This window comes from Rhododendron vialii, chromosome 13a (genome assembly GCF_030253575.1).
Source record: "Rhododendron vialii isolate Sample 1 chromosome 13a, ASM3025357v1".
NCBI classification, from domain to species: domain Eukaryota; kingdom Viridiplantae; phylum Streptophyta; class Magnoliopsida; order Ericales; family Ericaceae; genus Rhododendron; species Rhododendron vialii.
In genome coordinates, this window is record NC_080569.1 from 16,136,426 (window position 1) to 16,205,946 (window position 69,521).

At 36.5% G+C, this 69,521-nt stretch overlaps 4 protein-coding genes and 1 long non-coding RNA gene across 10 annotated transcripts in view; 3 read left to right on the forward strand and 2 right to left on the reverse strand.

Annotated features, from left to right (window-relative positions):
• The first annotated feature begins 14,358 nt into the window (after positions 1 to 14,358).
• On the forward strand, positions 14,359 to 19,836 carry LOC131313005 (UDP-arabinose 4-epimerase 1-like). Of its 4 annotated transcripts, XM_058341047.1 has the most exons (12): positions 14,403 to 14,533; positions 14,742 to 14,790; positions 15,802 to 15,880; positions 16,301 to 16,425; positions 16,937 to 17,050; positions 17,135 to 17,242; positions 17,352 to 17,443; positions 17,927 to 18,068; positions 18,179 to 18,273; positions 18,559 to 18,688; positions 18,983 to 19,127; positions 19,357 to 19,836. In XM_058341047.1, exons 3-12 carry the CDS (start codon positions 15,844 to 15,846, stop codon positions 19,581 to 19,583), a joined length of 1,215 nt encoding a protein of 404 aa, XP_058197030.1. In that variant the 5' UTR covers positions 14,403 to 14,533; positions 14,742 to 14,790; positions 15,802 to 15,843; the 3' UTR covers positions 19,584 to 19,836. The 4 variants fall into 4 exon arrangements, with proteins under 4 accessions (XP_058197032.1, XP_058197030.1, XP_058197031.1 ...); XM_058341049.1 differs by lacking the exon at positions 14,742 to 14,790 and having other exon boundaries at positions 14,359 to 14,533; positions 19,357 to 19,829; XM_058341048.1 differs by having other exon boundaries at positions 14,492 to 14,790; positions 19,357 to 19,829.
• Positions 19,837 to 24,284: 4,448 nt separating this feature from the next.
• LOC131313006 (uncharacterized) lies at positions 24,285 to 31,864 on the forward strand. Of its 2 annotated transcripts, XR_009196043.1 has the most exons (3): positions 24,285 to 29,183; positions 29,651 to 30,865; positions 31,431 to 31,864. It is a non-coding gene; the product is annotated as an uncharacterized LOC131313006 (long non-coding RNA). The 2 variants fall into 2 exon arrangements; XR_009196042.1 differs by having other exon boundaries at positions 24,285 to 30,865.
• Positions 31,865 to 34,754: 2,890 nt separating this feature from the next.
• On the reverse strand, positions 34,755 to 37,618 carry LOC131313007 (beta-amyrin 28-monooxygenase-like). The gene is made up of 3 exons (XM_058341052.1): positions 36,455 to 37,618; positions 35,386 to 35,573; positions 34,755 to 35,241 (listed from the first exon to the last, which is right to left on the reverse strand). The coding sequence occupies exons 1-3, from the start codon at positions 37,395 to 37,397 to the stop codon at positions 34,945 to 34,947; spliced, it is 1,428 nt and encodes a 475-aa protein (XP_058197035.1). The 5' UTR covers positions 37,398 to 37,618; the 3' UTR covers positions 34,755 to 34,944.
• A 9,943-nt stretch (positions 37,619 to 47,561) lies between these two features.
• On the reverse strand, positions 47,562 to 50,328 carry LOC131313008 (beta-amyrin 28-monooxygenase-like). Its single transcript, XM_058341053.1, has 3 exons — positions 49,231 to 50,328; positions 48,287 to 48,474; positions 47,562 to 48,132 (listed from the first exon to the last, which is right to left on the reverse strand). The coding sequence occupies exons 1-3, from the start codon at positions 50,171 to 50,173 to the stop codon at positions 47,833 to 47,835; spliced, it is 1,431 nt and encodes a 476-aa protein (XP_058197036.1). The 5' UTR covers positions 50,174 to 50,328; the 3' UTR covers positions 47,562 to 47,832.
• Positions 50,329 to 68,277: 17,949 nt separating this feature from the next.
• The window catches only part of LOC131313009 (subtilisin-like protease SBT2.2), a 12,155-nt gene continuing 10,911 nt past the window's right edge, over positions 68,278 to 69,521 (forward strand). For both annotated transcript variants that reach the window (XR_009196044.1, XM_058341054.1), the window contains exon 1: positions 68,278 to 69,069. Coding sequence is in view for 1 of the 2 variants with exons in the window: in XM_058341054.1 (XP_058197037.1) it covers positions 68,849 to 69,069 (221 nt within the window). In the remaining variant the exon portion in view is untranslated. The remainder of the gene's footprint in view (positions 69,070 to 69,521) is intronic.

A 69,521-nucleotide genomic window follows, 5' to 3' on the forward strand; every position in this document is an offset into this window, starting at 1 on the left:
TGAACTTCACATCTTTCTAATCCAGTACATTCATCATTATATAAACACATACACACGTACACTCTCTCCCTCAACCATATTGTCAAAACAATATTTTAACAAATAATTTTTTTTTAAAAAAGCTATTTTTTACACAGAAAAAAGTTTTCCAAAAAAAATATTTTTTTTCGAAAACTGTTTTCTTTTTTTTGAAAAAATTAATTTGTATTTCTAATAAAAAAATTTATTGAAAATTTCTAAAATCAACCTAATGAATTGACAATAGTGAGTGTGTGAATGTGTATTAAAGAGTATAAAACGTACACAAAAATATGTATTTTTCTCGTTTTCTAGTGTGTTTATCGTTAGCCCAGTGGGCTGACAATAGCAAGACCGATTTTTATTGGGTTGAAAACTATTAAAATAAAAGTTTTCTATAAACATAGTTTTGGGTTTTTTGTAGTTTGAAAAAATGACGTGACAAATTTTGATTATATCATTGTGAACCTCTACATTGCTAACCTATCAACCTCTTAAATGGATAATCAAAAGGTGATGTGATAACTTTTGATTATCCAATTTTGATTAATCCATTGTGGATGCTCTAATAAGGATAGAAGATCAAATGGCAAGTAGGAGAACAACTAATTAGTATAGTATATAAGTATATCCGTACAATGGAAAGTCGTATTGCTTCGTTCTCCAAGATAATGTGGAATAATACCCCAAGCGTAGAGCTTAACACGTCGGTTGAAGCATAATAAACCGGAAATCCGGGATCGTACCCAAAGGAATAATTATATGGCTTGGTCGGATTTGTAGATGCAAGTAAGGGCTTTCGGCTTTTAGACAGCCAACTTTGTTTTACTTTAAACGGTGGAAATAAAAGGCTAAATTAAAAATGAATTAACTAGAGAAAAGATAGGCTAGGTCTAGGAATTATTAACACCCAAGACTCAAGCTAAATCACACTCTTCACCCAATTTCACAATTTAAGATACTTGATTATAGTTCTCAAATCGGAAGATAAAATGATTTGAGAACCAAGCTAGCTCTAGAATTCATTTGGCAAATACTTCGAGCGACAGAGCTCTAAGCATCATGTGTGGTGGGTAGGCGATGCTCCCACCTACACATGATCAAAGAGGTTAACACCTCGGTAATTTGTCAAACAAACCCGAACCCCACATCAATTTTCAAATCAAAGTTTAAAGCTTTATTGGGTGCAAAATGCAATTTTCGCCCGAGCCATGAGGTGCTAATCACCCCATGACCTAACCTTGGAAAACTACTCACCCATATCTAGAGAGATAAGAGCAAACAAAAATCTACTTAACATAATTGAAAAGCAACATTAGAAGAAAATTAGAGATTATGATAAATCGGGAGTAAAGAAACAACTTTAATTAAGGCAACAATATCAAAAGCTAACAACTAAAGGCAGAAATTACAGTATTTAAAACTGAAAATGAAGAACACTCAAGAACAATTTGAATTGCAAAGAAACCTAATCTAGATCTAGAAAATGTACTACTTGAATCTATCTACTTCTTTACAAAATGATGTCATAAGGTTTTATACTCCGAAGGTCCGCGCCTGGAATATACCGCGAGATGCTCTAAAGATTCGCCCCTAAGTCCCTCGGCATCGATGGCAACGGCCTTAGTATGCTCTGCTATGGACTTCGGCATCGATATAACACAACACATCCCATCGATGCCGAGATGGTTAAGGGACTGGACCACTAAGGGGCTTGGCATCGATGTAACACCATACATCCCATCGATGCCGAGATGGTTATCTTCAGCGTTATGGCCTTCCTTGCCTGATTGATCTTGCCTTGGCGACTCTGCTCTGCCTTAGCCTTGCAATGGACGTCGGGTCGCTTTTGCCTTGGCTGGATAACTTCTGCCTTGGCTCTGCAATGGACGTCGGGTCGTTTTTGCCTTGGCTGGATAACTTCTGCCTTGGCTCTGCCTGAGCAATTCTGCTTCTGCCTGAGCAATTCTACTTCTGCTCGAGCAATTCTACTTCTGCTCGGGCAATCGGGTTTCTTTCAGGCCATGACATGCCCTAAGCCTCGAAAACTCCCTTGTTTGGTGATTCACCTACAAAACAGAACTAGAACACTCTACAAGCAAACAACGTTAACAATAACTAATTAGTACTTAAATTAAATTAAAACTAAACACTAGCGCACCCTACATTACATTCTCGGGTGCTTATCACACCCCCCAACTTAAGGTTTGCTAGTCCCTAGCGAACGAAATGCAGAAAATTAGAAAATTGGAAACTATGCAATCCTTCCGAATCCACAACTTAGAACATGCTCAACATTATCGACTAGCAAGAGTTCAACAATCCAGCTTTTTATTTCATTTCTACAACTCACATTTTCAGCATTCAATTAAACAGGCTAAGTATCAAGCAAGTTGAAGAGCAAGCTAAAAAAGTTTGTGTCCTCGAACAATGGGAGGATACGGGACACAAAACTTGTGAATTTAAACTAAACCATATCCACCGAACAAGTGCTTGACAAACAGGCAACAGTGAACAAGAAATACCATGCCTTTAACAACGAAGCACTTTATTCAACAGAATTAACAACTAACAGATGAAAGTTGGACAACGAAAGGAAAGCATGCCTTTAACTAGTTATGCAACTATCAGACAATCAATCAAAATGGAATCCATGCGCGCATAGGATCAACTAAGGTCTTTTTAAGCTTGTAATGACCTTGGTTACAAACGGAAGGGACTACAAAAATAGTGTAGTGGCCATATGCTAGCATGGTTCATCTATCCTTGGCCACTACCGACCCTAAACTACCCAAGACATGACCACACGCCGGCCAAACACCAAACAAATTTATGAAGAAAAAATAAAGAAAACTACTATGAGAAAAGACCTACTAGAACTACTACCACCGACTCCAATACACCTAGTCACCATCCTCATCCGGCTTTTCATGATATTAAGCCTCGAGCTCCCCCTTTCCATCAAACTCTTTCTCATCCAGAATGAATGCTTAGCCCATAAGTCAAACCAAATCTCTTATCAAAGTATTCAACCCTCTTTCGAATTCACTTTTGCTATTTCATAACATTTCTTTGATTTCCTTTCTTTGAGGAATAGGGTCTTTGGGGTGAGATTTGTAGAAAGAGAGATATTGGAGCCAATTTTGGGGCTTTTTGGAGAGGGAGATGAAAATTTGGGGCTTCTGCTTTTGTAGTGAGAGAGGAAAGATAGGGAATCATGTATCAATTCTTTGCCTTTTTGCATTTCAATCACTTTTATCACATTCACACCACCCCCAAATCTCCTTGAATCATTGAAAACCATTTTCACACAACCCTTCAAACATCCAGCTGCCTAGGTTAAAACAAAGAACGGGAAAGAGGACTAGGATGCAAAATAGGACTAGGTAACACATATGTGGTATGATCATGCAAAGAATGCCTTGTATCCTTTCCTAAGTGCGCATTGGATTCCAAAATGATTGAAAATCGACATTCAAACACAATTAGAGATGGACATGCGATTATTCACCTACACTACAAGTACGTTTATTGAAAGATAGGGATATGGGCCAAAACTTGCTCAAAAACTGAACTTAACACCTAAACCATTCAATTTTCAACTAAGCATGCAAATTGAGAAGCACAAAATTTCTTAGAATTGCTAAAAACTTTTGCCAACTAACAATTATTGAGCATGCAACAAGTCATGAAAAAGAACAAAAAACTGTGACAAAAGGAAGAATTGCAAGTAAAAAGCTTTTATTAATTTTTTGTAAATTTCATTTTCTCATTTTTTTGGTTTTTCAATTTTCAAATTTTCGCAAAATGAAACAAATAGCATAAACAACATGAAACAAATAGCATAAACAAATAGCACATAAGCTAACCCCTCCCCCCAACTTAAAGCGATGCTATGCCCTCATAGCATTAGGAACAAGAGCGAAGAGAGGAAGAGTGCGCGAATGTACCGTCCAAGGGGAATGTCAACCCCTAAATACCTCGACCAAGTTGGAGGATATTATGTCAATGTTTTGCTCCAGCCAGATTAGATGCTTCCAGGGTTTACTCCTTCGGTTCTACCAACTCGGAACCACAGCTAGTCACACAGGGCCATATCCAAAGCTTTATCGGACTAACAACCGCGGCGCTTAGCCGCACCCATGCTTAGGGCTCCTGAACGCCTCACTCACCCCGGCTTTAGACCCAATCCACCAAGGCTGGTGTGGTAGCAAATAAACCCTGCAGAAGACTTAAGAGAATGACTTTTCACAAAACAAATGACATTAGAACCACCGGCCCATGTTATCCGGCTTCAAACCAAACAAAAACTAAAAGACAGAACATAAAAACAATGCAAAGAACAAATGAAAATAAGCAAAACAGAATGAGATGCACCACCCGATCATCACGCGATCACACGAGTCATACTTTTCTTCCCATTCCTTACCGGTGGGGTAAGAAATGGGTGGCTATACTAGACTGTTGAGAAAGAAACAGAAAAGAGAGAAAGAAAAAGAGTGTTCAGCCACACGAGAACTACGAACATTTAGCATGCCATTAATAACTATTAGTCATTACTATGTTCCTCTCCTTTTACATTTTTTCCCCTTTTTTGGGAAATTTATTTATACAAATCTAATGAAGATTAATTATGTTGCAACCAGACATCACCACTTATCGCAATGAGAGTCCTCCTCTTTAAAGGACCATTTGCTTTAATATATAATACCATGCATGTGGGATCTGAATTAAAATAGCATTCCGTTAAATTTAAATTTTAGAATTGATCAAATGACGACGAAGGAATCTTTGGCTATTATACGAGATATAAAAAAATGAAGTCCCAACCAAGTTCACGTCACGTTATTTGTATTAGTTGATCGGACTATCCCCTCCCCCCCTCTCTCTCTCAAAACTCTAACCACCACAAATATTGTCACGCCTTTGATTTTTAACATTAATATAAATGATTTTCATCATAAAATTCTCTCAATAATCCGTACGATACACCAAAAGAGTTTAACATTTCCATTTTCTTAATTGTACCTCCACGTCCAATAGTCTCCAAAAGATTACATCATTGGCTCAATGGCCCAAATTAATATAAGTACTGAGTATCAAAAGAGAGTTATGAGTTAAGAATTTACTATATTCCAAAGTCAAAAGAATTGTAAATGAAGTTATAAAAACACGGGAAAGTCTGCAATACACATCTCTTAAAAATGTGTACCATATACATCTATTGTATGGTTCATTCATAACATTTTAGTGTATTTCGTAATTTTTGTTCTAGAACTCATAACTTTTCAACAATATGATTCGTAGCATTTTCATTATGATTCATATTATTTTGGTGCATTCGTAACTTTTATACTAAAATCGTAACTTTTTAGCAATACCATTCGAAACATTTTCTCTATAAATCATAACATTTTGTGGGTGCATATGATGCACACTCAAATAAGGGGTGTGTATTGTAGTATTTTCCTAACAAACACATCTTTCAAAAGAGATTTACAAAGATAACTAGGTAACTCCTCCAATTAGCTTTCAAAAGTATTTCTGTTCACATCCAAGCATTCCAAGCATGAAAGCTATTATCCTGGTTTCGCACCTGAAAATGATGAAGGGTTGAGCTACACTAGCCTAGTAGAAAATTCTACACTAACGTTATATGCTCATGAGATAACTGGATGAACAAACGACAGAGATATAACAGTCAAGATATGTGAGGCAATCGTAACCAAATGAATTCCAAACCCGAAATCTTTCATTTCAATCGTACTCTCGCTTTAGTAATCTTTTAATCAACATAGCATCGCAATTCTCTTGTCGTTCTGTGTCTTGAGCAAAAAACTCATGCCGGGCCAATTAAGGAATCCTGATATCCCTTGCCAGACACCTCTCCCATTGCTAGGTTCTGAATATATCACGAGCATTTGCTCTTACCGGGCCAATTAAGAGATCCCGATACCCCTGCCAGTACCCATCCTTCAATGGATCCTGAGTGTTCTCATTTTGTTTACGTGTTGAGTGTCCCGATAAATTCCATTTCAAGATTCGATGAAGTCACATAAGTCCAATAAGCGAGATACTACGAGTAAAGCATGCAAAATTATCCTTAAACTTGTAAATATGCATAAAATTAATAACTCAATAAGGTGATTAGAATGACTTAGGAAAGACTAGGCACTGGGACTAATGTCCTACCGGTAGGTGATAGGGACCTACCAGTACAAACTGGAAACAGAAGGGACAACGTTTTGGTTCACTAGAATCCTACCAGTAGGGGACAATTGGTACTGGTAGGAATATGGAAAATTTCAGCGATCCTACCGATAGGGATCAAGTCCTACCAATACAAAATGAAACCGACAGGGCACAAGTTTGCATGAGAAAATTTTCAAACGACCTACTGGTAGGTGATAAGGTCCTATCAGTAGGAAACTGGGTTTTTCAGACGATTTTTCACAGCTTGAAAGATTTTGATCCAAACCCAACAATAACCAATACAAGCTCAAACAAGACATAGAAACACTCAAATAACATATAAAAAGTGGTAGAATTTCCTACATCTGAGTCGAAGAACGGTTTTCAAGCGAGAGATCGAGCTCTAGCCTCCAAAATTAAAACTGAGCAAAATACACTCCGCCGAACTCATTATAAATCTAACGAGGTATGAACCACAATAAGCGTGTAGACGATGGATTGTAGGTTGATTAGTGTGGGTTTTGAGTGGTTGGGTGGAATTTTGAGAGAGAGAGAGAGAGAGAGTGAGAGAGGCGTGAGAGATAGAGAGAGGGGGTTTTGGTGAAAATCTCTCACACTGTCCCTTATATACATACACCTATACACATTACATTAACACCCATATTTTCTAAATCCTTGCACATTAACCCTAAAATGTATTTTCCACGTTATACCATCATTTATCCTTCATAAAACATTAAAATTATATAAAAGAAATTTATGGGTCTGTACAAATATCATTCTTCTCTCCTCCCCTTTACCCAGAGCGTTTCACGCCTTTTACGTACGGCGGTGGGAGGGGAATGCCATACTTCTTTGACGTTTTATTTTTCTTTCGTCTCTGCAGATCAACGACTTGTCGGGAACTGTGAGAGTTTTGTTTCGTCTTTGGACGAATATTTTGTCTACAGATCGGATTCTTTTGGCGACAATATTTTTTTCACAATGATATCCGTGCCAACAGTGCTCTTACATACCCTACAGGATATTTTTGGCAGGACAACTTGTAGTTGATTATCAGATTTGTAATTTTTTGAAGTTCATTGGTGTGTTCATACTTTGGTTTGTTCATGCTTAATTGGTTGGAGTCCATCGATTTGATTGTTTGGTTATTGTTGTCTTTTATCTTTGGTGAGCACTTGATTTCTTTTGAGACTGCTGATTTTAGGTATGAATATACAACATATTGTGAGTGGCGATGTTTACATCAGATTCAACATATGGATCAGGATGAAAGACATCGACTGCCTTGTATTTTTTATTGTTTTGCGATAGTTATATGATTAGTTTGATTTTGTCCAAAATATTTGTAATGAACTCCGTTATATAAGTGTCTTTGGGTTATTATTAATATAATCTTTCCCATTTTGTAAAAAAAAAAAAGAAACAAAAACCAAGATCACGTTAGATACGTGTTGCGTTCTTTTAAACTTATCTTAAAATAAGTTGGTTTGTCATTCTTTGAATTTTTTTCGCATATGTTGGTTTTGCACCAAATTTTTGTGGATTATTGATTCGTCTAGACAAGAGAATTCGAAAAAGTAAATTTTTTTTTTTACTTTTACCCAAGTAGTTTGAAAAATAACCACTTTTTTAGTAGAAAAATTAAAATAAGTTGACTTATTTTGAGAAATAAGTGGTTATTTTTCAAAATATTTGGTAAAAGTAAATTATTATTTTTTACTTTTTTGATTCCTCTCGTTGAGACGAATCAATAATCCACAAAAATTTAACACAAAACTAACAAATGCGAAAAAAATTCAAATAATGACAAATCAACTTATTTTAGAATTCTTTTATGGGGTACGTTGTGTCATTTTCTGGTTCCTCTAATCAAATGGTGCATTCAGTTGATCATCAAATAAAAAGTAGTTAGAATTGAATATCTACATATCAATTGTTTCTTCAACTTAAATTTTAAGTAAGTAGTCATAAATAACTACGTACATCTTAATTCACTAATCAACCAGATGACCCATCATATGCCTTCCGAATTTAGGACCCCTTTGATTATTTTTCTTTCGGAGATGGTTTGTCTACCGTTGGGTTTGGGCTGCACCCTGTGTAGTCCAGGCAACTTCAACCTCATTTTGCGGTCATTTAGATGAAAGAAGTCTTGCGGATCAAAAAAAAAAAAAATGAAAGAAGTCTTTAATATTAAAAAAAATATAGGTGTTCTAAAACTAATAAGAAAATTACCAAAAAATATATGTTTTTTATAGGTTAATCATCCATGCAATAACAAAAAAGCCATTAAAATTGGTGGGAGATGGCAAAACAGTTTTTGGGGGAGGTTAGGGTCGGGTTGGCCCATGCCACCGGCCTCTCTTAAAGGCTCCGCCCTTGGTAGAAGTTTCGGTAATTTCTGATATTAACCTCAATTAAATGAAATCTTGTCATACAATTTTTTTTGAGAAAGGTGTATTATTGAAATGGGTTTAGTCTTCTTTTTTGTTTTTGGAAAGAAAAACGTAAAACCCATCGCGAAGCAATTGTTCAATTTATACTGTCCAATCACAACTTAATTATTTGCAGGAATTTCATAAATGTCATGTCGATCACCTAAGATTTTGAAGTGTCCCACCAAATAGGGGAAACTATAGATTTGGACAAAATCTTATGGAAAACATACTCATCCTCGATATGATGAGATTTGAACCATTGGAAGGCTGAATAGACTGCATCCGAGTCGTGCAGCATGCCAACCTCCAATCCCTCGACATGAATAAGCTTTACAGTATTCATAGTTTTGCAAAAATTATGCTTTAAGGAAGGAAAATTTTTGGTGATATAAACATTTATTACTTTACAATAAAGACTAGTAATTGGAGTCTCCTCATTTATTATTTGTTGCCATTACAAGTGAAGACAACGCTTCATTAAATTTTTGACCATGTTTTTCAATTTAATTCATCTAAAAACGTATTTAATTTGAAACATTCAAGTACTTTTCACATATTTTGACACTCCTTTTGCATATGTTGCCATATATTTTGGAATCTTAACTACGCCTATGGGGCTAGCTAGTAAAAGAAAAAAAAACTACAAAAAAAAAAAAGGTTTCCCCTCTTGTCTGGGTCCCATACATTTTCTTAAAAAATTAGAAAACATAAAAAATAACTTTACAATAAATTTTTTTAAAAGGATTACAAAATATAAAACATGTTTTTACTGTCTCACATTTAACTGATTTACTTAAATCTTGGTACTAAAAATTTGACCTAAACAATTTTTATAATTCTACTAAAGTAGTGGAGATCTCATAATGTTTTTAGTTTTATGTCACATTTATATCGTTAATTGCGGCAAAGTCACCACTTTAGAGATATAAAATTGATTTTTTTCCAAGACCATTCTTTTTATTCATGTTTTAGTTAAATCGAGTTTATAACAAGAATTAGAAAAAGATTTATAATTACAATGCAAGGGAAAAAAAAATACAAGAGTAGAAATAATTATTACATCAATGTTCAGTATGTATGTGTATTCCCACTGTCGTTTTCATCTACAACTTCATTTCCACTAAAATACAACTATATCATCTAAAACTTATACTACTTTAGCGGAAATAACTTGACTAATAAATACTACAAGAACTAGTACATAACTTTTAGTTTAACGGAAATGCCCCCTTAAATTGTTTTAAACAACGAACATACGTATGGCGCCGGTGGAGCGTACAGTGGACAATGTGAGTATTCCAGTAGTGTTAACTTTTGGAAGAATTTACTTTGATATTGTTAAAAAAGAAAATTAGAGGGTTGGAACCCACCGCCTGTGATGACCATTTCTCTCATAGCATCTCCAATGCACCCTCTATTAATTTCTCCATTTAAGAGGACCATTTTTGGAGGAAATATAATTCCAACTCATCCTCCATTTGAGAGGATCAAGTTTGGTACTCCAAATTTGGAGGATGGAGAAGAAATTGAGGATCTCCTCCATTTTACTATTCACCCTCCCCAAATCTCATTTTTTTCATCAAATTAGTGTTGATACGTTTATTTATTTTATAAAATTGTTATCAATCAAAGATATTTACATTAATATCTTCAAAATAAGACCAATATTGAGTAGGTTTTTCAAAAAATTAGAAAAATGAGAGTTTGAATTTTGGACGGAAAGTGTTAAGATTTGGAGTGAGTTTTTAAAGAAATAGAGGTCGAAGTAGAGAATTGGGTTGTAGCTAGTTAAATTTCTTCCAAAATTACTTTTGTAATAAAATACATTATTTTTGACACTCTCAAATGGAGAAATGAAAGGCAAAAATAAAGTATTGGATTAGAGATGCTATGAGGCCACTTATCATTAGGCCTTGCCCTAAAGTTGGACGTGTGTCGGAAACTGCTTTTATCTGATATATATATATATATATATATATACCAATTCTTTTGCATGGTACTACGATTTTGTTATCTGACATAAGGAGGAGGAGCTCTCTTGATATTGAACTTCTTTGAGAAGATGATGTTATAATTGTTCTCCGATCCAATCAGCCCTCCAAAACTGTTAGCTAGACCATGTTTGATAAGTGAGTTAGGAGTTAGGATAGAATATATTGTTAGTTTTGGTGTTCTTCTAAACTCTTTGTTTGATTGCACAATAGGGGTTGGGATTAGGAATACCATGGTATTACCAATCCTTCCAATTCATGGAATTATCAATACCACCTCCCACTAGGTATTAATAATCCTATCCCAAGCTCTGTGATGCAAAAGACGTCCTTGCCCATGATATTTTCTGCTAATAACAGTAGTACCCTTATTAGTACTTACCCACCTGTACGCCAAAAATCCTAGGTTTTGCTTCTTTTCTTTTCTGCCTTCATATGAGCACCATTCTTGCTTTACATACATGTTAGGGAAAGTTGGGAAGGTGGTGGAAGCTTATGAGTTTGTCAGAAAGTTTAGGCTCACTGCACATGTTCACCGCACGCGTGTGGAGTCACTCTGGATTCCACAAAAATACAAAAAAATACCTATAAATTTTAATTTCTTATGGGGTTTTATAAAAAAATCAACTCCAACGGATATCGTTAAGTATTTTTTCTGAATTCGTAGAGTGAAATTGCTAAATTGCTCAATTTCGTCCCTACGAATCCAAAAAAAATATTTGCCGATATTCATTGGAGCTGATTTTTTATAGAGCTCCATAAAAAATTATTTTAAAATTTGTGGATATTTTTTTGTATTTTTGTAAAACCTAGAGTGAACCCCACACATGTACAATAGACTTAGTGCGGTGACCATAGCACTTACCAACTTCAGAAGTTTAGGATTCATTCTCGTGGCTCGCAGAAATCATTGAGAACTTGAATAATTAAGAAAAATACATATGCAGATACCGAGGGTGAAATACATACACAGAGACTAAGTTACGAGGTGGCATCGGCAAAATACACAAGAATTTGGTTTTTCACCCATGGGTATTACAGAGTATTGAAAAATGCAATTTGTTATACTATCCCTTGATATTCCAATCACATAATTTAATCTTTATACAATCAAACACCCACTTGAAATTACACTTGGGATTATCATTCATATCTCCTTACCGATCTCACCTCCTTACTCGTTCTATCTAATCCAACACATTTATCAAACATGACGTTAGGCTTCTTATAATAGTAATCCCATAAGTAACGAACGGCTAGAACCGTTTGAAAAATCTGCGGACCGCATTTCATAGGGACCGACTGGTTCTAAAATTCCAGGGAAAACTAAAGTTAGTGGGCCTGGCGGCGCTAAGTGCACGACTTGACTCTTCCGTAAGAGGTTTGTACCCTTTACTATAAAGATAAAAGACTTCTCAAAAGAAAATTAGTGCTATTGATACCGATGGATACCATATCGAAAATGGATCGACGGTCACTCCGAGCCAACTCCCGTCACTGAATGACCGAATATACATATATACAAGAAAAAATAGTGTGTTTGGATTGAGCACCTACACACATCGAATGTCATTGATTCTCACGTATGTCCCATCGTTTTTTTTTTTTTATAGAATTTTTAGACTGCTCAGATCGGCCATCCAATCGACAGAGTTGGCCTGGAGCGGCCGTCGGTCTATTTTGGGTATAGTACCCGTCGGTACCAATAGCTTTATTGAAAGAAAATGAATGGATGATCTTGCATACCGTCACGTGGTATTATAACATCTTTATTCATTACACATTTTTTACAACCAAGTATTAAAGGCCACAAAGAATGTGTGATAGATAGAAAATTTATTCTGCGGTCTCGAGACACCATCACGTAGTGCTCTAACACACTTTACTTCCTATAATTTATGTGAGGCAAGGACTAAATGAATGACATCACATGATTTTTTTATTAGAAAAAAATGTTATGATATTACGTGACTGTGTCCTAAGATCATTGAATAATTACGGTGATAATGGATAAGGACGTTGAACTCCACTGGCCGTCCCCAAAACAATTACTACTAGTAAATAAGTACTCATTCTCCGGATGGGACTTTATCTGGGGAATATTCTTCTTTCAGAGGCTTGTACATGTTTTCTTCGTTTTTCCTTTTGAACCTCTTTCAAAACTCGCTGAATTGAATTATTTCAATTTTCAAGTTTAAGAAATTTAAGTTATTTTTCTTGTAACATCAATAATTATTAAACGAATTATTAATATATATTACTATGGCATCACAATTAAATTGCAGTTCAATTCTGATTCCTTCATATTTTTGGCTTTCAAAATATTGGGATGAAGTCCACATACTTTGTGTTGGCCCCACATAAATATGTGGAGCAAAAGTACACGATGTGACGGTGACGGAGTGACATTGAATAATCTGTGGGCATTTTGGGATCAATTTAAATTTGTAAAAAGGGTGTAAACGAAAATATGGGTTTGAAAAGAATAGGAGTAACTCTTTCTTTTAGGCCTTGTTTTGCTAAGGTTTTTATTTTCAAATACTTATTTTACGTTTTATAAGATATGTTATTCTCTCACAATACATTACATTTAATTCAAAAAATAAGTAGGAGTACTTATTTTTATTTTAGTTAATGAAACACACCCTTAATACAAAGGAAAATACTAGTAGGAGAAAAAAAGTGGACGAATATTTAATCAAGGCCATGTTTCCAGTAACAATTTTCGGTAACAACTTATGACATTTTACCAAGTTGTTCACACTAATCAGCAAATTATTGGTTGGTTAATAAAAACAACTTGACATTTGACAATAACTTATTGATTAGTGGAAATAACTTGACATTTTTCAACAATTTTTCACTCACATACCCATCTATAACTTATTGGTTAGTAGAAATAATTTGACATTTTCTAATAACTTATTAGTTAGTGAAAATAATCAATTATTTTTCAACAACAATCTCGTTAACTAAACACCCCTAAGAGCAAGTTTATCAGTCGGTAGCTATACTACCTCGGAACAGTTCACAATTCTATTTTACCTATCAACTTTTTTTTTCACAACTACACCAATACTATTTATTTTACCTAACACCAATTAAAATATATATATTTTCCCCTCCTTTCACCGAAACCCAAATTGCAAATTGGGAGAGAGAGAGAGAGAGAGAGAGAGAGAGAGAAAGGGGAGGAAAAAGAATAGAAAATTGGAAAGTTGATGAACAGTGCCACGGTAAAGGTACCGACGAACTGTTCATGAATGTTTTTTAGCTCCCCTCTTAGAGAATCTGGTGCAGCTCCCTTTTAGACTTTTTCCTAGTCAAAGTAGCTAATTTTGCATTTTGCCTGTGCTGGTGTTGATGCTCTAAGGGTACATTTTCACTTTTCCTAGGAACCTATTTTCACATAACATTTCTGACAACTAAACAGAACCTGAAATAGTTTTCAATTTTCAGTTTTATTAAATAAAGTTTCAAAACACCTTCTCAAAAACTAAGTATTTATTTTACATTTTCAAATTCAAAAATAATACAAATAAAAAATTATTTAATTATTTTTTTGCATCGTATAAAAGATCTCGATAACAAAATTCACATTATATATTTTTAGATTTCAGTAATTCTATTATTTTTGAGCTTAAAATTACATTTTTAAAAAATAATAATTTATTTCACATTATGGAATGGGACAGTGTTTTGAATTTGTGCACCGCTCGGCCCGCTCCCACAACTTCCCCGTCTCTCGCGATACCAACGTGGGTGCCCCATAGAAATCTCCGCTACATACTAAAATCCCTCTCCCTCTCCCTCTTCCTCTCTCACACACATAGAGTTCAAACGTACCCACAAGACCAGGTGGCCTCTGGTTCGATGCCATTTTCCTCCCGCGTACGCGCTCTCTCTCTCTCTCTCTCATCTTTCTCTATCTTACGTTTCGAAATCTTTGTGGGTTGTACTCATCTTTTCTTCCCTTTTGATAAATCAAGTGTTGAAGTCACCTTTGTTTGTTTATATTCAATCCATGAGTTGGGGTTTTCATTGGTTTATTATACGGATCTTGTGATCGTTGACGTATAGACATATGGCAACTTTGCAGACATGTCAAGTTTCGATACTTAATTATGCGCGCCCTTTATTACAACTGGGTATTGACTTTCTCTCTCTCTCTCTCTCTCTCTCTCTCTCGGCTTGTTTTTTGGAGTATATATCTCAGGATTCAAATGCTAATTGTTTCACGTACCAATTTGCAATACTAATCCCCTGAGAATGCTTGTTCGTTATTTTTCTCCTCTTCTTTTCTGGTAAGCCTTTCTCTGTGATTTTACCCAAAACAAACAGAACGGGTTGTTTTCAAAATTATAAATTGTACCTTCTTTTCAAGTTCTTGATTTCTATTTGAATATTTGAATTTCGTGGACAGCTTTTGGTGGGCCTTGTACTAGATCTTGAAATCTTTTTTATTTTTTATTTCTTGGCGCTGTTGATTTTTTTTTTTTTTTTTTTTGGGGGGGGGGGGGGGGGGGGGGGGGGGGGTTTAGCGGGAATTTCCCAATAGATGGTTGAATTGGATTATCTCGTCTTAACGGTGAATTAAAATTACTGGTTATGCTTCAAAGGTTGAGCCTTTTCGAATAAAAATTCACTTACATATAAACTTATGATATGCTTGTATTTTCCTCTTCTTCTTTTTTATGGGTTCTTGAAATTTTAACTTATCAACCCCATCTGATGTATAAACATCTCAGTTTTTTTTTGTTTAATTTTTTTTTTTTTTGATCAGAGTTTTTTGTTTAATTGAGATGCTTCTTTTTGAATCTTGAATTTGAATTGGGTGATGATCACTTCAGTTGGTTGGTCGTTGGGAAAACATTTTTTCCTTGTTTGGCCTTTTTACACCTCTCTTTTCCTTTGTTGTCCTGTTTCAGTTTTTTGTATCAACAATTTTATCTCTTTTCCTTTGCTGTCCTGTTTTTGTTTTTGTTTTTATATCAACAATTTTACCTCTTTTCTTGATACCGGATTATGTTGTGGATTACTCCATCTCGTTGTGTTCATTAACCAGTTGTATGTTGTAATTGTTGAAGCTTATGCTAATTGCTTGTGAGGATTGCGTCATGTACGATCATTGAGTCTAAGGCCTGAAATTTGATCTGCAGTTTATTTAGTTATCGGCACTGAAGACTAAAGGAATTTTCCAAATGCAAAATATTAGCCGGACAAGAAGATCTATGGGGGGTATGGTTTCCATTTAATTATTTTGCTAACTTATATTTCAGTGTTTCTCTATTATGATTACTCCTTATCTTTTCTAGTTTGAAATAATGAAGTTTCAAATCATCAAGTTGGGTTTGAAGCCCTCTCCCCTTCTCTTTCTTTCATATCTTTTCATTTTCGCTTTTGAATTTCGATCATCGCAAATTCTCAGTTTGTAGCTTCAGAGTGAGTGGTGGATTATGTACTTCTGTGTTTTATATATGTTCGTTCTGCTGACACAAAATTATCATAGCGTGTTCATGTAAAGTGCAGAGGTATAAAATTTCAATGATGTTTTTGTCAACAATGGCGTTAGCTTTAGCTAACTATATGCATAATACCTGTAAAATGTAAGTACTTATCATGGGACTGAAGTCTTATTTGACCTTTCAATACATGTAGGTATGGACTACGTGGATCCGAAGAAGAAGAGCAATTTTGTGGGGAAAATTGTTTTGGCTGCAGCCCTTACTGCATTATGTATTCTCATGCTCAAGCAATCCTCAACTTTTGGCAGCCCAAGCCCTGTAATTACTTGAGCCCTTTGATATTGCAAAAATGGTTCATTAATGTAAATAGTTCTACATCACTTTATAGGACCTGATATTCATTATCCAGCGAAAATTTGTAAATAGGGCATACTTTTATAAATAGTGCATGGGTTGGCTCCTTGGATTGCTCTTTCCTTGGTGCAATTCTGTTGACATGTAGTTTCCAGCACCTTATTATGAGAAAGAAAATTAAAGCTAATATGATTGCTTCGGAGTCAGGTATTTCTGGCATGTTATACTGAACTCTTAAATTGTTTGGTCTTTTTTCTCTATATAGTGGCTTGGTTTTCCACATATTCTCCCTTTCTATGCAACGGTGTAGAAAAAAGAGAAGTTTCATTTTGGAAAACAACTGGTTGGTGTTAGAGTGGCTATTGCAAGTTATAACGCTCCAGATTCAGTTTTTTCTTCATGATCCTAGCTCTCAAATGACCTTGATATAGTCCATTGTTATGATTTCTTTTTCTAATTTGTTTCCTCCCCCCAGTTCTCCCAACGTGATACAGGAGTTACTCATGTCTTAGTAACAGGAGGGGCTGGATATATTGGTTCACATGCTGCATTACGTCTTTTAAAGGATTCACACCGTGTAACTATAGTGGTATTTCTCTTTGACAACTTGTTGAGGTATCTTTGGCTTATTGATTTAATTCACCATTGAGTTAGAAGGGGTTCTCTATTACAGGACAACCTCTCTCGGGGAAACATAGGCGCTGTCAGGGTATTAGAAACACTATTTCCTCAACCTGGGAGGCTTCAATTTATTTATGCTGACTTGGGTGATGCTAAAGCTGTATCCTATGCATTTGTTACTCCTATGTCGAATCTCTTTTCCTATTTATTTCTTTGTAGATTGTTGAATATGCAATTATCATCTTGACATTCTTAACTACAAGTTTTAGGTAAATAAAATATTCTCAGAAAATGCATTTGATGCTGTCATTCATTTTGCTGCCGTTGCATATGTTGGAGAAAGCACCCTTGATCCTCTGAAGTAAGCGTCGTATATCTTCATTCAATGATACATATACCTATTGATATATGTATTTATATTTGAATTTTCATTTGTATTTTGCATATATCCATGTTCAGTAAAGAGGCCTTAAACTCGAGTTCCCCTGATAGGCTAAACCAACTTCTTGCTTTTTTTAGCTCCATTGGTTTTTATGTTTGTACACCTGGATTCATCTGAAAGTGTAAGCTAAGTTAGTAGTCATTAATGGGTTTCTAGTTGCGGTAGACTGGGTACAAACCTAACCTTGTCGATGGCTCAAAAGCATTTTAGTTTCATGAAGCTTTTCTCTCTCTGTTCATAAACCATAGACTGGAATGTTTTATCTTCCAGTCACAATTATGTGGTTTAACAGCTAGCAGAAGTACATGTTTGTTGTGCAGCTTGTTTAGATGAAATCATATGGAGCTGGGAAATTGCTATCTTCTAGATCTTATCTTAGCTGATGTTAGTTGCATGATACAGGTATTATCATAACATTACATCAAATACCTTGGTAGTATTGGAGGCAATGGCCGCACACGGGGTACAGACATTGATATATTCTAGTACATGTGCAACTTATGGCGAGCCTGAAAAGATGCCAATTACAGAAGAAACTCCACAGGTGATCTCTTTTTATTTGCTTGTGGAAACGGGAATATGATGCCATAGATTTGGGTTAATGAATTTGGCGAATGCAGTGCAAATAACTCATCATGTGTTGCCTAAATGCAGCTCCCCATTAATCCATACGGAAAAGCCAAGAAGATGTCAGAAGATATTATTCTTGATTTCCATAAGAATTCAGATATGGCTGTCATGATCTTAAGGTACATTGTGTCATACACCACCTTTTTTTTCACATTAAAGTGAATTCTGAAATGGGAAGGATGTGTATTTATAAGGTATCGATACCTTAAAGATTTGCTATTCATCGTGCAACCCCCAAGTGTTTTGTTGCAGTATTAACCATTTTGGATTTGCAAGTACATGTAGTCTGAACGATTCTTGCTATGAAACGAAAGGACTTGGACTCGTTTCTCTTTATGAGTTTGGAAGTGTAATCAGTGAACAAAATTGCTGAAGACTCATTCCCCTTCTATGAATATCTTCAGATACTTCAATGTGATTGGTTCTGATCCAGAGGGCAGATTAGGAGAAGCTCCCAGACCAGAATTGCGTGAACACGGGCGGATTTCAGGTGCCTGTTTCGATGCAGCTCGGGGGATTACTCCTGGGCTTAAGGTATGTAACTAATATGCACGAGTTTTTGGACCAGATTATTTTCTGAAAATAGAACCCATTGTTCAGTATGCAAAGAACTAGCTTTCCTCGGAGGAAATCCCATCCTTTTCATGCATGGACGATAGAGTCTCTTGTGTTTTGTGTTTGCAATAATGTGTGGAATCTCTAAACTCCTTAAATCTGATACTTTTTGGGGGGTTTGCTTTTGCAGGTTCCCGTTTTGTGTTTGCGATAATGTGTGGAATGCTCTAAACTCCTTAAATCTGATACTTTTTGGGGGGTTTGCTTTTGCAGGTTAGGGGAACCGATTACAAAACTGCAGATGGGACTTGCATAAGGGACTACATTGATGTTACTGATCTGGTCGATGCTCATGTGAGAGCGCTTGAGAAGGCAAAGCCTGGGAAAGTTGGAATTTACAACGTTGGAACAGGAAAAGGTAATTTGTCCCGTCTTCACAACGGTGCACTCTGTTTGGTTACAATTTTGGAATTAGTTTAACAAGAAACATGTTTCAAAAACTGTTTTTGGAAACAAAAGTAGAGGTCGTTTAAGTTTTTGCGAAAGTGAGTTTTTGGAAATGAACCTAGCATTTCCAAATTAGTTTAGTTTTTCTATATGAACCATTTCCTCATTTCTCATTCTTGCTTTTGGGTCTCTGTTATCAGGTAGATCTGTCAATGAGTTTGTAGAGGCGTGTAAGAAGGCAACCGGAGTCAACATCAAGGTTGACTTCCTCCCCCGCCGGCCCGGTGACTATGCCGAAGTGTTCAGTGACCCCACAAAGATCAGGGATGAGCTCAACTGGACTGCACGATACACCAATCTGCAAGAGAGTTTGGAGATCGCGTGGCGTTGGCAGAAGTCCCATCGTGATGGATATGGATCCCCTTAATACATTTTGCAGTGGAAACTAACTCAAAATGCAGAAGAGAACGGGTTTAATCCCAAAAGCTCTCTTACTCTGTCAGATTAAGGTTAATGGTTTGGTATAATTATTTTTCGTTTCTATGCGTGGGGTGTTCTAGGAAGCAACCCCTTCGTTACATGTAATTTTTCACAGTTCAAAGATCGATAAACAATAATACAAATGGTGAGGTATAGCTTTTTTACAGTTAAAAAAAAAGGTATAGCTTTTTTACTCTCTCTCTCTCTCTCTCTCTCTCTCTCTCACACACACACACACACACACAAATTATGTAGATTATCATGATAGGGGTTATTTGTTCAAGGGCTTGAGGAAGCAGCCCATTCATCTCACGTAGGAGTTTTTAGCGCAGTGATGAAATAGTAATATCAGTACGAAATACATTCTTTACTGCTGTAATATATCGACTTTCAGTGAATTGTTCCTTACTCAAAAGAGACTAGTTCATGACGCCTGGATACAAAAAGCAATAAGGAAGATTTCAGGGGAGTTATGGACACGAGAATGGGTAACATTTTCTAGTGAACAATCAACACACTGATATTTATCTCAAAAAAAACAACTCTCCAAAAACAAGACCCCATGTAATTACGTAACCCAATTATGGAACCCCGTGAAGCCATTCAATTTGCGAAATGGCTCGAGTCAGTTCACTAGGTTAAGAGTTCAACAATGAACCATCCACCTCCCCAAACTTAAAAATGTGGTGTTCTTACGTGAGCAATGACAATAATATTCCAATGTGTCCAATAGTATACAATATGCATCAAACGAATGAGTCTGTTGAAGTCCTATGGAGGATTCGTAGCCAAGTTCAAGTACGAGGATTCTAGACGAAGTCGACAACTGGATTCAAGTCCTACGGTGGCCTTCCAAAGGCATGTTAAACTCTTGAGGATACAAAGCGCGCGCAATCATTCAAGTACAGATTGTGGTGATCAAGGAATCGATGACGACGTTAGGCCTAGTTTGTCATTATAAGCCAAATGGCTTATTTTTTATCCTTATTTAAATTTTTTTCATATTTGTTAGTTTTTTGTCGATTTTTTGAGGATTTTTGCTTCGTTATGACGAGAGTAATTTAAAAAGTAAAAAATTATAATTGAAATCCATTTTTTTTTGAATAAAGAAGAAAAAATTGGCTTATTTTCGTCTTTATTAAAAAAAATTGGATTTGAATCGTAATTTTTTACCTTTTAGATTCCTCTCGTCATGACGAAGTAATAATCTTCAAAAAGTCGACGTAGAATTAACAAATGCAAAAAAAAAAAAAAAAATTTGAATAAAGAAAAAAAAAAAAACAAGCCATTTGGCTTATTATAATGCCAAACTAGGCCAAAGTCTTAGATTAGTAGAGTGAGGATTCATGTTGTGGTTAGTAAGCTTTTTTATAACTATACTTTGATTGTAGTGTTTGATTCCTTCCGTTGCATACCCATTTAGGGATATATTTTCAAGTAAGTCCATGTGCCGGATCTCATGCTTCCCTTATTACACAGAGATCACAACTAGCTCACAATGAATTCCGGAACTAACTAGTTACCCATTGTGGATTTAGTCTTCAAGCTATTTGGAATTGGTGCTTTGGCAGTGGGGAATTGTGATAATAGCAAATCAGTGCATATGGACTTCACTCCGTAATTCTCTCTGTCCCTCTTTAAACGGAAGCAAATGCGAACTGTACATAAAATTTGTTTAAGTTTTTTCGTAACTTTAGCCTTCAAAGATCAATCCTTTAATGAGTAACAATGTGTACTAGCGGAGTCAAAAATGAAAAGATATTAATAGAAAACTATTAGATGAACGAAAATCAAGTAGGCTCGCTCTTTGCCTACGCAAGATCAAAGAGGTTCACATTGCCAAGTTTTGATAGACAAACACAAACTATCTTGGTTTTCCAACTAAACATGGAGATTTATTGAGAGAAAAACATGATCAATCCAAGCCATGGAGTGTTAATCACCCCATGACCAAGCCTAATTAACTACTCACTCATGCTAAAAATTGAATCAACAAGACTAAGTATGCAATACATACTCTACTAATGGAATTTAAAATAAAGTAGAGATTTATATAGATCAAGAGTGCAGTTACAACTTTAACGAAGACGAAAACAACAAACTAAGATTAACTAAGATAGAAAATGCAGGATTAAGCTAAGAAAATGAAGAACAAAGCAAGAGTAAGGAACAAGCAAAGTAAATCCTATCCTAGATCTAAAAAAGGTACTCCTTGATATTTGTGACATAATAGGGTATTTATACAAGCCCACACTCGTCCACAAAATATCTCAAAAACGCCCAAAAAATTCACTGCGAAGGCCCTCAGTATCGATACAAGATACAAGAAACTTTTGTATCAATACCGAACAGCTTTGAACAGAATCCATTGTGCCGCCGTAGCAACTCGGTATCGATACAATAGTTTCTTGTATCGATACCCAATGTATATTAGCCTACTGGATTCTGCTTGCAAACAGGTATCAATACCGCCTTCGTTAATTCTGGCTCTTCAGCTTCTGGCCTCCGGCTTGGCTTTCAATGGTCTTGGCCACCCGACGGGTCTTTGACTCTTCGTTCTCGAGCCCCGATGGCTCCATTCTTGGTCATCTTGAGGCTTGGATGCCTCTGGCTCCAAGCTTTAAAATCCTTCTTTATTTAGCGATTTTTCCTACAAAATGAAATAAACTACCCTATGCGAAACATCAAAGAAAACACTAATTTTGCTAAGCATAAAGCGATAATACTAAGGACTTAAGCACCAAGAATATGTATTATTAGGTGCCTATCAAATACCATGGCCTTCCCCTCCCGCCGCCGCACACGGATATGGAACCCACGGAGGGGAGGGGAAGGGAAAAGAGGAGTTGTGGTGGGTAGGGTTGAGAGAGAGAGGGGGGGTTTATGCAAAGTTCTTTTGGCAATAGATTGATTGTTATGTGCTAGGGTATTCTCAGCTCTTGGATTTTTATATTTTTTTTCCATTCGATAGAACATGTTATTTACATCATGTATGTATGAATTACAAAGTAGAAATTCGAGACTCTATATCTCAATTATAAACGTCAATAAGATAACCAAACTAAAAAACTCAACAAATACAGCAGTTTAAAAAGAAAATCAATATAAGAAACAAGCCTATCATAGAGGAAAAACAAATAAGAGAAAGGAAACTGGAGGTGATTTTCACTCTCCCTTTTTGATATACACACTTCCTTTTTTTATTTTTTAGGGTTAAAAGTGAATGTATTTTTTTGCTATTAGACATAAAAATGAAGATGGATATGAAAAAGGAGAGGGTGGAAATCATTTTCCAAAGAAAAAATCCTTCCAAGGGAACAAAGAAAACATCCACACGCAGATGGAAGAATTTGAATTTCTAATTAAACTCCCAGTGAGCTCCAAAAGTGATGACCAACTACGGTCCCCAATTGGTTTAAGCTCTTGGATCAATTCATAAATGTGTTGTCACTATGGTTAAAAGATAACAAGATATGGAGAGCCAAAAGGGTAAACCAAATATCGAGTATTGTCCATTTCGTGGTAAGGATCAACTCCATCCAACCACGTACATTGAAATCAATGGCCATTTGCATTTTTAGGCCACAACACATGCCTTCCCCATTATAACTGCTCTTTTAAACGCTTCTTACCAGGCTACTTCAGGATTAACAAAAACTTGGCTACTTCTAAATACAATGTTCAATTTCTCCATGTTTATCCCCAAATATAAGTAATTAACATAAAATTAAGAATTTGATTAGTTTGGCTTAAAAAGTTGTTTGGATTATTTTTTTGCCTTTAATAAAAAAAATTGCACATGCTAGTTTTGCGTCAATTTTTTTGTGAATTATTGCTTCGAATCGATGATAGAAATAAAAAAAGAGTAAAACATTATGATCCAAACTTAAAATCTTGTATTATTTGTCTTTGTTGAGCTGTTCACAAAATTTTGAGTTTGGATCATAATTTTTTACTTTTTTGATTTCTCTCATCGGGAGGAACCAATAATCCCCAAAAATTTAACACAAAATTAGCAAATGCAATTTTTTTTAAGACAAAAAAAAAAAAGCCAATTCGTTTTGAGATTGCTCAATTTCTTGTTTTGGCTTATGAATTAAGACGGATTATTTTTCTCCTCATTCAATTCTTTTCACATTTGTTAATTTTGCATAAATTTTCGTGGATTGTTTGTTCGTCTCAACAAGAGGAATCTAAGAAGTTCAAAATTATGGACCGAATTAAATTTTTTGAATAAAGAAAAAAATAATTCATAAAGTCTGTATATTTCAGATTATTTTTGTCTGGTTTGAATTTATTTTATTTAGTGAACTTTTGATCAAAATATTTAACTTTTTAGATTCCAATCGTCCCGACGAACCATGCTTAAAATATTAACAAATGCAAAATAAATATAAATAAATAATAATAATAATAATTTAAAGAGGAAAATTGATTTTCGTGCTCCGCTTTTGTACACGCTGTCGGCGTACAAAAGGGCGACTCGTACAAAAGTGGAGCACCAAAATCAACATCTTTGTCGTTGATTTTGTTTTTACATACATACATACTATATTGTTTTCTTTCAGTTTGAAGGGTTAAAGAGTAGTTAACGGCCGTTGATTTGTGGATGGAGTTTATCCTCACCACAAAAATGGACAAAACTGGATGTTTGGACACTGGATGGGAGCCCGAGCCTATGAGAAGGATCTGGACTGGAGAGAGCATCCTGATCCGAAACTAGTAGTAGTAGTAGTAGTATTAGTAGGCGGCAGCAGCTCCTCGCAACAAGAAAAACGATTCCTTCATTCTTCTTCTACTCTATCTTCCTTCCTTCCTTTCCTCTCAGTTGCCGATTCTTCTTCTAGGTCAGGCTCAAACTCGATACTCTTTCTTTATAAGTACTAGTATTACTAGTCTAGTAATCTGCCAGTTATGGATGTATCATCAGTATCCTCTTACTATTATCGCTCATCCCCTTTTCTTCGCCTTTCTGATGTAATGATTCCTAACACAATGCTTCCTTTATTACTTTCCAAACCTAATAAATCTCTTACCCATGTCGAGAGATTTATTACTACTTTCTTCTCCTAATCCAAGTATTTCCTCATCGTTACAGAGTTCACAAAATGTACCTAGTTTAAGTTGTGATAGCAGCAGCATTAGTACCAACGATGTGCTTTCTTTCACAAATGATGATACAATCAATTCTTGTGGGTTATCCGACCAATTTCGTGTTCTATGTAAGTCCTCTGAGATGCCGAATGCAGTCTTGAAACTTCTGAGTGACTATGGTTTTTCACAAACCCAAGTCGAAACCATAGTTTCCAATTACCCCAGAATTCTCTTCTGCAAAGTTGAGAAAACCCTCAAGCCCAAGATTGATCTCCTTCGTTCGGTTGGCTTATCTGAAACTGAATTCCTTGGTGTGGTCACCACCTGCCCTCTGTTATTTTCACGAAGCTTAAAGAATCACCTTGTCCCAATAGTTGAGTTTCTTGTAACTTCGTTTGGTTCTCAAGATGATGCAGTTTTTGTAATTAAAAAGTACCCATTTATTCTGTTCAACACCTCAAAAAATGTGGTGCCTAATCTGTCAACATTGCGAAATCTTGGCATCCCCCAATCCCAGATTTCAAATATGATGGCTAATATAATAGGTGGCTTTGTAATAGCATGCACAAAACCATGCAGGTTTAGCAAGGTTGTGTCCACTGCAATGGAAATGGGTTTCAAGCCCTTTGTCAACGGCATTTAAAAATGCTGTCAGTGCAATGTTATTCTGCTCTCGATTGACTTGGGAGGAGAAACTTGCGTTTTACAGAACCTTGGGGTTTTCCAATGAGGAGACCCTTAATATCTTCATGTTCAACCCCTCTTTGATATCCCGGTCAGAGGAGGTGATAAGAGGCACGATGGAGTTCTACGTCAATAAGTTTCATTGGAGCCCATCACAGTTGTCAAGGAGGGCTGCAGTATTTAGTTATAATTTGGAGAAGAGGATCATCCCAAGGTGTTCAGTTGTGCAAGTTTTGTTGTCAAGAAACAAGATTCATGAAAATGTGAAGTTGTTAACAGTTTTGAACTGTGGAGAGAACGAATTCTTGCGGAGGTATGTGATTAAGTACGAGGATGAGACTCCTGAAGTGTTGGACGCGTACCAAGGTAAGATGAAAATCTGCTGAATGTGACTTATATTGGGAGGAACTGAGCAGGCTACCGTTTAAAATTATACTGTAGCTCAGAACGTAAGGGGAGCAGTTGAGCTCTATGTAAAGGAAGTTTCATTGGTGCCAATTGGAGTAGTCAAAAGAGGAGCTTTGGGACAACGGGTTTGGCTTTGCAAGTTTTACAGTGCAGAAACCGGATTTAAGATTCTGACTGTAACCTCAATTGCGAAGACCGGATAGAGCAATTCCTTGGTGAGGTACATGAATAAGTACGCGCGCAGGTTAGTTTCCTGAAGTGTTAAAATGGTTACCAAGGTAAGACGAAATCTGATGAATGCAACTTTGATTCTAAGAAAATGAGGACTGCTTTTATCTTCGCTTTCTGCCTTACGCTTTGTGGTTACCATTTTCATCTATGCATATTCTTTTATGAGTATAGTGTACTAGCTTTGGTGCCTCAGATTGAGACACTAAAACATTTCTGTCAATTAGTACGTATCTATTTATATGTGCTTTTGGTGTGAAGTTATTCACGGGAAGAGCTAGCCAGGTATAACATATGGGATTACTGGTTTATGTGAAAAGCAAAATGATTACCCTCGTTGCGTCGCAATGGTGATCTCGTTTTTTAGTATGAATTTTTTCCTTAGCTGGCTTCTACTCGATATGAGATGTTGTTCAACTAATTAGTGTGCCAAATTGCCAATAGATATTTTCCGCTAAATAATTGACGAGAGAATGTGGTCTTAACATATACTTGCTTTGTTACAGTCATTTTCCTACTTCATAAAAAAAGTTGAAGCACTGAAAAAATCAATCAAGGAAATCATTTCTGTATTTTACAAAGGTGCACAAAATGTGGTATAAAACACATGTTCCAATCTCTAAAACAGTGGACAATTTCGTTTCTTCAGGAAACTTATTACATAAGCTGCTGCATAGCACCTATATGCTATTTCTTTGGTTTGTTTGGACTTCCAAAACATTGAAGATTCATGAATCCCCCCATTCTTATAAGATAACTGCTTCATGGCATAGGCAATATTGAGGTTGGGATGAAAGTGTAAGAATATAGTCGTATATAAGAAGCGTATCTATGTTTCTTTCTGATATGGGATTAATTTATCCTCCCATCTTTTTCCCTCTGGTCAATTGAACAGATATGCAACATTACCACAACCTGTTTTTTTTTTTCAAAATGGTAATGGTATGACGCTTACTGGTGGTTTGATGGATCCTTTTCTGCACTATTGGTTCAGTGGTATATGGTATGATGCTTACTGATGATTTGATAGATCCCTTTCTGCACTACTGGTTTAGTGTTATAATTTGGTGTGTTAACCTCGAGGTTGTAGATTTGAATCTGAGTGCATCTTCATTGCGCACATATTGCCTAGTGTTAGATTTTAATAAATTCTAGCTTGGCAAGTACCCCATTGACGAGTACTAATGTCGGAGGAAACTCTAACACCAACAGATGCTGATAGCCCCGAGCCTTAACCTCAACCAAAGTCATGCAATAAGTAATATCGTATCAACCTTCTCAATCTCCGACCTCGGACCAATTTTCTTTCAGTAACTTTTGCATTAACTAGCCAAGTGCTTTCACCCCACCGAAAAATATAGTGGTTAAGGCTCTCTTTCTAAGCAATGCCCTCTTGAGATTGAAAGAAATGCCAATGCGAAAATATTTGATAAAATAGAGCAAGTTGCTCGTCAACGGAAGTACCCTGTGTTAGAGCTTACCTCTTTAATGATTGCTGGCCCATATGGTATGGAAGCAAGAAATGATTTTAGATCTGTTCGGAGGAGTATTGAATGGTCAGAGGAGTATTCCTGAGAGTCTATCTGAGGAATGGTCATCACTCTACTCGTGTGTGTTTTTAAGAGCAAGAGAGAGAAACCACTTACGTCTGGTTTTCCATAGCCTCAAAGGAAAACTAGTGGTGATATTCATATAACTCTTGGATCCAACAAGCTTATACTCTAATGGATCCAACTATGTCATTTATATTTTTGTGATTTCCGCTTGAAGCTTGATTTGTGAAAAACATGATAGTTCTAGATATTGGATTAAAAGCGTGTTTCAATATGTAACTCCATTAAGAAAATACTTATAGCATGTAACCTTGTCTATGTCCACTCCTCCAACCCTTTCAAGTAGAATGAAAATTCAGCACAGATATTTATAAAATTTATAGGTGGACATCGTAATTCACAGAATGTTTGCAGTATCGCTGGAACAACAAACTGAAAGACTTTGCATTCTCCATATAATATGCAAATTTTTCCACGGCAAAGTGGAAAGGTAACCAGACCATCATGATACCTTTGATCATAACTGAACCGGATGTCCTAAAAATAGTCTCCACATGCCTTCTATTTCTCAAACGAAGCTTGAAGAATCACCTTGTTCAATCAATTGATTTTCTTACAACTTTATTGGGTGAGAAACAGAATGTAGCCAATGCAATCCAACAATTCTATGTATAGAATCTCAAAAAATCTGGCACTTAATCTGTCAACATTAACGAACTTTGGCATTCGAAAAATGATGTCTTGATTGATGAGCAGGAAGTGAGTCAGGAACCTTGTCTTCATTCTTTGATAGTAGTTCAGAATTGCAGGAAGGACTGTCAATTCCTTAATGCTTATGTACGTTTTTCTTTTCATTGTGTTGTATGAATCTTTTTTCCTTCTCTTTTTCTTGCACCATGATCCATATATTTTAAGAAACAATGCAAAGCATTTTTTCATGTCTTTAGATCCACCTTGATCTAGTCTCTATAAAACTAGAATCTTATGTACATACTACATAAGCTGCTTTTTTGAGACACCATTTTTCGAAATACAGTATTGTTGTTCGATAATCGATCTCCTTTACAAGATGCTTGTTTTGATGAACTGTGATTATGATACACAGGAAGTAAAAATTCAGTGAATGGTTGGTAATTTTAGTGATTGCATGGGATACCTTTTTTACGAAATTCGCTTATATTGCAAGATCAATCCACTTTAACGATTGTTGCTAGATGAGGTGTGATTCCCATAGCAAATAGAATGCGCAAGTCAGATGGTATTGTTGTTAAAAGAGTGTGGACACAATGACTAAATGGGGCCAAGGATGCAATTACAAAGATGTAAATTGCGTAATATTTGGTTGATCCTCTGATGTTTGGAGACTCTTGATTGTATTTTCACATGGAGCAGCAGCTGCTGTGTTTGGTTTCCTTGTGAGTATGGTATCTTTGGGTTGGATAATTTTGAAGACGGGGGTTCTTCATGTCCCATCTAGGTGCAATGCTATAATTTGATCAAAATCACCTTGTTGGAGTCATTGGACAGGAAAATACTTTCAAACTTTGTTTTGTGAACTCGAGTACAAGTGTTGAGTGCAAGTATGCGCCTCAGTGTCAGTTTCATTTGGTTCTAATTTCAAGTGTTGCATTCATGTCTCTATGCTTACTGTTGGAAAAAGGAAAGAAAAGGGAGAAGATAGGGGGTAGAAAATCGAACTAAACGGGTGTGAAATTTATGACCTCCTACTCGGGGAAAAACACGTCTAAAACTAAATACTCAGACTTAGAAGTGTCTGTTTGTTGAAATATGAAAGTAACTCAAGCTAAATGCTATTTATTTGGCCTTGCCATCCCCAAAACATTCAAAACAAATTTAACATTTCTCTAGCACATGCTAACATTGGTGAGTCCACCTGAGAAGATGAAGGAAATGTTCATAGCCACTCTAGTCAGCATAGCTTCCACCTCTAGTTGGTTTTTACCCCTTTTCTTCTGCAGCAAATGAAAGGAAGATCTTTTTTTTATCAATTTTATTTGTTTTTTTTTTTTTTTGGATGCCTACCAAGGTGAAATTTGACGAATACAACTTGGATTCTGAGGAAATGAAGAGGCAATCGGCTTGTCGAACTTTTATCCAACTTGCAGGTCACTTTTGGTTATCTGACGTTCTCACCTTTGTATAGCTTATTGAGTGTTCAATGCTAGCTTAGTTAGAGCAATTCGAGCTATTGAAATGTTTCCCAACCCATCTTTGCGTGTACATTGCATTGGGCATTTTATAATTTGACTATGTTTCTCTTATTTGTGCTTCAAGTTGATGGGTGCATGTTGCTTATGAATCGAAATAGGTGTGGTAACTTCTTCCATTGTATATGTTTTGGAGCTTACCAAACGCTGGGGTAAACATGAAATCCGCATGGGAATGAAAATTGTATACATGTTTGATGGAGGGACCATAGAGTTGTACAAAATGCTGCTCATCCAACCTAAAGAGGACACCTTTCTCATTCTTTTTTTTGATAACTAGGTATCCGTGCCAGTTGCGCGCACCCCGAGTAATCCTAGGCCCTGAAGTTGATGACTGGGCAAACCCTCTAGTGGCCCCCAAAGGGGCTCATAACACCTAGGAGGTTTCGAACTTGAGATCTTATTAGGGAGCAAACCTCTAAAGAGACACCTTGTATATGAGATTATAGGAGTTTGTAAGGACATGAAAGTTCCTCAAATTCCAAGCACAATTAAGAGAGCTGAAGCCATATTTTGACGAAAGATCTGCTGTAGCATGGCCTTGGCAGCTATGTAAACAAAAGAAAACTGGGGACTGGGGAAAGAGTAACTCAAAGTTTGGAACCAGTTTCTAATGTTATGTTAAGTTGCAGAAATTTTGAATGATATGAAGGTTTCTATTCTGGAACTGACATGAAATTGTGGGTTAATATATGTTGTCTTACATTACTGGTTTTTTCATCCATTTACTTCTTTGAGCTGCCGGGTCCGTAAAGCGGTAAAAGGGCGGTATCGCTAATGATGCTGTGAATGCTTCTATTTGGGACTGACTTGTAGTGCGATCTAAACTTGCTGTGATCTATTTAGAACTGACTTGCATTTTGATCTAACTTGGAGAAATATAGCCAGCAATTATGAGTGAATGTGATTTGTGATAGACAAGCTACTTCGCAAGAAGGATGATGAAGGCAAGTTGACGCAGCAAGCTGGAGCTATGAAAGGCTCTCCGCCAATCCTTATTGATTGATTCAGGCTCTCATCTTCCTTTCTTTCTGGTAAGGTTAAATATCCTTTCTTAGTTTCCTGCCGTTTCACTCTAGATAAACGTTGCTTTGTTGATCATCTGTATGAAAGTTCCCTGTGGTGTAAGTCCCCTAATATGGGAAAAAAAAAGTTACTACTACAACCATTTGTCTTCCTCTTTTTGAGCATTTGGGCGTGTTTCTTTTAATCGATATCCAAGTTTCCTCTTTTTGAGCATTTAGGCATGTTTCTTTTAATCCATATCCAAGTTCCTAAAAGAACCTCCTTTGAAATCATACACAAGTTAAAAGTTTGTTCCAAGAACCGCGTGTTGATTCTTGTAAGAATTGTTGGGAGCACCGAGCACCATGAATCTCAAATTGCCGTTGTTAAGCGCATACCACGTCTCAAATGCTTTTCTTTTCTTTTCGTTTCATGAATCGTATCAACTAGCTAGCCTCTTTGAAGAAAGTTCCTTTTTTTTTGCAAATTTTCACGTCTTTACGTTCATTCCCGATCTAGTGTCTTTTATAAAACACAAGCTTATATGATATATGTAGAAGTTGCTTCATGCAAACACTAATTATCACTTTTCAGATATGAATGAAACCCCTTGAAAAATAAGAAAGGAGGCATAATCAGAAGGCTGTGGGGGCATTGGCTGGATTAGGGGACAAATATCGGGCATCTTATAGTGTTGGTGATTGAATGGGAGACTCTAAATGCGACATACATTTTATATTGGTAGATGAATCCCCGCATAACGGTATTCGGATGATATGTGATTGAAAGAAATGAACTAGAGATTGTATTATTTTTCATATTGAGCAACTATGTTTGAATTCCTTCTTGTGTGTGAATCTTAATTGGTACAGACTGATGTGTGTTGCTCACCAGATACTGTGCTATTTTGGCTTGAGTGGATTCTAATGGGTCTCGGATGGGCATTTTGTTGTCTTCCTCCTTACTCCTTTTAGTCTTTGTATTTCTCAAAGATTAATAAAAATATTTTTGCTGTTCAAAAAAAAAAAGAAGGGCTTTGCAGTTTTCCGTTGCGTGAATTTTGTTCATTATAATTCCTATAATACCTTTTTTTTTCGAAACTCAGTTGTTTGCTTACTCGGCAGAAAAAGATGTAAAGATCCCCCTTTGTTAATGAATTTGTATTTTGTCCGTTAACAGCTGGTGTAACGCCATCTCTATACTTTTCGATGTAAGCTTTTTTTGAATGATATTCAAGAAAAGGATAGTTGAGAAAAATTCATAGAATTAGAGGAACTCATCTTCTTGGACGAAATGATCAAGGAATATTTGGAGAGTGTAAAAACTATTACAATACGTTACTTGTGATTTTTTAATGTGGTTTTATGCTTTGAGTATATTGACTTGTTAAAGTCAAATTGGTTGGCTTGTTGTGCTTGAAGAATTCCGCTTTGATCTCTGGAAGAATTTATTGTCACCAATTAGACTTGGTATTTGTGGACGACTGACTACTTTGGTTGGTGGGGTGGGGTGGGGTGGGTTGGCCACCACATTAGACTTCTACTTCGCCTAACTACCGACCTGAGTACTAGACCTCAGCAATTGACCAGATTTGATTTGAATCTCATCCGAAAAAACCGAATCCGATAATCAAAATACGAATCCAATTAAATTCAATAACAATCCGATCTGAATTGTATTTTAAAAACTCTATTCCTCTCATCCATAAGACAAAAAACCCAACACATTTTCACTTCTATGTAATGAAGAACTCACCACCGCAACACTAAGGTCTCTCTCTCTCTCATCCCACTTCTCCATCTCCACATGTCTATAAAAACCAAATCACTCTTCCAAACCCTAACCCTATAAAGCACAGTTTTTTTTTTTTTTTTTTCGCGGTAAAGCATACAGTGGTTTTTTTCATCCCTTGATTTTCATTGTGAATTGTTGATTGGCTAATGAAACCCCCATCACACAAATTCCTTTTCCTATAACCGCTTGACTGCTCTTTGTACTTGAACTATGCCCCAGACGACGGTCACTTCCCCACGAAAGAAAATTGTCTGCTTCTTTTACTTTTCTCTCTTCATTTCCATGTTCTTGTGAAAATACTCTTCAGAATTGGAGTAATGGGAAAAGAACAGTTATTTTTTTCAATTTTCACATTTGTCTTTGTGTATAGTTGATTAATGATGCAGTCTAGAGCCAGCCCACACCCCCGCCCCTCCTCCCTTACCATTTAAAATAAAAATAAAAATTACTCCTTATTGTATTTTCCCCATTTTTCTATAATTCTGGAAGTGCAAAAAAAAAAAAAAAAATCGGATCGGATTTGGATTTTTGGGTTGGATATCCGATTTTACGGATTCGGATTATCACTATCGAATTTGCGAAGTTCATATTCGGATTGGATTCTAATATTATCGGATTCATCCATTGACAGGCCTAGGTTCTTCTAAAATTAAAGCCTCTTTTGTCTAATGTCTCCCGTACTTACCCAAGCCATTTATCCATCTATCTATCTAACAATATCATATGCAAATGTGTTGAACCCCAAAAGCCACCAAACCCATAATCCTTAGAGAGAGAGAGTGTGCGTGTGGGTGGGTGGGGGGTGGGGGTTACGTTGGAGAGGGTGGGAAGTGGGAGGGGCTATCCCCTGTACCAAATTGGTGTTCCAACTTTATGTACCATGCTTCTAATTCCTTCAAGTGTGTTGCTAATGTCAAAACTGTTTTTGTTTGTGTCAAAACTCTAATATTGTGCTTATTCAATATACAGGAACGATAAAAAAACACAATCATGATTTTTTTTGGTCCCATACATTGAACGGGATACAATGCTTGTACCTCGTAGTCGTAGTCCATTGTGGAGACGTATCTCTGTCAAGAAAACGTGTTATGACCATGTGGGAAATACATACTATTCTACTGGAGTATATCTTTAGGCCAACTTTGAGGAACTGATAGAAAAAAGCTAGCTTTCACATTGACCCAACATATGTAAACGGGAAATGCTCAATAAGGAAAGGTGGGCCATGATCCAGGCCATGAATTAGAAAGGACATTTCCAACCACGCTGAAGTCATTTACGAATTAAGAGAGAGAGAGAGAGAGAGTGTGGTGTAGCCAAAGAAAATAAAGCATTACTGGGTAGTGGGTACTATAAAAACAAAACAAAAATTCCGGTGACAGCCAGCCTCTGACAAAGTACATGACAATATATACAACTTGATGGTTGTTGGCAATGTGATAGCGATTTGCCTGTTAATTGTTACATCAAGATAAACGAAGGAGGGTCTCCAAGTTTAAGAGTACTATTTTATTCACTCATCTAATTAATGTAGATGAATATTACTCACTATCTATATTGGGTGAAAATTATTCACTTTTTGTAAAGTTTATGCCAGATTTTTACTTTGAAGATTTGAAATATTCATTTTGTGATGCTTATTTTTTAACAATTCAAAAAAGTCCATTCTCATTTTGATAAATTTTTTACCGAATAACACGATCTTGCAACAAAACATTAGAAAGTGTGTCTAATTGAGATATATTTTTGCAGAAACTATTGAAAAGTTCAAACTTTAAAAAATGGCTTTGAATATTGGGGTAGAACTAGTTATTGACTAATTTTAGTTATTAAAGAAAGTAACTTTTGATGTGCATGTTTAGTTGGCCCAACTGTATAAAAAGCAATTATTATGTGATTCCAGTGAAGCTAAAATCATCAATTCTAAAATAAATAAAAAAACCAAAATTAAAAATGAACTCAAATTGGTGGAGGCCCGTGGGCCATGAGTAGCTCCGCCACAAGGGAGAGAGTGCGCGCTAAAGTAGCTTTGTCGTTTCCTGTAAGGAATGGTTTCATCATATTTATATAATAGTACTACAGTATGACTTATTACCACACAAAATCATACAAGTCTCAGTTACATTTTCACAAAAGATCGATTTCTTTATGGAAAACATTGCTGTCACATGGTACCTTTTAATAAGGATTTTAAAAATAAAAATAACATGGGAGTACCTTTTAATACATGCTATGAAGATTTTAAGTTTGATCTGCACATCAAACAAGTTCAAATGGCAACAAACTTAAAAAAAAAAAAAACTGATATAATGACCTAGCATCGAGTTAGGCGGATTGGGAGGCCTTTTTCCGGTGTTGGCATCATATCACCCATAACCTTCTCATCAGGAAACAGAATCTCCCACTTATACCTCTTCACCACATTGTGGATGAAAGTCAATACTGCTAATCGCGCATACTCTTTTCCGGGGCACAATCTAGGCCCACCACCGAACGGTACATATGTGTATGGAGGCGGTGCTTCTCCTTCTTCGTACCTTGAGGGGTTGAATTTTTCCGGATCCTTAAAGTACATGGGGTTCTTGTTTGTTGTGCTAACAGTCCAATATACCTGCAATTTTAATTTGTTACACAAGTTTGAGTCTGTCACAACTTCTCACTTAAATTAAATTGAATTAAATTAATCGCTTAGTTGGACTGGAGTGGAATGGAGTAGTAATACTAGTATTTTTACTTATATTAATAATTAGCGTACCTTCCATCCCTTTGGGATTGTGTAACCAGCATAGGTGAAGTCACACAGGGCCTCCCTGAAAGTTCCTTGAAGAGGAGGAACGAGTCTCATTACTTCGCACATCACATTCCATGAGTACTTCATTCTCGACAAATCTTCCCAATCTAACATTTCCCCTGCCTTTTTGCCCTTCGAGATTTCCAATTGCTCTGTATATATATACATTTAAAATGAGAGAAAAGTTTTATTATTGCCAAAACACCCACCCACCCACGTCAACACACATAGGGTAACAAATACTCTGCTAGGTTGATTTTATTTAACTTTAAAAAAGAAATATCCTAAACTCCCCCCTCCATATTTCCAACTCATCTACGTACTTAATTGTAGCTTAATTACTTCACGTATATACTATCCGACAAAATCATATTTTAGAAGTTCCTTTTCTTAATGTCAGTCCTCATTCTATTTAGAATGTCTAACAATACTTATCCACTACGAAGACTCAATAAAAAATAAAAATAAATGAATTGAAATCATTTCCATTTGGCCCTTCTTCTATTGCGTTAACGCATTATATAGCTTCAATGAGTAACCAATGGAGGAAAAATTCAAACTCAATTGTTCTGTAGAAAATGGTATGGTCCAAATTTTCTCCAATTAACTGTTTCGAACAATCCAACAATCTACTTGCGATGCAAAGACTCTGACATGTCGCTATTCTTTTGGGAACAAGACAACAATCTACCTGTGATGCAAAGACTCTGAAATGTCACACTTGTAAGACAGTTCCAGTAACTAGACGCGAAGATGTATTCATTTCCTTATGAAAAGGAATAATATATCACCATAAAAAGTTCAATTTCTCAAAAGGCCAAAGAATGGGAGGGAGTATTTGGCTTACTTTGACCGAGTCACGTAATGAAATTAGAAGCAATTAATTATAAATAGAGCTAGTAAAACATCCTGTCTGGTTAATTTGAAGTACGACTGATATGCATGTGAAATTACACAGAAACAAACGGGACCACTTGAGAGAGAAAAACAATAAAGGGGCTGGGCCGGGCCGGGCCGGGCCGGGACATGTTACCTGATAGTACTCTGTTGTAGACATCTGGATTTTCACCCACATACTTCATGAAAAAAGTTATGGTGGTAGAAACTGTACTATACCCAGCTACTATCAAACCCATCATTTTATCAGCAATCTCTGCCTCTGGCATGAAATTCCCATTTGGATCTGCGGCCACAATCATATGCGACAATATGTCCTGCATCGGTGCCCCACTCGCCATCGCAGCTTTCTTCTCCTTAATCACATTCACTAGCTCCTTCCGGATGGCAGCCGCAGCCTTGTTTGCCCGATAAAAGATCGTTCCGGGGACGTTCAAAATAATCGAGTGCATCCCCAGAGTGATATCGTCGAAGTGGCCAACAAGCCTCGCGATACGCTCTGGATTGTCGATGCCCAAAAAGAAGCGACACGCAAGCGTCAAGGTCACCGTCTTTGAGAGAGGAAAGACTTTCACTTCACTTAATCCTTCCCAATGAATATCCAATTGCTGTTGTGTAATGGAGTCCATTTTGGCCAAGTACCTCATTAGGGCCTCCGGTTTGAAAAAACCGGGGGTTCTAATTGATTTCACCTCATCCCCTGGTGAGGCTTGGACCGGTGGAGCAGGTGCGTTAGTTTTGTACGATCGGAAAAGCTTTTGCATCGGATGTGGACGGAAGACGGTGAAGAGCTTTTGCTCGTTGGAGAAGAGAAACTTGTTCCCGTTAGGGCCGCATATCACCGCGGTTTTCTCTCCAAGAATATTTGTCTTGAAGATGTCATGTGAGTACTTTTTCATCCTATCACCCACGAAATTTTCCGGCTTGCCAAACAAGAACTCCATGGTTTCGCCCATGACTGGCCACCCAAAGCTGCCCGGTGGCAGCTTGACATCGGAATGAGACCGGCGTCGGAAGGCGAAGACGGTGATAACAAGAGAGAGAAAAACTAGAACTACAGAGAGAGATAAGGCCTCCATGAGTGGTCGATGTTGTTTCGGTGGCTGTTGAATGAAGTAGTAAACAAGTGGAGTAGTTTGGTTTGGTTGGTTCGGGAAGCTTGGAGTGTATGTAGTTTATATAGATAGATAGGTAGATAAGTATATAGAGATATACTGTAGACAAAAGACTTACTGTATTATTGTCAGTTCACTACTCACTATAGGCCGTCAATATTGAACGGAATACTTTGATTTTGGGGAAAGAGCTAACATATGGGAAATTTTTAATTTGTTGTGTATGTGGCCCTTTGACGTTAATTAACTTAAATTGACTCCTTCAATCATGACCAAAACCATTCATGGTCAAATTTGGCTCTCACATGAACTAGTCCGGAAATAGCCGGCCCCTACTACTATTTTACATAGGAAGTTCATTTTTGACTCTTTCTTATGATTTTGGTAAAATTGGAAATTAGGTAGGTGTCTCCACTGGAATCGGACTTTTGATAAAACAATGTGCACCTTTGTGGCGGACGGTGATACCCACTAAATTCCATTGAGCATTGAGATACTTTTACCCGGCCACTAAGGCCCGTTCTCTTGAATTTAACTTAAATTTGAGAGTTTTGTTCTTATTTGATTTTTTTTTCATTTATTAGTTTTGCGCCAAACTTTTGTGGGGTATTGATTTTTCTCCACAAGAGGAGTCGGAAAAGTAGAATTTTTTTACTTTTACCTATGTATTTTAAGAAATAACAACTTTTTAGCAAGAAATTGACATTTTTTTTTGCTAGAAAGTGGTTATTTGTCAAAATACTTTGGTAAAAAGGTAAAAAAAAAAAAAAAAAAGTTCAAGGATCGGGTCTATTACTACTATTGTTTGCTACTGCTACGGAGTACTTACAGAATGCTTTTGGGATGTTGAGTTTTAGCTTATGGCTTTCAAAAACATCCTAAGCTACAAAAATTCGTGAAAGTGGAGATTGAGAGCGCGAGCACAGAGCAAATATTGAAAATAGAAGTGAAGGGTTCTTCTGAAGGATTATGTGGCTAAGGCCCTGTTCCAGAAACCTTCTTAAAAAATAAGTACTTATTTTGAAACTTCTCAAAGAAAATAAGAAGGGTCATTCCATAAAACCCAAATAAAAAATTTATTTCACATTTTCAAACTCAAAAATAATGTAAATGAAAAAAAAATTCCATTTTTTTGCACCGTATTACAGATCTCAATGAGATCTATCAAATAAGATCTATATTGATAAGAAAATTATTTGCATAAGCACATGATTTTTGAGCATGAAATTATCTTCTTAAAAAATAAGGAGATGTGCTATGAGTAATGGGCGCCGAGGACGAAAATCGTACCGACGGCCGGGCCATCTCCGGCCACCGGACGGCCGATCCGAGCCGTCCAAAAATTCTAAAAAAACAAACTGAGGGGGCTGACGCAAGAATTAATGGCATTCGAGATGTGTAGAGTGCTTGATTCGAGCACCCTTTTTTCGTGTGAAATCATATACACGAAAAAGAGGTGCTCGGATCAAGCATCCTACACACCTCGGATGCCGTTGATTCCCGCGCTTGCCCCCTCTGTTTTTTTTTATTATAATTTTTGGACGGCTCAGATCGGCCGTCCGGTGGCCGGAGACGGCCCGGCGCGGCCGTTGGTACGATTTTCCTCCCCGGCGCCCATTGGTACCTATAAAAATTCTGAAAAAATAAGTACCTTCTTCTTATTTTTATGGAACAAGCCTTATTATTGAACAAAAAAATAAGTTTTTATTCACGTTCTGGAACGGGCCCTAAGTCAGTTTTAAATCAATTGTTTTCTAGGCAAAGCTGAGATGACTTAAACAATGTTTTTTTTTTTTTTGCCACAATGATAACAGTTGTTATTCATACGTCAAGAACGATACATCAAACGGGAGATCTGTCCCTAGAAAGGGGACCAAGTAACCACAATGGTGGGGATTCAGTCCAAAGACTATACCCCGAACCACTCAAACTCTTACTTGCCAACACATGAGCAACAAAATTACCAATACTACGAACAAAAGAAAAGCCACAGCACTGGAAATTTTTGCTTAAAGCTTGAATATCATGAATGACCACTTCCACCTCTTGATTGGTTGCAACCTGGCCATTGAGCATCTTCACCAGCAATTGAGCATCACTTTCCACAAAAATAGACCCCAAACCAAGTTGGAAGCCAAGATGAACACCTTGTTGAATTGCTAGAGCTTCAACAACTGATGAACTTGCACACCTCTGTGAAAAACCCATAGAAGCAGCAACAAAAAGACCTCTAGAATCTCTAACCATAATACCATAGCCTCATTTTCCCATGTCTTTCTTCCATGAACCGTCCACGTTGATTTAAAGATCCCATCTGGAGGCCTAATCCACGAATTTGCAGTGCCCTCCCCGGATGAAACAATATTCAGAGGGTTCAAAGAGTTTACAGACAGAAACTCTTGCAAATATTTCATTGCCCACTTGCACACCACCCCAGGAAGAGCTAGCTCATGGTCAAACAGAGCCCCATTTCGACACTTCCAGATATACCACATAAGGACCACAACAACCGACAGACGCCATTCCTTATTGCTTTGATCCTGCCACCACAGTTCCATAGAACCCCAAAAAGAAGAAAAAGAAGAAACTTGTACTGCCCCCATACTTACTAGCAAAGGCGACAAACGCCACGCTTGAACAGCTAAAGGGCAATTACAAAGTACATAGACAACAGATTCTTGGTTAGAACCACAAACCGGACAGCTAGGATCGTCGATAACTCTCCTACGCTACAGAGCTTTCCTAGTTGGGAGAATTTCATGACAACATCTCCACAAAAAATGTTTAATTTTATTGGGGATATTGAGCCCCCAAATAAATTTCCAAAGCGGCCCATTCCAAGCCATCAAAACGGTCGTCCTCTCCATTTCCCATAGACCTTTGATTCTTCAATTCTAGAGCTGACAAATTGCCAGAGCTGACATTATAAGTACCCACATGTGACTGATGCCAAACCAACTTATCAACCCTGTTCGTCCACGATAAAGGAATGCTTAGAATGCACCGTGCATGATCCGAAACGAAAAGCCAAAAAATAATATCTTCCTTCCATGAAGCCGAGGAAGGATTAATAAGTTGGTTAACTAGCACAAATCCCCCATCGTCCATCAGCCTTTGCGGATGGGGGGATGGAAAGCCCCATCCATTGGCACCCAAGGATCCATATCAATGCACACTTGCTCGCTATTCCCAATTGACCACTGAACTCCAGTGGCTAAAACCTTCTTGCTTTCCCAAATGCTTTGCCAAACCCATGACGGATTAGAACCCAACTCAGCTTCCATAAACAAACTATCCTTAAAATATCTGCTTTTAAGAACCCGGGCCAATAAGCATTCTGGAGACATCATAATCCTCCATCCTTACTTTGCTAAGAGAGCCAAATTATAAGATGTAAGATCTTGGAACCCCAGTCCTCCCTTGAATTTAGGATTGCATAGTCGACTCCATTTCATCCAGTGAATTTTTCGTTCATCACATTTTTGGCCCCACCAAAATCTAGCCATAGCCGCTTCGATTTGGTGACACAACCCTTCTGGTAACTTAAAACAGGACATAGCATATACCGGAAGGGCCAAAGCTACAGATTTAAGCAGCACCTCTTTCCTAGCCTGGTTGAGAATTTTCTCTTTCCACCCGGCTAATTTCTGAAGAACCATGTCCTTAATATAACTGAACAGGGCTGTTTTAGACTTTCCCACTTCTGCCGGCAACCCTAAATATTTTTCCAAATCTGAGCGAACTGGAATAAACACCAACGCATTCAATTTCTGCTTCAAGCCCACCCCAGAGTGAAAGCAAACTTCACCCATCTAAAAGTACTCTACATTTTTTCCAAGTTGACCCTTAATTCTTCAATCGAGTTACCGTCCAAATTTGAATATCATGATGACGATGCTGCAGCATCTGGATATACTAATATTTTTTTTGGTAATTCATTCAAATATAATATTGGTCCCTATTATGCTGAAAAGTTTATATCTCATCTTTTTATCTATTGTTTTGTCCAAGACAGTTTTAATATACCACAAAAAAAATAGAACATTCATCCGCATACATTGATTCCAGAGTATTTTACTTCATTTTTTGATAATTCTGGTGCTTAGATCAGCTTACACGCACCTCATTTATTTCTATTGCAAAAGAATGATGCTTGCGTAGATTTTCTTAACTCTCGTTGCTAAAGAATACTATTTGATAAGGTTCTATCGTTTACTCAGCCAAAGAATGAGAAGTACTTGAATTATAGACAAAAATTCTATATATGCCGCTGCCTAAGAAATACCAAAAAGTGTATTAAATGTGTGAACCATACACAATTTTTATCAATTACAGGGAGGGTAATGTTCACCCTCTTTAAAGGATGGTGAACAAAATTATTCTCGATATTTCCTCAAATAAGTGACGTGCTAGTTTCCATTCAGACACGATGAAAATTAACAGACAGTAACTTAATTATGTGGTACCATTTGGGTCTCTATCAGAGTATCAGTCACATATGAAACCATGCCTCTCTTGTCAGCAATTGCATGCTTGTCATATTTCTATCTTTGAAATTGTTTTTGTGAACTCATAACCTTAGAATTGACATTAGTGAAGTCGCTGTTGGAGTTTAGTGTGCGTTGATCTGGCCTTTTTCTTTTTCTTTTTTTGTTCTTAACAAATTAATTTCAACACAATAAACAGTTCTGACCTTTGAAACAGATCCTAAAAATAGACATCACCAGATCGTCATTGACGGGTATTAATTACCAAACAATGAAGCTCAAGACATCACCAGATCGTCATTGACGGGTACTAATTTTTTGAGGCCGTTTATATATTAAAAAATATGGTTAAAAAATTAAGTGGTCCAATTTTTAATCTGTTTGAACGGGTGTGAAGATCGTACTATTATGATCATATTATTCTAAAGAGACATAATCAAATTTTGTCTCTAAAGCTCTCATAATCACGTTTCTGCTCCATAAGATTACAAATTGGTGGTTGAAATTTTTTATTTAATCAAAACGGCAGCGTTTGCAGAGTTTTGCAGAGTGTGGGTAGGGGCTCCTGTGCTCCTCGGGCAGCAGAGCCCCTGGGTCCGTATTTCAGCTACCAGGAGTAAAGACTCGGCTCCCTCTTTGTCGGAGCAGTGACTCATAAAAGCTGCGAGCTGCAGTCTGCCATAATGACGGCGTTTTGGGGTAAAACGGGGTAATGCACGTGAATGCCTCCCTCTGACCTCTCTTCCTGTCTTCATTTGCTCTCATTTAAATAATATGATTAAATTTAGCTGTTCTAATTTTCAATCTGTTTGAACTACTGCAAAGATCTTATTTTTTTAATTCTATTATTCTAAAGGATCATAATTAAATTTTGTCTCTATAGCTCTAATAATCAAGTTTCTGCTTTATAGAGTACCAAATAAAGAACAGATACTTAATTATGAGAGTCACAGAGACAAAATTTAATTATGATAATTTAAAATAATATGATGAGAAAAATAAGATCTTCGCATCGATTTAAACGGATTAAAAATTGGAGCAGTTAATTTTTTTAGACCTTTTATATATTAAAGAATATGATTGAAAAAATAAGTGCTCTAATTTTTAATCCGTTTGAATCGATGTGAAGATTTGAATTTTCTGATCATTTTATCCTAAAGGCACTGCTCCAATTTTTAATCCGTTTGAACCGGTGTGAAGATCTGATTTTTCTGATCATTTTATCCCAAAGACTCATAATTAATATTTGTCTACAGGCTCTCATAATCAACTTTCTGTTCAACAAGGTCCCAAATAAAGAGCAGATACTTAATTATGAGAGTCATAAAGATAAATTTTAATTATGAACCTTTAGAATAATATGATAAAAAAATAAAATTTTCATAGAAGTTCGAACGGATTTAAAATCAAAGCACTTAATTTTTTTAACCTTATTATTTAAATGAGAGCAAATGAAGACAAAGAGAGGTCAGAGGGAGGCATTCACGTGCATTACCCCGTTTTACCCCAAAACGCCGTCGTTATGGCGGGCTGCAGTTTGCAGCGTTTTTGAGTCACTGCAGGGACTCCGGTCCCTCTTCTGTTGTAGCAATGTTGGTCAGATATGAGAGAGTGTGATGAGGTGAGAGACCTCACTTGTAAAGCTTTTATCTGAAGAGTTTTTTTTTTTTTTTTTATCCCTTAAATTATATACTTTTTTTTGTTTTTATTTTTAGTCTCTCAACTATCAATCTGACGATTTCATCCCCTCAACTATCAATCTGTTTCTGTTTACCTACTTAGTCAATAGATAACAAAAATTAGGAGTTTGGACGAAAAATGTCATGTAAGGCCCTCTTTGGAACCCTATGGAGCAAATACTTGATTATAAGAGTCCTGAAATAAAAATTAATAATGACCCTTTTGAATAATATGATCAGAAAAATTAGATCTTCGCATCGGTTCAAACAAATTGAGACCTTATGTGGCATTCTATAGAGGTTAACATATACATACTTTTTTAAAAAGATTGAGCTCCTTATATAAAATTAGACTGTTTATATATTAAAAATATGGTTAAAAAATTAAGCACTCCAATTTTCAATCTGTGTTGAATCGGTGCAAAGATCTTATTTTTTTGATCATTTTATCCTAAAAGATCATATTTAATTTTAGTCTCTAGAGCTATCATAATTAAGTATCTGCTCTACAGGGTCCGAAATAAAAAGCAGATATTTAATTATGAGAGCCCTATCTATAAAAATTTATTATGACCCTTAGAATAATATGATTAGAAAAAAGATTTTCAAACCGATTCAAACGGATTGAAAATTGGAGCATTTAATTTTTTCGAAAAGGTTTACATATTAAGAAACATTGTTAAAAAATTAAGTGCTCCAATTTTCAATACGTTTGAATCGGTGCAAAGATCTTACTTTTTTTATCATTTTATCTTAAAGCGTCATAATTAATTTTGGTCTCTAGCTAGGACTATCATAATTAAGTATCTCCTCTACAGAGTTCCAAACAAGACCTTACATGACATTTTCCGTCCACATTTCTAATTTTCGTTATCTATTGAACTAAGTAGGTAACGGTATGATAGTTGAGGGTATGAAAAAGTGCATAGTTTAGGGGATAAAAAGAAAAGAAAAACTCTTATCCGTGAATGTACCGATTTTAGGAAACCACGTATATGCTTTGTGTATAAGTGTTTGGTGTGTGTGTTTGTTGGTTTTGATCCCGTGGGGCACAACACAACAAATCCACATTTATATTCTCCTCCCATTGCACTTGGGGCGAATCTCCCCCACGTTGCATTGGTAAATCCTAAAACATTGATAAATCTTGATCATTTTGAATTTGAAAATCAATTAGCCATAACTCTATAGATGGGGCAGATTTTGTAGACTTTTTAGTGCATTTCTTTTATCTTGGAAAGGCTAACTAACTACATGCATTTCTAACTACTATAGTAAGATGTCCTAACCAATCTAGACCATTTATTCAGGGCTAAATGATTTCGTACTGTTAGATTTATTTCTCCTTATTATATAGATGTTTAAAATTTTGCAAATTGTTTTATGCTTCTTTTCCTTTCCCACCCCTATTTCCCCTCAAACCCTAGCAAATCTTAAGGGGAGCGAGGAATACAAATCAAATCGGCTTCAGCTCTTGAGACTCGTTCCCATGATCTGGCTGTACTATAAAAGTTCTATATGTACCATATCCTGGTTCACTTATCAGACCCTAAGATGGTTTTTTTTTTTTCAATATTCTATATATCAGTAGGGAGTTAGCGGGCTGGAGAATTAGTAAATTAGTCTACAAAAAGTTTAGAAGCTGTCTATAGCCCTGAACCCCAAACACCTCTAACGAGACTCAAACCTTAGTTTATCTTGTCGGAGGACCATGAGATAACCGTTGGGCTACGATCCCTTTGTAACCCTAAGATATTCTTTTTATGCTCATAAAAATATATTTGAACAATGAAACTAACAAATTGGCAAATGTTTAATTTCTGGAGAATATCGGTATCTGGATGCATCTGGTTTCTTTTTTGTTTGATTAGCTTATAGAATTATAAACAAGCTTCAAAAAAAATTCATCTACTTTGCAAAACCCATTAACTTGACTAATATTCCTTCGAATTCTGGTCTACCATAGAAATTCTCATCATATCATTCTGTAGAACAGCTTATCTTCAAAAAAAAATTAAAAAATTAAAAAATCCTCTCCAACCTATTCATCAGTTTAACGTTAGCAAAAAAATATGAGAAACTCCTCTAGGACAATTGTAAAATTTACTTCATCCATTTTCAAAACATTGTCCACTACGCAATATGAGAACTTTAAAAAAAAAAAAAAATAGTAGACTTTTTTGTTGACAAATTTATAGGAGTATATTTTTTTGACAAATACATTTTTAAGTTCTCATTTCGCGTGGTAGATAATTTTTTTTTTATTTCGAATAGAGATTTTTTTTTTGTACTACACTATTTATGCTAATATATGAGATTTTGTACATATATTGTTGGCTAATAAATCAGCCAGTAATATTTGAATATCCTGCTACACTATTTTGTACACTATTTTCTCGTTTACACTATTTTTGGCAAACGAGCCGAGTTTTAGAGTGTTCGAGCTCGGCTCGCCAGAAATTTAGTTGGCTCTAGCTCGGCTCGAGCTCGTGAAGAGCTGCAGGACTTGAGCTCGAGCTCGGCTCGCTCGGCTCGTTTATGAAACAAATATATATATATATATATATATATATATATATATATATATATATATATATATATATTACTTACAAAGCTCGAGCTTGAGCTCGGCTCGCTCGGCTCGTTTATGATTACTTACAGAGCTCGAGCTCGGCTCGTTTATGAAAATATATATATATATATATATATATATATATATATATATATGTAATATATAGTTGGGCTCGCGAGCCAATTCGAGCCGAGTTTCGACTAGCTCGAGCTCGGCTCGTTTCATAAACGAGCCGAACATTTTAGCTCGAGCTCGTTCATTTGTGTCTTGAACCGAGCCGAATCGAGCCGTTATCGAGCCGAGCTTCGAGCCGCTCGTGAGCGGCTCGGATCGTTTGCAGCCCTAGTACTGGCAGAGGGCCTCGCTTTAACTTCCATAGGAAAAAACCAGAGAACTTCCATCTAGCCCTTTTACCTTAGCCCTAACCAACGAAAGGTAGGTGTCAGGGGCGGGTACATATCACATATACGGGGGCAATCTGCCTAGCTAGCTACCATGCCCCAAGTGGGCTCATCTTGAAAAGGGGAGAATGCAGTTTGATCATCGTCATCCCTGTTTCCTTTTGGCCTAACTTTTTCTGTGTTTTTTGGCATCGTCTTTTTAATTGTTTTTTCTTAATTTTTAGTATTAGATTTGAGTATATGTCACACCGTTTGTCTCAAAAAAATCTATAAGCATAGATCAAATTTGAAAATGTTTCATATAAGATGACACGTTAAAGACAAAAAATACTCAGAAGGGTCATTATAAGTGATTTTTTTTTCTTCGAATTTTGGCTATATTTTTTCTCATCTAGTGTTTACGACCACAAAATATATATATATATATATATATATATATATATATTGAACTAGTCACAAACCTAGTAGTCCAACAACATAGAAAATTAGAAAATAATAGTATAGACATGGTAAAACTTTATGTGGAAATCCATGTATTCTCTAAAACATTGCACAATTCTAAATACAAGGACATTCTCTATTTTTTATTCACCTTCGTAGAGTTCACCTATATATGTATATATCTATAGGTAATCGTAATTAATCTCGTAACTTACAAAAATGTTTAAACATAATGACAGGTATAAATCACTTTTATTTTTATAACGGCCAATATTAAGTAGTATACACTATTTTGTAACGGTAAAGTAATGATAGGTCAATAATACGTACAACAGTAAGTGTTTTATTTTATTATTATTGGAATGTTCCAACAAATTAAAAGAAGCGAGAGGAAAGGAATGATCATTATCAATCTAATTTGTATTTCTCGATGACACAAACTTAAAGATAAAAGATACGACTCTAAAAAGGTGAAGGTATAGGGAGAAAAAAAAAATAGAGATGTACGTACGTCTACAACCCGGCCATATGAAAAAAGAACCCATGCATATGAAAGATACTCATATAATTTTATTTGATCATCTGGTACAATTTTTACAAGAAGATCGAGACATATGTCTGTCTGCGTAACTAATGGAAACAAAATACTACTACTGTAAATGATTCCGGACCACCAAGCCGGCCAGATTTTGCCATGTCGTCGTCTACGTCAAAACTCTCTCTTCTTTAATATCGATCGAATAATTCTATAACCCATCAACAGTACTACTATTATTATTGTGTTTATAATATCCCGTGGATGGTAATTAATTAAGAAACTTAACAACGAGTCAGACGAATTGGGAGGCCTTTTTCTGGTGTTGGCATCATATCACCCATGACCTTCTCATCAGGAAACAGAAGTTCCCACTTATACCTCTTCACCACATTGTGGATGAAAGTTAGTACTGCTAATCGTGCATACTCTTTCCCCGGGCACAACCTAGGCCCACCACCAAATGGTACGTATGTGTACGGAGGAGGCGGTGCTTCTCCGTCTTCGTACCTTGAAGGGTTGAATTTTTCTGGGTCCTTAAAGTACATGGGGTTCTTGTTTGTCGAGCTAACAGTCCAGTAAACCTGCGATTTTGGTATTTTTGTTACAAAATTAGAGTCAGTCACAACACAATAATATATAATTAAGATAAGATAAAAACCAACTTACACAAAAGGGATGATTCAATCGCTTAATTAGTTTGTTTTAAAATAGGATAGGATAGGAGTATTTACACACCTTCCATCCCTTAGGAATTGTGTAACCAGCAAAGGTAAAATCACATAGGGCCTCTCTGAAAGTTCCTTGAAGGGGAGGAACAAGTCTCATCACTTCGCACATCACATTCCATGAGTACTTCATTTTCGACAAGTCTTCCCAGTCTAACAATTCTCCTGCCTTTTTGCCCTTTGAGATCTCCAATTGCTCTGTAGTTTCAAATAAAAACTCCATTAGCACTCAGGCACCGTTTGGTTCCTTAACAAAAAGGTTGATTTTTAATTTAATTAAGAACAATACAATACTAAAGTCCACACTTAATTTCTCCATTTAATTTATTTTAGCTTACTTTCCTAAAAAATTCAAATGGCTGGCCATAAATCATAGGAGACCGATCCTCTGCAATGATTGCACCATCCAATTTGTCTATTTATGGGTCTTTTTTTCTTTTTTTTTTTGCTGTTCATTTAGGGGTCCTTCATGATGATGGAAAGAAAGCAATCATAGTTTAGATCTCAGCATCAACCTTGTTAGAAACCTAGCTTGTTGATCCAACGCAGATTAATAGGACTACGTAACACATGTAATTTGGTTTTGTTTGGTATATACCAAATTGAATTAATGTATGAAAAATCTGTAATTGTCTCCTATTGATTCATATTCTATCCATATGATTTTTGGCATGGTGAATCGTCTCGGCGAATCTAAAAAATGAACGTTTTGATAATAAATCAAGTAGTATCAAAAAACATGCAGTAGTTATTACTATCCAAAAATCAGAAACACACACAAAACTGGAAGATGTGGAGCTGCTCCCAACTTGTAAATTATCCAAAAATCATACTCCTATTTAAATGACTAATATTGTTTCGTTAGCATGCATAATTACTTTGACCTAGTAGTAGTAGTAGTAGTAGTAGTATATATGAAATTAAGCTGGAGGAAAAAACCAAAAAGGGGGATACCTGACAGGACTCTGTTGTAGACATCTGGATTTTCACCCACATACTTCATGAAAAAAGTTATGGTGGTAGAAACTGTACTATACCCAGCTACTATCAAACCCATCATTTTATCAGCAATCTCTGCCTCTGGCATGAAACTCCCATTTGGATCTGCGGCCACAATCATATGCGACAATATGTCCTGCATCGGTGCCCCACTCGCCATCGCAGCTTTCTTCTCCTTAATCACATTCACTAGCTCCTTCCGAATGGCAGCCGCAGCCTTGTTTGCCCGATAAAAGATCGTTCCGGGGACGTTCAAAATAATCGAGTGCATCCCCAGAGTGATATCGTCGAAGTGACCAACAAGCCTCGCGATACGCTCTGGATTGTCGATGCCCAAAAAGAAGCGACATGCAAGCGTCAAGGTCACTGTCTTGGAAAGAGGAAAAACTTTCACCTCACTTAATCCTTCCCAATGGACATCCAATTGCTGTTGTGTAATCGAGTCCATTTTGGCCAAGTACCTCATTAGGGCCTCCGGTTTGAAAAAACCGGGGGTCCTAATCGATTTCACCTCGTCAGCTGGTGAGGCTTGGACCGGTGGAGCAGGTGCGTTAGTTTTGTACGATCGGAAAAGCTTTTGCATCGGATGTGGACGGAAGACGGTGAAGAGCTTTTGCTCGTTGGAGAAGAGAAACTTGTTCCCGCTAGGGCCGCATATCACTGCGGTTTTCTCTCCAAGAATACTGGTCTTGAAGATTTCGTGAGAGTACTTTTTCATCCTATCGCCCACGAAGTTCTCGGGCTTGCCAAACAAGAACTCCATGGTTTCGCCCATGATCGGCCACCCGAAGCTGCCCGGTGGCAGCTTGACATCGGAATGAGACCGGCGTCGGAAGGCGAAGACGGTGATAACAATAGAGAGAAAAACTAGAACTACAGAGAGAGATAAGGCCTCCATGGGTATAGTACGTGATAGCTAGGGTAATTATAGGAACCAAATTAAAAATGAAGAGGGAGAGGGAGAGGGAGATCGAAGAATTGGGTTGGGAACTTGGGATACGTATGTGGGGGTTGGAAGTGTGGTTTATATAGGAAAAATTAAGCAATCAAAGCATAGTACTTGAAAGTCATTGGACTGCGCATTATTTATCTTGTGTCCCGGATTCCGCACGCCATTTCTCTAAGGTAAAGCCCCTCAATATTGAATTTTCCAAGTTTGTTTTTTGCCTTTTTTTAATTAGTCAGTCAACACACATCGATCAGGTCGAAAAGAATTTCTTCAGTCTTGAGTTGTTGTGTTTATAAGGGGGTGTTTGGCAACCCCATTTTTGCATTTCCATTTTTCCATTTTGGCAAGTCCATTTTGGAAACCCATTTTGAAAAATCTATTCTCGGATTCTCCTAAGAGCATCTCCAGCCTTGACCTATTTTAAGACTCAAATTTAAAAATGGGGCAAAAACCACAAAAATCTCTCTCCAATCTTTGACCCAAACCCTTCCCCATTTTGGGTTTTACCCATTTTTTGCCCAAATCTGAGACAACTTTTGCCTTGACCCATGCCATTTCTCCAACAGCTAGTTAGAGAGAGAGAAAGAGGGAGATGCGTAAAATTTGGATTTGATGGTTGGAGATGTGTCTACCCAAAATGAGTTTTTACCCAAAATTTGACTCAAATTTGAGGAAAAATATGGGTGAAGGCCGGAGATGCTCTTAAAGAAGCAAAAATGGAGAATCAAGTCCAGACCTCCTTTTCCCATTCTGCCTTTTTCCCATTTTGAGTTGAATTACCAAAATGCCCACTTCAACTCCTTTTATTTACCAGTTTTGCTCTTCATTTATTTTTACATATTTTAACAAATATAATAAGGGCAAGGGCAACTTGGTAAAAAACCAATCCATAATTCATTCGCATCATTCATCTACCAAACACTACTAGTGTTCCAAAATACATTCAATACATATTTCCCAAACACTATTTCATTCTCCAAAACACATTCTGACCATAATTCAAAAAATTAAAAAGCTAAAAATAAAAAGCCAAAAAATAAGTTGCCAAACACCCCATAAGCATGAGCTTTGGACTCTAGGCAGGCGCCAGGCGGTGTGCACGAGAGCACAAGTATTTAGTAGCATGTGCCGGATGAAGAAAAATAAATAGGACCCATTTTCCGGTTATGTAATTTACTAGTTTTTTACTACTCGGTTAGACTCATTTTCTAGAGGCAATAAAAATTTAAAAAAAAAAAAAAAAAGGGACTCATTTTCTAGTGCAAATTATTACAGTCGGTTAGACATTAATAAAGTACACGTATCTTACAATCTGTCTCAAAATCCTACAAATCACTCCCAACACAAACATGGTTCGATCATGATGCAACAGATATTCAATAGATTTGATATAGTATGATATGGAACTCAATAACATAGACGGTTCCGAATAACTCACGAGACCTCAATCTCCGTAGCGGCTGAGTGAGTACGGTGTACTTTTTACTGGGAGTGAGTACTTCTTCTGTGCACTTGAATTCACCAAATCATATTTCTTTTTCTCTCTTTTCGAGTCAGTCATAGCATGCATGGTCAAATTTGGCTTTCGGATCTTTTTTGCTACATACTATGAAACAGTCCATCAAGGTATATTTTAGTTGCCGATCAAAAAAAAGGTATATTTTAGTTGTTTCATGCACCCATTCCTTTTGATCCTATATTTGGGTGTATCTCTCCCTAGTTTCCTTGAGAGCATTTTCAACTCATCTCTAAAATTCTAAAATAGAGGATGAATGTGACATATTGATCGAGGAAAGATTTTATAATTTATTCTATCTAAACCCTTGTAAATTAAATATGGGTTCAAACCATACCAATATATCCACTCTACAATATGGGCGGGTTGGATGATTGGGTTATAAATGAGCGGATATGGGTGGATTCATGGGCCGGGTTGCAAATTGCCAACTTTAGTCTTACATGTGGCGTTACAATTCTCACCCGGCCAGTGCTTTGTGAAAAAAAATTTGATCTCCGAAATTCGTGTAAACGAATTGTGAATCTCATTTTTAAATTGGATCAACCAACAAAGTTGAGCCGTTCCACTTAATTGAATTGAAAATGTTTTACGGACGTATAGGATCATTCGAATTATCGGATCCATCAATTGCATGTAACAAAATTTCATCTTTTCTTTTTTATAATTCGGGTGTCTGGGTTAATTTACGCGCATAATCGTGAAGTCCAATTCCACCATCCATTTGAGGAGAGACCCAATTAAAACTGAACAAAAATTCACCTTCCCTCCAATTAAATATTGGAAACTAGTAGATGGAAAATAATGAACAATTAGAAATTTTCTATCGAAAACCTCATGCAAAATGATTTTGGCAGTCCTTTTCTAAAATTCTGAGGAACCTAATTAAAGTGGTTTACTCGAATGAAAGATGAAGGTAAAACGGCAAACACGTGACATGTATAAATGTGGCATGCAGTCTAGCTCTTATGTACGTGCAAGTATAAATTAATGTGGAATTTTATGCCGATTACCACTGACTAGGAGATCCACATATTTCATTCTTCACCCACGGATTTCAAGGTGAGAGGAAAGTGTATGTTCATGGAATTAATATCAAAGTCCAACATAAGACCGAGATCGAATTTTAGAAAATGATGTTCTAACCCTAACAACGATTTGAGATTTAATTATTAAAACGATCTCTCCGCATCATGATCTAGACGCAAACACCCCGTCCGGACGAGGTCTGTTTGGATTGCCATCAATACCATCCGAACAGGAGATACTGCAAGATCTCTTCTTTTTTTTCCTTCCTTCGCGGCCGTCCCAATGACCTTCAGCTCCATCCGGACAGAAACTACTGTGAGCGTCAATCTGGACTTCACACCCCAACAGATTTTTGTCAAAACACTAGGGAACATCACAGGAAATATATTAAAAAATTGGTCTAAGGTGGACGCGGGGTTTGGTGAAACTCTATAATGGATCTATCACTTAATCTCCCAAATATATATATTTCTTTCACATGGAAAAAAAATATATTTAGATATTGTATTTTACTTTACTAGTGTATAATATCTTCTCAATTCGATAAATAATAGTATACGCAATGAAATTAATAATTCAATGGTTGCTGAGTACGTACGCATCCCAGGTCATATAGTAGTAATTCACACAAATCACACTGTACGTATGATCTCATTCAAATGCATGGGAAATAATAATAATAATAATAATAATAATAATAATAATAATTCAATGGTTGCTAAGTATGGACTGACGATCTTCACTTAAAATAGGATTTATTTATTTATAGTCAAAATGAGCATGCCACATGGAATGGATCTGTTTAATTACTACCAGCCATCATCATCAGTTGCCTCCTTTGAAGGAAAGAAATTATGTGTCACAATCCTCATCAGTAGTCAACTGAGGCTTGCTGCTTTGAACAAATTGACTCGAATTAATTTAATTGTTGTTAACAAAATACTCCTAAAATGTTTCAACTCAAAAGATACGGAAAAACTAAGGCCAATTCTAGTTTTCCATCTGTGGAGGCTTCGGTTATGGCCTCGGTAAACATACTACCGATAACCGAGGTCCCATAGTTGGTACAATCCGTAGTCCTGTACAGGCGAGTCCTTGGAATTATACTTATACTCACCGGCTCGGTATCAATCCTCCTGTTAGCGCTTCGGTTCGTTACTGAGGCATACATTCCGTTAAAGATCTCTGGAAGGAATGAAGCCTCCCAGGAGGGGACTAGGAGCAGTATGTGGCAGGTAGGATCACCTAGGCCAGGTCTGGCCATGTGCTTCGTAACCGCCTTATCCGGTGAGTCATCTGTGATGTCACCCGAGGCGGTTACCCGAGCGTATCCTTTACGCGCTACCTTGGAGGACAAGTAAACCTAGGTCTATAAATACAAAGGGACTCGAACCTAAAGAGGTATGCCATTCCTCCCTAACCCTAGACCTAAAACATCTCTCCTTACATCTAACTTGATCGTCGGAGGGTCACTAGGCTATTCCAGCCTTAGTGACTTGTTGCAGGTTCAGAGGCGGAGGAACAGAGCAGCGGAAGAGGAATACTAACTCAGGTCAAGGTCCCTCCTAAATCGAACCCCCACATCATCCATGTTTTGGACAGAAAACCACCCATAGGTTGGATGGAAAAGTGTTGATCTAACCTTACCCAATATTATTGGCGCCCAATAGAACGATCATTTTAGACTTTTACTCCCAAAACCCTAAAACATGAACAAATCAAATTGGGACTTTTCATCTGGATTAATGAAAGATTAAGGATGGAATAGATGTTGAGAGCTCCCACATTCAACCACACCTTTTGGATCATCACACTTGACAAATGATCTGAGACGTACGGTCTTGAGGCATATTGCATGTTCTGTGGAGAATTCCATTGAATAACTCAAATGCTACTAATGGTACTACAAAAGCTAAATCCAAAGATCTAACTAAAACTTTCATAAAATAGTCGTATTCTAATGAATAATTTTAAAAGATTGAACTGCAAATAGACAAATTTAACTCTTTCTTCATCTTTAGTGTCATTGAAATAAAGCCAAACCAAAACTAGGAATCGGTTGCCCCCAAAGGGAAACAAAATATGTGAAGTTAAATGCTAGTGAAAATTATCATCCGCCAGTAAATTCGAAGAGTGTTTCAAGTGTATTTCTCAGTAATTTCTGTACCATTTTCAAGAAAATAACAAAATGGAGAGAGGGAGAGAGAGACAAACAGAGTGGCTAAGTATGCTAGCTTTAGGGAAAAAGTAGATACATATATACATATACATACATTGATATGTTAAAAGACATTTATAGCCTTGAACTCAGTTTTCCGTCCAAGACACAGATGGAAAACTTGAATTGGCCTTAGAGCATTCGCAATGTAATAATCAAAATCAAAATGTTGTTAAAGTTAGCAATGTTTGCTTAAAAAAATGTTCACATTGTAATAACCAAACTTAGCAACCTCTTAGCAACTCATCAAATTTTGGCCTTTGAATAATCAAAACTAACAACTTTTTGCCAATAATCAAATCTAACGCTTTCCACATTTTCTCAATCAAGTACACCTATCATTACACAAAACCTTTCTCTCTCTCAACAATGTTTTTCAAAAAATCATTTTTAAACACTATTTTTTTTAGAAAATTTACAAAAAATAGTTTAACAAAACTGTTATTTTGAAAAACTTTTAAAAAAAAAAAAATTGTTTTCAAAAACCGTTTTTACAGAAAAAAAAATTTGTTTTCTTTTTGAAAAAACTAATATTTTTCACTAAACTCTTTTTTTTTCCAAAAAAAAAACTATTCAAATTATTACCACAGTTTTTTGAATTTTGTAGTTTGAAAAGGTGACGTGGTAAGTTTTGGTTATCCAATTTTGATTATTACGTTGTGGACCTCTACAATGCTAAGGTTAGCAATGTCTTAAATGGATAACCAAAAAGTGATGTGGCAACTTTTGATTATCCAATTTTGATTATTACATTGTGGATACTCTTAGTAAATATGCAATTAGTAGTTTAAGGGGCAACTACATATTTTACCCCATTGAAAAAATATGAAAAGTTGGTAAACTATCTACAAATGTTTTTTGAATAGATACATACCGCCTACCAATCAGTAATTTGTTTTTTGAATAGAGAAGTTTTTTATTTTAATTTTGTCAAAATGGTAGGAGTAGAAATTTTCATTGATAAAAGGAGCTCAATATGTTAAATAACATGTTTATCCTCTCCCAAGAGAATACAATAACCAGATAGGAGGCTTAAATTTTCAAGTTTTGACTCCAAACCAAAACCACGCAATTAAACCACAAGCCAGACACCTCTCTCTACAAACTTCTAGGGTTTAGCTGAGGGACGGCACCCGCTGCTAGACGCCTCCCGATCTCTTCTCTTCTTCTCTACTTTTCTCTCCCTCACGTTTCTATCTCTTTATTCCCTCGATCTCCTTCCTTCACCCTTTCTCCCCTCCCTCGGATCTCGATTGGCATTTCTTCTTTTTCTATTTTCTCCCCTCACCGCCCCTTCTTTTCGACCTAGTTTGTTTTCTCTCCATTTGGTTCTCCTTTTCGGTTTTCTGCTGGGTTAACCGAGCTTTTGCTTAATGGCATTGGGGTTCTACAGTGGTGGACGACTTGATCGGTGTGACTCCCGCCATGTCCACTGCTGGGTGGCTCGGTTCTTGCCGAAAGGTTTGGGCGAGCAACCACAACAGCTTTTGGGTTTGGTTGCTGTCAGATCGTCTTCTTTTGGTTCGGCCGGTGGTGGCTTTGGTGGGAGGAGGAGGCGGTTTGGCTGTCTGATGTAGGTGGCTGGTGATGGTTTGGGCGGCTGTTTGGAGTTTCCATTGGATTCAAATGTATTTTTTGTTATTAATTTCTTTTTTATCATTAATTTCTGTTATTAGTTGCACGCAGAGATTTTTCTTGGGCTTTTCAATAAATACTTTTCCGGCTGGGCCTTACACAAACAAATTATCTGGGCTTTAAAAGTTGTTTTGGGCCGCTTCTGAAGTACTATCGCCCAAAAGCTACTGAAGCAATTCGGGCCTGCGGCTGAAAGCTCGACATTAAAATTTCAATTTTAGTTGACATTAAAATAATTTCAGTGACAGATTTAGGGGTTGTTTGATATCACATATTCAGCACTTAAAACTGAAACAATTAAGTAATAAGTGATTAAGTAGGTTTGATAACCACATTTTACATTTCTTAATAGATTAAGTGCCACTTAAAATATAGTGTAAAAAGTTGATAAAAATTAAGTAGCTTTGAGCTACTTAATTCTGGCTGAATTCTTATATGCTTGAATTCAACCACCACTACCGTCGTCACTCAACCACCATTACACCACCACCGCCACAACCGCCACAACTCCCACCACCACTCTACCACCACCACCACCATCACTACTCCACTACCACGCTACCACCACCATCACTACTCCACCACTACGCTACCACCACCGGCCACCACCATAACCATTACCACCCACCACTAATCCACTCCACCACCACCGCCACCATTACTTCGCCACCACTACTACTACCACACCACCCCTACCACGCCGTCACCGCCGCCATCACCACAACGCCACCACTGCACCACCATCATTCCACCATCACTATCACAGCATCATCTCTCCACCGCCACCATCCCACCACCACCCTCACCACTACCATTCCATCACCACCACCACCACAATCACCAAAATTAAAAAGAATTAGAACTAAAATTAATTCATGAATTTTAATTTAGTGCTTAATATGTTTATCAAACAGTTCTTCAGCTTAAAAAATTCAGCATTTAGCTTTCAGTACTTAACTTTTCAGCTTTCAGTTTCAGTTTTCAGTTTTATCAAACAGCCCCTTAGGCTAGCCTAGCCTAGCCTCCATTTTCTGTGTTTCATTTCATATCATTTAAACATTGTCATTCAATCTGTGTCAATTCTATTTCGACATCAACCTAAAATACCGTAGTCCAGAAAAAAGATTAAACAAAAAAAAAAAAAAAACCTTAGAATCCTGTGAAAGTTATTTTTCAATTTAATATTCCTTTTAGTCATGATTATTTTCAACCTTAGAAGTTTAAAAAGTTCTCCTTGAGTTATGTATGTATCACAACATATTATTTTTGTCTTACATGGTGAGGTAATTTTTTTTTTATGCCTTGATCGATGTTTTAAGTATTTTTTTTTTAAATACAAAAATAAAACCTGTTACTTGCATGTTAGTATAATTTTAAGCTATTGTTGTCCTCGAATTTTTTATCTTCATTGTTAATTCACAAGCGTTGTGCATCGATCCTGTGACGTACAAAATAATATATTTTGATTGGTTTAGATAGATTGTGGTCATAATTGCCTAGCAAACAAATTAAAAAAAAAAATTTGTGGTCATAATTCAATTCGTAAAGTCTTAAATTTGCTTTATAAAAAGGTCATTATTAGAAACAAAAAGAGAAAGTGATATTAATGATTGTGTTGGATCAGATTCTCTAATAAGGCTTTTTAAGCCACCGCGAGTATGAGAGAGAACAAAATGCAATCAAAGGGACACTTTTGTGTTAACGGTTCAAATTCAGGACGCGGGGGCTCTGCTGCCCACCATGGGCAGCAGCCCCTGCCCACACCTCACACACACCTCACACGGCACCGTTTTGGGAAGGAAAGAAAAATCAAACTTTTCGTTTGCAATCATATAGAGCAGAAACGTAATTATAAGAGCCTTAGAGTTAAAATTTAATTATGTCTCTTTAAAATAATATGATCAGAATAATAAGATTTTCGTGTCAATTCAAACGGATTGAAAATTGGAGCACTTAATTTTTTAATCATATTTTTTAATATATAAACGGTCTAAAAAAATTAAGTACGCCAAGTTTTAATTCGTTTGAACAAGTACGAAGATCTTATTATTTTAATCATATTATTCTAAAGTATCATAATTAATTTTTGTCTCTAGGGCTCTCATAATTAAGTATATGCTCTTTATTTAGGATCCGGTAGATCAGAAACGTGATTATGAGAGCCCTATAGACAAAAATTAATTATATATCTTTAGAATAATATGATCAGAATAATAAGATCTTCGTATTTGTTCAAACGAATTAAAAATTAGCGCACTTAATTTTTTTAGACCGTTTATATATTAAAAAATATGATTAAAAATTTAAGTGCTCCAATTTTCAATCCGTTTGAATTGACGCGAAGATCTTGTTATTCTGATCATATTATTCTAAAGAAACATAATTAAATTTTAACTCTATGACTTTCATAATCACGTTTCTACTTCAAAAGATTGCAAACGGAGAGTTTTGTTTTTTCTTTCCTTCCCAAAACGGTGCCGCGTGAGGTGTGTGTGAGGTGTGGGCAGGGGCTGCTGCCATGGTGGGCAGCAGAGCCCCCGTCCTCAAATTCAATGGAGTAAAAATTAGTAGTAAAAGAAAGAGATACCATGAGCTCGATCGAGCTCTGTTTCTATTCTTCAGCCCTTACCAATATACTACACACACACAAAAAAAATTAAAAATTAATAAGCTTGTCGATCCAAATTTTAATATTCTCTCCTATATGCCGCCGTCCACGTGGATCTTATACTTTTAAAATCTACCCGTTACAAGGGTAAATAAAGTCACCCGTTCATATTATGCTAATTAGATTCTCTTTTTGATTAAAAATTAATCTTGCGTTCATTAATTTGTTAACTGTCAAGTTAATCGCATATATATTTTTGTAAGAACTTAACCTTTTAATTTTAATAATAATAGTTGTAGTAAATTAATCTGTCCCAGTCCTTCCAATTACTCTTGCAATTAATCATTATCTATATTGCTAGTTTTGAGACATAAAACATTAGGGGTGCTAATTAAGCCAAATAAGCCAAGTACACTATTTTTCAGGCTTGGCTTGACTCCTTGTTACATGTGTTCAAGCTTACCTTGAGCTTGAAAACTTTTTGAGACGAATGGTTCAAACTTGACTCGAGTTAGAAGTTTTGTGTTCGTGATAAGCTTAGCCTGACTAGTGAAATATACAAGTCAATCTCAAGCTTCCAAGCATGGTTTAATCTCGTGAAGTCTCGAGCTTTCAAGCTTGAGGTTAAGCTCATCAAGTTTCAAGATGAAATGAGCTAATTCAAAACAATAAAACCCTAGTTAGAAGTGATCGCAGCTCCAAATTTTTTCAATAAACTCTTTGAATTACTCCATGGAAGATTTATTTAGGATTTAATGTAACCCTAAATTTTCACATCTCACATGGAAGGTTTCCTATTTGGATGCAATAATACTGTAAGTAAAACTGGTAATATGGAATTATATCTCATATTTTGAGATATTTATTAAACTATACCTACACCACAGATCCTATAAGGAATTCTTTATTTTAATAAAATACGGACCTCCCCTTTCCTGATCAAATTTCGATGATCCGAACCGTTCACTGTGTTCAGATAGTGATTTTAAAGGTTCCGCGAGAAATCAGCAAAAAGAAAAGTTCAGGAAGTGCTTCATCTGAGCAGTTTTTATTGAACGGTTCAATGAAAAACTACTCGAATGAAGCACTTCCTGAACTCTTTTTTTTGTTGATTTCTCACATCAAACCCTTAAAATCACAAACTGAACACATTGAACGGTTCGGATCATCCAAATTTGATTGAGAAAGGGGAGGGTCTCATTTTAACAAAATAAGGGATCCCTCATAGGATATGGACTGACTATACCTATATTTTTAGTATTTATGGAATGACCCTTTTATTCACGAGCCTAAAAAGCCAAATACTCATATGCGCAAACTTGGCTTGAATTCATAAACAAATGAAAATAAGTGATTGAGATTGGCTTATATTTTGTATAAACAAGTTTGAACAAGCCAAAAATTGAGCTAAACTTGAGCTGAGCTCAAGCTGTTTGGTTTGTTTAGAAGCCCTACATAACATAGCATCGTTTGAGCACTCTAAAATAGCAAGTTTTATTGAAGAAAGTACTTTATCATTATTGAATTCGGTTCCTGGCCTTTTTCTTTTTGAAATTTGTTAGATATATTTAGTAGGAATGCACCCACACATTAGTCAAGGCACGCGTATATTGATCCAAACAGCTTGAGTTATCAAGAGAAAATTTGCAGCCGGAGAGAGAGTATAAAAGATCTTTGTTGAAAAAAAGGAAAAACAGAAATTAATCCACCACATTTAGTTTTTTTTTTTTTTTTTTTGTCGTTAATCAGTTAGGGCTGATATGGCACATATGTGATAGTATCTCATTGGCTAATTATTAGGTACCGTTTTGCTAAGATTCTTATTTTTTAAGTATTTATTTTCCGTTTTACTATATGAGACATGTCATTCTCTCACAATATATCACATTTAATTTAAAAAATAAGTATTTATTTAAAAAATAAGTAGTTATTTTAGATACCCTTTGTCATTCACACCTAACTTATGATACCTAACCACATAAAATGTTGGAGTTTCTATAATAAGTACCGACACCACCACCAGTACTAACGTATTCACTTCCGAGAAACCTATAGCCACCGATGGGTGGTGGCCCAATTTTGTATCGACGGATACTCGGGGCCTATTCCGGGTCTCGCATAAATGATTCGAGTCGTTCAACAATTTAAAAAAAATCGAGTGGGCCCGCGAGAAATCAGCTCAATCCGATATGTGTAGATGTTCGATCTAATCTTCCCATTTTTAAAAAATCGGCAAAAATGGAAAGATTGTATGAAAAATGAAATGATTGGATTGAACACTTATACATATCGAATTGAGTGATTTTCCGCTAATTTTTTTTTTAAAATTCTTGAATGGCTTGAATCATCCGTATAGGACGCAAAATAGGCTCTGCGTGCCTGTCGGTGCAAACTCGGGCCACTACCCGTTGGTGGCTGTAGCAAGGTCCATTCACTTCTAACATTCTATTAATGTCATTGAATTATATATATATATATATATATATATATATATATATATATATATATATATATATATATAATAAATCAACTCAAAGAATGTCTCTCTGTACCCGCGGTGTTCACGGGTGAAAGCAAGTCACAAGTCGAAAATGGCAAAGACAACTTTTTGTCCTATCATCCACTCTCACACCATTAGAAAAATAAGAACGTTGGAAGCAACGGCCAAACCACAATCACACAAACGAGGAAAATCACGTCTTATTCATGAAACTCGGATCACTTTCTTCCTTTCGCTTGATCCTATCTCACTATCCGAGATAAAAGGCCCCGGCAAATGAGAGGAAAAATCTTGGGCGCGACAGAGGGAGACGGAGAGTGATGAGAGAGACAAAGAGATAGAGAGAGATTGAGACAGAGAGAGGACAGAGAGAAAAACATGCGGAAGAAAGAGGGAGAGAGAGAGAGATGCGTGTGAGGATAGGATTTCGTGGGAAAATATTTGTGCTCATTTGTGCGCAAGGACCTGATGAAGCATAATTCACTCACATAAGACTAGTTCGGAAGAATCCCGTTTGAACTCCTTATATTGGGCTATTTAATGTGACTAGACCCAAAGAAAGGTCTAGCGTGATCAGAAAAATAGACCAAGGTTCAAGGAAATTGGAGGAATACCATCCGGAAACTAGTTAACCGGGTGCGCGCACAGGGTGCAAATCCCCAAATTTGAGCCTCACGCACAAACAATATATCTTTATATATATGTCCAAATTATTTAAGTAAAAGATTTTTTTGTCTCTCTTATTTGTCTTTACCGTTGCATATTAAAAACGTGTTTATAATCAGTGGGCTAATTACAATCAATTGTTTTGGTTAATTGATTTGAGTACGGAGATTGATTGATTTTGCCTTCCGAAAAATCACTCCTCCACTCGCCTATATTATTAGATATTAGAAGTTCTTCTCCACTCTTTTACACCCAAACGAAAAAAACATTTTCTATACAGTGAGTTCTGAGAGCAAGAAGGTTGATTGTGTTATGTAATTTCCAGTCTTTTTCCGTGCAAGGACGATGGTGACAAAAGCTATATTTTGGGCTGTTTTTATCCTGGAGATGGTGTGGTTAGCTATCACTGCTTGCACAGAGAAGGCCGAGCTGCAAAACATCTTAAAGAGAACGACCTAATCCGCAGCTTAACTGAAACAACAACTAACTGAATTTTTTTTATATTTTGTACTTCAATTAACCAATACTAGAAACCTAGCTAAAAGTGTCTTGTTAATGTTTCGCTTAGACAAGCTAAAGAATAAAATTGTGGTAAAAAAACACGATTATAAAAGTTCAATTCTCATTTCAAATAACACAACATATTTTCTTATATGTCACTTATATTTCAACAAACTTTTTTACACGTAACCACAACCCAATGATAGTAAAGTCTTTTGACTCCAATCAAGCTATATACCAACCGCACATATCCGTTGTTCTCCTCCTCTTCACTTGTTTGGAATTTCGACTTCTTTCTAGGAATGGTGGAAAGAGAGAAAAGAAAGACAAAGAAACTACTATTTGAGTATGGTATATACTTATCATAAAAATCAAAGAGAAAAGGTTCAAAAGTAGTATGTTTAATGATTATTCAATCTATATCCAACTAATGCAGGGTTGTATTTTTTAATTCATTAACATTCCTTACACGTTCAGCTGCATTTAAGGTCTATCGCTCTACAATATCTTTTTTTGGTACAAAGGTTTGTCACTCTATTGTGTATTCCTTAACATTCCCCTTACGTTTAACTAATTGGATCTATCTCTGATAAAAATAAAAAATAAAAAAACTAATTGGATCTATCATCGCAAGGTGTGAATTTGTTAATTCTTAAGAAATGTGATACTTTATATTTGTATTTAATCCAAACACTTGAATTAGTAGACGAGGTTCCAATATTATATTTTATCATTTGTTCCTAGCTCACATGATATTCCATTCTTAAGACTGTCTCTCTTTTTCTCCGGCCAATTAACCTTCTTCATTTAAGGTATCACATAAATTCATGCAAGTTGGTTCCGACCCCAAGAATTATCAACAAGCTATCCAACATGTGACCGGAGGGAAACAAATTAACTTTCTCATGTTTTCTTTCATTGAATATTCAAATCCCCCAAACCAAGTCAAATCACCCAAACCAACGAGCTCTTACAATGCATTTTCAATTGGAGAAAATTATTTTGTATTGTCAGGGTAGCTTTAGCCTACCAACAAAGTAGGGCACTGCAATTCTTATAAATGCATGGGAAAATTTTATGGAACCCCCTGAACTTTTACCAAAACCACACATGACCACCCCATCTTTAATAAATGTCACACAAACACATGGACTACTGTTAAAAAATTCATCAATTCTCACCTTCTGTCGGGTCTAACAAGTAATAGAATGAGTGACATGGACTACACATGGACTTACTGTGGTTACCTGGATGCATATGTGGATGTGAAAAATTGAAAAAGGCTCGTAATCTTTCAAGTTGATGTCCCATATACACACTTGAGCTTCAAAAAAATATCAATTAAACACTTGTAGTTTTCACTCCATCATCAATTCGACCCTGGCCCCATTTCTCATTCTCTTTGCTCATCGTCCCTGCAATCAGTCTCTTTCTTTTCCTGATATACGAAGCAAAAATAAATTGAACCATACCTCGAATCAAAATCATCGCAGTTCTTGGTCTCTAAAATTAGAAATTAAACTCTTAACAACAGATGAAGCTAAATTAGAGGAAGTGTTTGTGAAATGAAGTGATTTTAGAAGCCTCTCAAATGAAAATCATGAGGTAATCCTTAACTGAAGGAAACATGGGACATTAGTGAATTCGATGGGTACACACTACTATAAAAATAGATAAAGACCTCGGTTATTTGGTGTGATCTTTCACTTTTAATCTCGCATTCAAAACCGTGGTCTATCAAGGTGTAACTAAAAGTCTCTATCTTTTAACCACAGGATAAAACTCGTGATTAAAACTCATTAATACCGTGACTAAAAACATAAAAACTGTGATTAAAAAAGACAAAACCGTGACCTTTAATAGCTTAACATCTCAGTTTCATTATAAAACCGTGGTTGTTTAGAGAGTAATAATTTCAGTTTTTGAAAAAACCGAGATTGAAAGTGGCTTTTTCCTAAAGGAAAAAATCCCCCTTTATTTATCCTGCTGGATTTTGAACCTAAGTCTCTTGAGTTTTGCATAGAAGCTTCAACCAACTGCACTATCCACACTTTTCAATATATAATTGAAATATTTAATATATAACATATGCGTTTAACATTAAAATATATTTCGAACATCATTTTGAACCTTCAAATATTAAAATTAGAAATTTTGATAAACATGAAAGTTGTAGCCCTTTGTGTTATTGTTCAAACCCAATTTGAATTATCTCAATTAATGGAGTTTTGAGCATAGAGTTGTACTCGAAATACATTTGGCGACGAAACGCAACCTTCATAAATTTCATCACCAAAGGTATCCATTTGGTGACGAAATATATTTTCATCGCCGAAAGTACCCTATTTTTTGACGAAATATTTTTTTGTAGAATGATTGAGAGTGACATTTATTTAGGGGTATTATGTGCGTAGTCGATTAAGGGGTAAGCGACTTTCAACTTTTCCTATATAAGAGCTTTCATCTCAAGTCTAAAAAAAAGGTGATGTATTCTCTAACTTACGATCTCAGTTTCTAGATGATTGAGATTAAAAGTTCTTTTTATCTCAGTTTTTCAAAAACGAGATCTATTCTTTAAGTTACAATCTCACTTTTAGATTATTGAGATTAAAAAAATCTTTTCATCTCAGTTTTTTTCGAAACGAGATATATTCTTTCATATATAATCTCAGTTTTTTGAGAATGAGATCTATTCTTGAAGTTATAATCTCACTTTCTAGATTACTGAGATTAAAAAATCTTTCCATCTCAGTTTTTTCTTATAACTGAGATTAAAACTATAGTCCATAACATTTTATTACGCTTTTACAAAAAGTGAGATCTTTTTAGTTTTTGGACCGTGATCTTTATACCATTTTGTAGTAGTGACAATATATTTTTCAAACAATGTACTTTAATTAAGATTTCGACAAGGAGCGCTGCAAATCTGTTGATTGTGGTTGGGAACTTTCGATTTTGATCAGAATCTTTTGCGAATGAGACAAGTTTGGATATGGAATCAAAATGATCAGGGATAGGGTTTGGGTTTTCTTGATTTGTGTGATGATAAGTCAAGCTTGGTCTTGGTTGAGGGGAAAGAGATGAACAAAAACCCGGAGAGGAGAGTCATAAATAGGTAAAAAAGAGAATGGGAGAGTTTTAAAGAGAGAAACTTGGGAGGTGAGGAGGGGAGAGAGAGGATTTATGAATGTCCCACATGCAACAGACACATCTGCTACCGCAATAGTCCCTCAACTGCTGCAACGACTTCTTATTGTCCCCCTCGTCCTCTTTCTTCTCAGCATTTGTCGGCCATGGGGCTTTTCGATGCGTCATTAGAAAAGAGCCTCAAACTATGAAATCGCATGAGGTGAAGGTTGATTTTAATTTAAGGTATGGTTCAATTTATTTTTGCCTAGTAGATTAGGGGAAAAAAAGGGGCATATTAGGGAGAGGATAAGGAGAGAGAACGGGAAATGGGGCCAGGGTGGGAATTGATGACGGAGTGAAAGCTACAGGTGTTTAGTTCATATTTTTTTGAAGCTAAGGTGTATATGAGACATCGACTTGAAAGATTATGAGTCATGTTGGTCGCGGGCCAGCATCCTGCCCGCGCGGGTCGAACCGTGACGCTTGGGGCCTGCTACGCTATGGTATAAGGAGATAGAGTTGCGCCTTTACCACTACCTGCAGGTTTTGGTAAGATGGTAAGCGTTTGATCCTACAAGTGGTATCAGAGCCAAGGTCGCGGGTTCGACTCCCCTGGATGGCATGTTGCTTGCGGGCAGGTGCTGGGGGGGGGGGGGGATTGTTGGTCACAGGCCAGCATCCTGCCCACGCGGGTCGAACCGTGGCGCTTGGGGCCTGCTACGCTATGGTATAAGGAGATAGAGTTGCACCTTTACCACTACCTGCGGGTTTTGGTAAGATGGTAAGCGCTTGATCCTACAAGTGCTCTGATACCAATTGTTGGAAAAATGTATGCATATTAATTTGTTGGAAAATTATATGTATTATAATTATATATTTATTTTTGATGATTGTCGGAAAATCAGATTAATTATTTTGATAATGTTTTTATCGTTATCACCAAGTTATTTCAGACTAATTTTCTCAACCTTGTAAAATTGCTTAAACTCTCTTGAATTGAAAGTTTAAGATCTACAAAGACTTAGTAAGCTCAATACATGCTTTAACGGAATTTTTCAGATGAATTTTTGAGCTACAGGTTGACGAACTGGCTGACAGGCTGGCTGTCTGAACAGAAGAGGTTGTCAACCGGACTTCACTGGATGGCAGACCAGTTGAGAGAGCGGACGACCTCCCGGTCGACAGGTAGTACATTTCTGCAGATTTTCGCAGATCAGTAAAATCTCAACGGCTATATTTTTCCTAAATTAACTTCCAACGGGTCTATCACTCTACAAACGGGCTAGTAGGAGATTAGATGGCTATATAAGGCTTCAAGAGCTCATTGATGAGTACCAATTCAAGCGACATCATTCCATATCATTCCAAGAGAAAATTATCCAAAGATCAAAGCCTAAATTCTCCTTGTTCTTCCACTTTCATATTTTTCTTGAGAGAAATTTTGTACAAGTCGTGAGCGATAATTTTCATACTCTCTTCACATACTTGTAATTCCTAAGCGAGTGTTTGAGTCAAACACTTGAAAGCTTAGAAGACCAAATTCGGGTTTGAATTTGGGTGTTGTTGTTTTGGAAAGGTTTCCGGAGAAAACTCTTGCGGTTGCACTAGCTCCTCGGGAAAGCTAGGGTAGGTTGTTGTAAACACTCGCAAGATTTACTACTTGTAATCTTTTTGAAGATTAGTGGAACCTTCAAGTAGTTGCTTGAGGAGAAATGGACTAAGCCGGCCCGTGGACAAATCCGGGCCAAACCACTATAATCGGATTCTATCTCTCTAACTCTTTCTTTTACTTGCTCATATTATCTTGAATATATTGTTAGAGAATAATTTTTAAATTGGTAATTTCTTTTACAACCATATTCACCCCCCCCCCCCCAGGTTTCTTTTACAACCCCCCCCCAGGTTGTCTTTTAGGGTAACAAGTCGTTTGAAAATTTTCCATCCCCGTATGCATCCACTTAATTAGAGTAAGCCCACGTATAGTCCATGTCACCCATTTCGTTAGTTTTTAGACAGAGGGGTGATGGAAGGTGGAAAATTGTTGAGTTTCTTAATAGTCCAGCCGTCCAGGTGTTCTTATGCGACATTAATTAAAGGTCAGGTGTTCATGTGGAATTTTGGTGAAAGTTTAGGGGTCTACATGAAATTTTCCCTAAATACATTAAAACAGTTCTCTATGCTTTGCACCTGCACCAACATGGGTCAACCTATTTTCTTTTCCATTTTTTCAGTACTTTTTGAAACGCAATGAGTGTATTTCTGTTTGGTACATTGATTTTATTTTCATATACCTTCCATCTGTTGTTTTCCGTAAGGCCACTACATGACACTGCACACGCAACAGTCGAAAAATCCAATAGCAACAAAAGCAAGCAAACGGTTCACTTTCATTATCCCATTTTTTGTTTATTTTCTCATCTCAGTATTAAACAAACGTTCATATGCAGACCGCCCAAGAAAAGTTGCAGATTCTCTTTTATTCCAGCTATTTTTAATTGCTTCTTTTTCCATGCTCTCTCTCGCACTAAAACAAAACAAGGGTTATTTTCTCTCACCAAGTCAGGAAGAACCCCATTGCCCCCTTTTGCTTGTTAGTTGTGGAGGTTCAAGGTGGGTTTTGGATGTCTCATTTTCCAGATGTGGGTTCGTTTCACTATGCGACTTCCTTTCTGGGTATATGAAGAAGACGAAGAAGGACGAGCTTGTGCTTGAAAAATGAGGAAATGGGTTGTCGTAATTACTGAAATTTGAACATCGTAACGCTCTATTTGGGTGGTTTTCAAGTCTTTCTTGTTTGCAATTTTGGTTTTTGGTGTTCACAAATGGAGAGAATTTATGAGTTTCAGTTAATGTTAGTGGTTTGCTGGGGAATTTTCGTGGGTTTTACTTGGTGTCAGGACAATGCAGATGCAGTTACTGCTGTATATATTGTTACCCTGAGACAACCCCCTGCTTCTCATTACTATGGTGATGAACTGAGAGTGAATACAGAAGATTTTGATCATGGTGCTTCTGGTGGGACAACCAGACTGGACACGCCAAGGTATTATTTCCCTTGGTTTTAACTTTTATTGTTCAATTTGGATTTAGTTATGTATTTGCAGTATACTCCAAAACTCAAATGTGTAGGGTTTTCTTCTAGGTGCTTATTATTACTGGGGCTTCCTTTGACTTTGTGATAAAATTGGTTATGTGTACTGGGTGTGGATGTTTATGTTGGGTTTTCTAGTCTTGCAATTTTTATTAGGTGAAAATTTTGGATTTAGGGCTAATTTGGAAGCCAGTTCTGTTATAGGCAGTTGTCTTTGATTTCCTTTTCCCCCTCTTTTGAGTGGTGAATTTGTGCTTCATGGGGTCCTCTCTTGTTCCTTTTAGTGGGATTTGTCCGTGTATGACCAATTTGTTGCTTCGGTTCAACAAAAATCTGTTCCATTTTTTTTTGGCTTTGCGTTGTTGTCCTTGGCTTGATTTTATGTCTTGTCCTAGAGTCTTTTG

Bases quoted from the DNA above. Each gene is read 5' to 3' on its own strand.
- LOC131313005 (XM_058341049.1), top strand. From the start codon at position 15,844: ATGCAAAATATTAGCCGGACAAGAAGATCTATGGGGG. The intron at 15,881-16,300 runs GTATGGTTTCCA...CAATACATGTAG, and splicing joins GACAAGAAGATCTATGGGGG to GTATGGACTACGTGGATCCG. The intron at 18,069-18,178 runs GTGATCTCTTTT...GCCTAAATGCAG, and splicing joins TTACAGAAGAAACTCCACAG to CTCCCCATTAATCCATACGG.
- LOC131313007 (XM_058341052.1), bottom strand. From the start codon at position 37,397: ATGGAGGCCTTATCTCTCTCTGTAGTTCTAGTTTTTCTCTCTCTTGTT. The intron at 35,574-36,454 runs GTAACATGTCCC...ATATATATACAG, and splicing joins CTACAACAGAGTACTATCAG to AGCAATTGGAAATCTCGAAG. The intron at 35,242-35,385 runs GTACGCTAATTA...TTAAAATTGCAG, and splicing joins CAATCCCAAAGGGATGGAAG to GTATATTGGACTGTTAGCAC.
- LOC131313008 (XM_058341053.1), bottom strand. From the start codon at position 50,173: ATGGAGGCCTTATCTCTCTCTGTAGTTCTAGTTTTTCTCTCTATTGTT. The intron at 48,475-49,230 runs GTATCCCCCTTT...TTGAAACTACAG, and splicing joins CTACAACAGAGTCCTGTCAG to AGCAATTGGAGATCTCAAAG. The intron at 48,133-48,286 runs GTGTGTAAATAC...CCAAAATCGCAG, and splicing joins CAATTCCTAAGGGATGGAAG to GTTTACTGGACTGTTAGCTC.